Raw genomic sequence first — 65,179 nt, 5'->3', positions numbered from 1 at the left:
CATCCAGGGATGGTGACTCCACCACCTCCCTGGGCAGACTGTTCCAGTGCTTTACTACTCTTTCCATGAAAAACTTTTTCCTAATATCCAACCTATATTTGCCTTGATGCAGCCTGAGACTGTGTCCTCTCGTTCTGTCAGCTGCTGCCTGGAGAAAGAGACCAACTCCACCTGAGCACAGCCACCTTTCAGGGAGTTGTAGGGAGTGATAAAGTCAACTACTTGCACTTGTTCTTATTTTCTTCCCATGAACCATACACTGCAGGCAGCACAGGGAGCTGCAGCATCTTTTGGGTGCAAGTGCTCCCCTTCGCCACATCTGGCCGCTCCTGAACCCCTCATCTTCCTCCAAACTCCCATCATCCTCGATATTTCCCAGGTTTAAAGAAGAGTCTAAGAAAACAAGCCTAACCAAGCAAAGCTGCCAGGCAGGACAGCATCAACTGAAGAAGGAGCAGGGCTGAGCCGGGCAGATCTGACGGCAGGCCCGGCGTCACCGCCCCGCTGGCTGTTCCCATGGCTACGTGGGAGCATAATTCGAGTTCAAGGAACCTCGTGTCGCTGCATTATTTAACAAACAGTCACGCTCAAGAGGAAAACACAGGCAGGGACCCAGTTTAGCAGCTGTGTGGGCTGATCAGGGTGATGGATGCCCGAGTGCCTCACGGCCCAAATCCTCCTCGGGCTCAGCACCACGGCGCTCTAGCCCAAGTCAGGCGGGGTGTTAGCCACAAGGAGAGTCCAGCACGGCCACAGAAGAGCCTTGATGGCCCTGCACAACCACAGCTGTTTGTCCACAAACACAACCAGACTTTGCACCTGACAGAGCCCTGCATGCCTGACCCATTTATGGAACAATCCAAAGCCCGACTTTAGGAAAGGAAAGGCTGCGCCACCTGCGAGTCTGTGTTCTGGCCCAGGCCTCAAACACAGCGCTGGGCAGAGAGGAAAGGAATGTGGGCACAAAGAAAAGCACAGGAGGAAAAAAGTAGGGAGGTGTTGGAATTTGGAGGCTGAAAATTTCAGGCTTTCTCAGCTGAGGGGTGCTGACCCTCAGGCAAGCACTACATTTGACTTGAGGCTTTGGAACAGGCTTCCGAAACTGAATAGCACTGGGGTTGTGGGTGTGTAGTTTGAATGGTATTGTGTGATCTCACAGGGTGAAAAATTTAGATTTAAGATTTTGGTATATAGTAATGCATGTGAGTCAAGATGGAGGGCTTTAGGTGTTGTCTAAGTCCTTCTTCTTCACCTTCTTATTCCTTCTCCTTCATGGGTTTAGGTGGTTTTCTGTAATTGGGTGGAAAAGGTCTGCATTGCAGGCCTTGGGTAGTCATTATTGGGTCAAAAGTATAAATAATAAAGGTGTCACCTTGTTATTGGGTAATTATCACTTAAATAACCTTGGAAAGAGTTAGAAGCACTCCATTTTGCCTCATTTCTCTAACTTGCTAGATTGAGCTCATGGCCTCATGAGCCTGTAAATAGATGAGAAATAATAAACATCCAAGTCTGAACTCGACATCTACATTTCCCATGTATTAATCCTGACCTCGGCAGAGAAAAAGAAACCAGAACTGTAACAGGGAGGAGTTATAGGGGTGTTGGGAGAGGTGAACAGGCTTTGAGGGCAAAGGCGTGGATGGAGCTTGGAGGTGCTGCTGAGAGCTTGTGTTTGGAAAAAGTGGTTCCGCATGGAAACAATGAGGAGGAACAAGAGCAGTCTGGGGGGGAGCTGAGGCAGGGAAAACTGGAGCAACAGGAGGTGTTTGTCCCCATGACTGCCCTGAGCCAGAGAGGGATGAGCAGGACTGTTCTCATCACACAATGCTTTCTGCGCTGCTGTAATCCAGCACCTTTCCCCTTCCCCAAAATTCTGCAAGGAGGAGCAGAAGGTGACCTAGATCGGTCTGTGATTCACCAACCAGCTGCAGAGGACCACGATCCCGTGGTTCTGTGAGATGCCAAGGTCCACTGGCCTATTCTCAGGACCCTTCCCTGGGCAGGCAGTGGGGACACGTGCGGGACACAGCCAGGCCAGCAGTGCCACCGTGTGGGAGCAGGTCACCTCCTCCTGCCAGGACACGGCCAGCAAGGGTTCCTGGAGCGTGAAAGAGAGCAGGTGGAAACACGAACACACATACGTGTATAAATAAACTCATGTCTCACCCTCCCCCCCCATCCCGAAACTTAAAAAGAATGAGAGACTTATCCAGAGAAATTTTCTCAGCCAGAAACCTGCTCCTCGCTGGAAGCCAAAAGACTTGGTTGTCTCTCAAGTGTTTTTCAATAATGCCCAGAAAAATAACTCTTTTATTCTCACTGAAGTGAGACTGACAGGGCTGTAATTACCAGGGTCTTCTTTCTTGCCCATCTTGAAAACTAGGACTTTGGCCAGCTTCCAGACTGCTGGAACTTCTCCAGGCTCCCAAGACTTGAAAAATAATGGAGAGAGATCCTGTGATGACAGGGCCAGCATTTTCAGTACCCTGGGATGAACTCCATCATGTCCCATAGATTTATATGCATCCAGCTAGAGCAGCAAGCCTCAAACAAGTTCAGTTTTGGCTGGGAGGTTGTCCTGCCCCTAATCACAACACAGAGCTCTGGGGGTCCCAGGGCCCGTCGCTGATGTTAATGCAGAGGTGAAGAAGGCATTAAAAATCTCTGCTTTATCTATGTCCCTATTTGTGAGGTGTCTGACCTCGTCAAGTGTGGACCAATGTCTGATCCTTCTTTTGCTGGTAACACATTTCAACAAGTCCTTTTTGCTGTCCTTCACAGTGCTGACAAGCTTGAACACTAATCAAGCTCTGGCCACATGAATTTTCTCCCTGCAATGGTGAACAGCATCTCCCTATTTTTCCTGTCTAACCTGTCCTTGCTTCCAATGTCCATACACTGGGCTTTCTGTTCCCCTCAGAAATGGGAACAGTTATTGTCCCTATGACAATAACCTGTCATTTTTTTCTCCACAGGAGTGATTTGATACAGAATGCAGGTCAACTTCACCTTGTTGATACCTCCAACCTCGATGGAGCATAGTCCTCAGCAGTGGTTCTACTTGCAGAGCCTGGAATCTCTGACCCAAGGGCACCCGAGAAGGTGGGGTAATCCCAGAGGAGTGCACAGAGAAACTCAGTGTAACCCTTGTGTGCCGCACAGCTGATCCCAAGGGAAGGCACCAGCACAGTCAGGAGTTACATGGAAAGAGTGTTGGAAGAAGTTCTCTCTAGGCACCTCTGTATATTTGTGTTAGTGTCCTGAAGCACAAGGTAAAAATCCAGCATGTAGGAGTATAAAACAAGAATGTAACTATCATTTTTCTGCCAGCCACAGTTACTGCAGAGGTGTTTTCAGTGAACTGTCCAACACATCCTTAAGCCTGCATTGTCAGACAATGCTTCTAACTTTGACATTGCTCCCTTCCTTGTTGAAACGTGCCTTTATTATCTAGTTTCTAGGTTATAAAAGCTTAGTTCTTGGCCTCCAGAGCAAGCTAATTTCTTTTCTACTTAATGATAAAGGCTATCTTATCTGGCTTTATGGAATGCTGAACTTAAACAGCTAACAGCCATCGAGCCATACGAACTGGTTGCACCCTGGAATTTGTTAATCAGAGAAAATTATTTTCCTTCAGTAACATCCAGATAATTGTCCAAACTCTAGCAGTTCTTTCCCCTTAGCATTTGAGCTGAAATTTTTGGTAAGGAAGTAAAGCTTCTTGTTCTGCAACAGGTCAGGAGTTCTCAAAAACAAATTTATTTATCTATTAGCAGTTTCACCACTGGAATGTTAAGTCAATCAGCACATTTATCTCAAATCCACCCAATTCTTCAGAAATGATCCAATTCAAGTGGAAAGATGGCTCTGGAATGAAAGGATGTTATTTTAAACAGGAAAAAAGAGGCCAGGCAGTGATCAAAGAAAGCAGGCACTGAAAAAAGTTCCTAATTTAGTATCACCTGTCTAAATGAGACCTGTAATGACAGGTACATGTCCCTTGTCCCGCATCCTGGTGCCCCCTGTCCTGCACCCCTGGCCCAGTGACACTTCACCCCGCAGCCCCGGCCCGGTGACGCCGGTCCTGCACCCTCGGCCCCAGCCCCGGCCCGGTACCCGCTCATTCCAGAGCCCCAGCCCGGTGTCCCCTCCCCATCCCGCAGTCCCAGCTCAGTGTCCCCTGCCCCACACTCAACCTCAGTGTCCCCTGTCCCGAACCCCGGCCCGCTGTTCCCTGTCCCGCTCCCGCAGCCGCGTCCCCCGTCCCCACAGCAACGCGAACACGCCCCGCCTCTCACGCCCGAACAGCCAATCGGAGCCGCGGCACCGCGAGTGGCGGCCGCACTGACCAATGGGTGTCGAGGGCGGGAAGGCGCGGGGGCGGGCTCGGGCGGGGCGCGGTGACGACATCGCGCCGCGCGCCGTCGCGGAGCCGCCGCCGCGCCCGCCGGAGCTCGGCCCGCGCCGCCGCCGCCGCCGCGCCATGAGCCAGTTCAGCTTCGGGGCGGCCGCGCCCGGCGGCGCCTTCGGCCTGGGCGCGCCCCGAGCCGCCGCCACCACCGCGGCCACCGCCGCCTTCTCCTTCTCCGCGCCCGCCGCCACCTCCAGCGGCTTCAGCTTCGGCAGCGCGGCGCCGGCGGCGGGCGGCGCGCAGCCCGCCGGGCTCTTCTCCTTCAGCAGGCCGGCCGCGGCCGCGCAGCCCTCGGGCTTCAGCTTCGGCGCGGCCGGCGCGGCCCCCGCGGCCCCGGCAGCCGCCGCCTTCCCGCTGGGGTGAGAGCCGGGGCCGGGCAGGGCGGCGGGGGAGGGATGGAGGGAGCGGGTCGTGTCGGTGCCGGGCGAGGGCTCCGCGGGGATTTCTGCACCCAGCGAGCCTCGCCTCGTGTGCCCGGGACTCCCCAGCGCCCTGCAGCGCTCGCCTCACTGGGCGAGTGCTCAGCGAGCGCTGGCACCTGTCCCGGCTGATGTTTTCATGGGGGAGCTCCTCCACGTGTTGGGACGGGCATGTTCCGCGTCTCCGTCTGTAACTGGCCTGGAGAGGCGTGCACAGAGAGATGCTAAAGCTCTGCTACCGAATAGAAAACGTCTTCTTCTTTCTGACCCGAATCTGGAGTGCCCTGAACGTTTTCTCGGCACTTCGGGAGTGATTTGTCGTTAAGGAAAGGCTGTGAGTTCTGGGGAGGTTGGGCACAACTGCTGCTGTCAAAGCTTGCCAGATGGCAGCTGTGGGAAGGGAGCTCAGATGGGCACGAGCAGGAAAAAGCCAGCCTTGTGCCGAGGGAGTGAAAATGGTGAGCTGAGAGAAGGAGCAGCGTCACGTATGCTGCCATAAAATGCCCTGTGTTGCCTGGGTGGGTGCAGGTAATGAAGGGAGAGTCAGTAGCAAGATCCCTACCGGGGGGTGGCAGGTGACAGCAGCTGGATGGAGTCGGCTGTCAGACTTGGGACACGAGGCTGGCCAGGTGTGCATGTCTTTGAAAGGAGGTTCCTGCTGTCAACAAATGGTCAGGGAGCAAGGCAGCTGTGTCCTTGAGCGGATGTGTGTTTCAAGCAGATTGGCTTCTCTTCTTGCCTAGGGCCAACACACCCAAAGTGAACTTTGGAGCCAGCACTGCCACTGCAGCCCCTGCAATCACGGGGGGCTTTTCCTTTGGTGCCCCTGCCGCCACCAGCACGCCCTCGAGCCAGGCAGCAGCCCCGTCTGGCTTTGCCTTTGGCTCTGCCGGCACCAGCAGCAGCAACACGGCCCCGTCTGGGAGCACAGGAGGCTTCACCTTCTCCAGTGGCAGCACGACTCAGGCGGGAGCAGCCGGGTTCAGCATCGGCACCGCGGCCCCGCAGGCCACGTCCGCAGGGCTGAGCTTTGGCACGGCCCCCGCGGCTGCTGCCACCACCAGCACGGCCACCCTGGGAGCTGCCGCCCCGTCAGCAGCGCCCTTCAGCCTTGGGGGGCAGCCCACAGGTGGGGGAGCAGGCTGGGGGCAGCCGGAGGCTGGGAGCCTCTGGCGTGGGGATGGCTGAGGGTGGAGTGGAGCTCTGCAGCCTCTGGCTCCTGCTGGGGCAGAATGCAGCCAGGGGCTGGAGCCAGAGGTGTTTGTGACAGCCTGGCCAGGCTCTGCAGTGCTGGGCAGCAGTTGCTCTTTGGGCTGTGGGAGGAAAAGTCCATCTTTGCCGTTTGCTCCTGGTTCCAGGTCTGACCTTTGGGGCACAGCCTTCAACAGCAGCCGCCAGTACGACCACGGCAACGCTGACCACAAGTGCCAGCCAGGCACCCACTCTGTCCTTTGGAGCCAAGCTTGGAGGTGGGCAGCTGCTCTGGAAAACAACTCCTCAAGGCTCTGTGAAATCTGCTGTCCTCCTGGCTATATTTGTCTATTGGAATAATAGACAAATATAATTAAAAGATTCTCTACTGGGGTGTGGGAGGGGGCCAGAAGTGTTTGTTCCTGTGAGTTTGCCCTGGCAGTGGTGGTCTGTGACAGCTCCTAGAGCCACTGGACAGTGTGTCCTGTGCTTCTCGTTGTGTCCCACATGGCAGCTTCTGTTCTGTGCTTGTGTGGGGAGCACAGTGGAAGGGAGGCACAACCTTAAAGGGCACAGTGTGAAAGACAGGGAGAATAAGAGGAAAAGGAGGTCACGGTGCTGCCACCCCCAAGAGCCAGGTGTGGCTGTGCAGTGTGTGTCACCCTCCCAGCAGGGTTGTTGTGCAGTGGGTGGGAGCTGAGTGTGCTCTGCCTGTACCCACGGAGCTGTTTGTCTCTGCAGTGACATCCACAGCTGCCACCACGGCCGCCAGCACCAGCAGCACCTCAGTGCTGGGCTCCACGGGGCCCTCCTTGTTTGCATCTGTGGCAACTTCTTCAGCCCCAGCCTCCTCCAGCACCAGCACAGGCCTCTCACGTGAGTCTCTGCAGGCGGCTTTGTCCCTGGGGCTGCTGCTGCAGTGGGAGGGGGCAGCAGGCTGGGCACAGCTTTTCCTGGGGCCCTGCATTTCATGGCTTATGCAGCCTGTCAATGCTGTCTTCTCTTTGCAGTTGGTGCCACTTCCACTGCTTCCACTGGGACAGCCAGTCTGGGGACACTTGGCTTTGGATTAAAAGTTCCTGGGACAACAGCTGCCACAACAAGCACTGCCACAGGTAGGAACAAGAGGCTGAAAGTCCCTGAAGAGAAGGGAGACTGAATTTACACTTGACCTGATCAGTGCTCTGTAGAGGTGTAAAGGGCCATGTCAGAGTAGCAGCTCAGCAGTTCTGATTTGTAAAGCCCTCAAGGAACTGAAAACTGCACAGTCTGTCTTTCTCTGATCCTTTTCCATCTCTTTGTGAAAACACAGAAGATCTCTCATGCTCTGCAAAGGTGCAGGGGAGGAACTGTGTGTGCTGGTAGTTCCTGGTTCCAGCAGTAAGCCATGAGGACACTGACAGGGCTGTGGGCTGGGGATGGTTTCACTCCCTCCTTGGCAGAGGTGGGATTTGCTGCTGGTCCCTCCAGAGGGATCTAGTGCAGCTCCTGCAGCCATGGGCAGTGCAGCCTGGACCTGGTCTCTGTTTGTGAGGTACCAGGTGTGTCCTCTTGTGTTGCTGCCCTTGAATCTCTTCCTGCAGGGACAACTTCTGCTTCTGGCTTTCCTTTGAATCTGAAGCCACTGACTACGACGGGTGCCCTTGGAGCTGTGACCTCCACAGCTGCCATCACCACAACCACCACAGCCAGGTGGGTGTTCTGTTAGCACTGAGCATTTCCTGCCTGGGGCAGGAGCAGCTGCAGTGGTCATGCTGGGGTCTGGAGGGGGCAGGGGAAATGAGGGAGTGCTGTGGAGTTTCTCCTGCCTGACCTTGTGTCCTGTGCCGCCCGTCCCTCCCTCAGTGCCCCCCCAGTGATGACTTATGCCCAGCTGGAGAGTTTGATCAACAAGTGGAGCCTGGAACTGGAAGACCAAGAGAAGCATTTCCTCCATCAGGCCACACAAGTCAATGCCTGGGACCGGATGCTGATCGAGAATGGGGAGAAGGTGAGGTGACCTCCAGTGGGACCTCATTCTGCTGCTTAGGTCCTTGAAGGCCTCCGTGTTACAAATGCAGCAAGCTATTGCTTTTCAAAATCTTTCTGTGTTCTGGCCTCTAGGCCTTGGGGTTGGAAATCTGTTCTGTGACTTTTGCTCTGTGCTACCAAGTTCTCTTAGGGGGGATCATTCCAAGCTGAACCTCCCTTATTCCCTCTTTGGTCTGTAAATCTTTCTGTGACCATCTCTTGTTTCCAGGAGAACTTGCATGGTGCTGCTTTCTCCCTCCCTCCCTCCCTCCCTCCTCTCTTCTTTGGAGAGCTGACTTGTTGGTTTGCAAGGTGTAATGAAATGTCTTCTGTTTCCAGATTACTTCGTTACACAGAGAAGTAGAGAAGGTGAAGGTTGATCAGAAGAGGTAGGAGACTGTGAGCACCTGAAATGATTTTATTTCTTCTCTGCATTGTGCTGCCTGCTGGTGTGACAGCTCTGCAATGTCTGCAACACGTCAGGGAAGTAGCTGGCATTTTCTCTTTGCAGACTGGATCAGGAACTGGACTTCATTCTGTCCCAGCAGAAGGAGCTGGAGGACTTGCTGACCCCTCTGGAGGAGTCTGTGAAGGAGCAGAGTGGGACCATCTACCTGCAGCACGCGGATGAGGAACGGGAGAGGACGTGAGGCACAAACCTGCTGGGATGGGCATGAGCTCTGTGCTGTGGTCACTGCAGCCAGCAGGAGATGGGGCTGGGATGTGTGACAAGATTAACAACGAGTGGCTGCTGTCAGACATTCAGTCCTGTTTGATGCGTGGCAACTTAGATTTTACTCATTAGAAACTAGAACAGTGAGTGGAAGCTCTTGAATTGGCATGAAAAGCTCTTTAGATGTTGGTGCAATCAGCTCTCTGGGAAGAGGTTACTAATTTTGGCATAATCTTGAAAAATTAATGGTTCTTTACTGACAGAAGTGGTGAGAGCAGAGTGAACTATGTGTGGCACGAGCACCCTCATAAGCCTTCAGTGCTGCATCATAGGGTAATTAAAGGCAGTGTTTGTCTGGTTCAAGAGATGAGGAATCCTGAATCCAGGCTTGCTGCTTCTTTCAGTTCCCACAAAGCCTTCCAGGAAGTCCTCCACTCAGTTGCTTGTCTGTGGATCAAGGGTGCCAGGGGTTGGGATTCATTTCTTGGGGGTGATGGAGCCTCTCTGGTGCTGTTCCCAGGTCTCTGTCAGCCTTGGCTGCAGATGTGGAAGCTCATTCTGATTGCCCATTGGTGTGACTGAGAGCAGATCTTCAAAGTTGCTTTTAACCATTCTGATCTCGTTTCCTGTGTGCTCTGCAGCTACAAACTTGCTGAAAACATCGATGCTCAGCTGAAGCGCATGGCACAAGATCTGAAGGACATCACTGAGCACTTAAACACATCAAGAGGCCCAGCTGACACCAGTGACCCGGTAAATGCAAGCTTCTATTTTTATTTTTTATGATTTATATTAAATTGATCTTGATGTTCCTTATGGCTGTACTCAGCAGCTTTTTTTTCAGTAAAAATTTCCTTTCAGTATTGCAGACTGAGTTTTTCCACATTCATTTTTAATTTTGCCACTTCAAGCCTAAGGTGATGAATGTTCTGCTGCTTCCTAAGTCTAAATTAAAACAAGCCAAAGCCACAGTCCTACCATCTAAGCTGTGCAGTTTTCTTGCTGCTAAGAAGCAAAGTAGCAGCATTGCTGCACACACTTCCTGCCCAAAGTGGCTGCTGCTTCAGTGATGCTCTCAAGGAGAAGCTTGCCTTTGACTCCTTGATGTTTTTGCAGTCTCACAACTGACTTGCACCTTCTCTCTCTGCTCAGCTTCAGCAGATCTGTAAAATTTTGAATGCACACATGGATTCCCTGCAGTGGATTGACCAGAACTCAGGTGAGATTTGTCCTGCAGCCTTTTGGGAATGTGAATGCAAAGCAGGAGCATGTCTGTGAGTGTTTGTTCCCCCCTGAATTCCTGAAGGTGCCTGAGGAGCCTTCCTCTTCATCTTCAGTGGCTTTGTCCCTTCTGGGCTTGAATTCTTCTGGTGTGCCTGATTAGAGGCCTCTGATGAGAAGTTACTCCTGGCAGCTGCTGTTGTTTTACCTAAAAAAGCCCTGCTTGAATATTTTTATTTCTTCTGCAAGCAAAACTGTGCAAGGTTGTGGTCTGGGGTAGCTGTGACATTAATCCCTTGGTTCTGCCACAGCTGTGCTGCAGAGAAAGGTGGAAGAGGTGACAAAAGTTTGTGAGAGTCGTCGCAAGGAGCAGGAGCGCAGCTTTCGGATCACCTTCGATTGAAACACTCCCAACTTCAAAGGATGAACATCAAGCCTCCACAGAAAACAGAGGTGTTTGGGAGCTGAGGACTGAAATCATGGCCTAGCTTTGTTTCTTTTCTTGTAATAAAATGTGTTGTTTGTTCTAAAGACAGTCCTTGTGGTTTTGGACAGGAGAAGCTGAGAAACTGCTGAATTTGTGGGGGAAATGTGCTCTCTGTGCTTTAGCTGTGCCTGCAGACAAGTGAGATAACACAAATGCTGCTTTGGAGGGCTGAGGGCAGTCTCTATCTCCAGGGGAGCCGGCGGAGCTGGGAGGCTCCCAGGACTGAAGTGTGGACACAGTCCTGCAGCAGCAGAGTACAGCACACTTAGCTCTAGAAGACTTGTGGACTGTTAACATCAATAAGCACACACTAAGACAATACCACAGTAAGTGTATTTATTTACCTGGCCTCTTTCTCTCCTTGCCACAGCAGTGTACAGGCACTGCCCATCTCTCAAGAAGAGCCCAATCTCCAGCTCTTCCTTCCCCACTCTGAGATTACTGGACCTGCACCTTGGCTCCCAACAGTCCTTCACTGTCCCAGGTCCAAGCACACATTTCCCACAGCTCACTGAACTCCACAAGGCTGTTCTCTGTCCTCAGGTGGCAGGAGGGTTCTCTGCAGCAGAGGAGCTGGGGGTGGCAGAGTCAGCCTCTGGCAGATGTTTCCTGCTTTTCCCAAAGGCGATCACCAGAGGCTTCCCCTGCAGGCTGTAGCCGTTCAGCAGCTGCAGGGCGCTCTGGGCCGACTCCGTGTCTGCAAGGAGAGGGCACAGTGGGCACAGGGCCCCCAGCAGCCCTGGGGGACACGGGGGGTTCCCAGGGGACCCTGCAGCCGCCACCCTGATGTGCTGAATGAACACTGCACAGGCCACAGCACATCACTTCCACCCTGGTAAATCCTCTTCCAACCCAGGGACAGGGCTATGGCACGACAGGAACAGAAGGGAGTGAATTCCCCTGCTTTTTCTGGAAAGCAGGCTTGGCAGCAGAGCAGTGCCCTGCAGGAGGATGTTACATCTTTGGGAGTCAGGGAAGAACTGAGGCATGAGGCAGCAACTCACCAGGGAAGGTGATGAAGGCCTGGTCCCTCATGCGGCCGCTCAGGAGGCGGAACTGGATCAGGGGGCCATCCTCCCTCTGGAACCGAGCAAACAAGGACACCAGGTCCTTCACTGTCACTCGGGGGGCCAGGTTCTTCAAATACAGCACCTGTAACAGAGACACAGAGCGTCAGCCAGCCCTTGCCATGCACAGACACCATTCAGCCTGGGCCCAAGTCTGTCCAGCTCCACGGTGTGAATGAGCTCAGCCCTCACACCCACATGCTGATGATGGCATTTGGAGGACAGGTGGGTGTGCAGAGAAAGGCAGCTCTGAACTCAAGGCATCACCCTGCTTGCCTGCACCAAACACTGACAGTTTGAGTTTGTTATGAAAACAGTTCAGTTTATTCAGTTTATTTATAAACACAATAATCTCCAGCTAGGCACAGTTTGAGCGACAGCAGGCCTCAGCCAGGCCCAAACAGACAGAGCACATGTTGACAGGTGACCTGCTGGAGCCAGGGAGGGCTGGGCTCACAAGGACACCCCTTTGCCAGGCTGAGCCCAAGGTCCCTTCTCCCCCCAGAGTGGAGGCTGCTCTCCCCCTTGGCCTGGAGGATCAGCCAAGTAACTTCAAGGCCTTTGCCTACTGACTCGGCCCCAGGGCATCCTGCTGAACAAAGATAAAGCCTGGCCCATCTCAGCTTACCTTGCTGGGCTCCCCTGGATGGTAGGAGGAGAACCTGGGCATTTTCCGAAGCTCCTCCTCTGAGAGGCGGTTCCTGAGGATCTCCTCTTCCGGGACAAACTCCACTGGCTCTTTGATGACCACAGGCCTTGGAGGGGACTGCTGGGGCTTTGCTGCAGAAACACTGGGACTTGCTGCCTGTTCCGCTTGCTGCTCCTGGTCTGGAAGTGGTGATTCCTCAGTCACAGCCCCCTGTGGGGTCAGGGAAGGGGACAAGCTGGGGTCACTTGTAGAGGACTGGACTTTTTCAGGGCACTTCTTGCTCAGTAGTTCTTGGTAAACACTCTCCAGCTGAACCATGGGGTCCTTTTCATCTGTTCCCCTCTTCTGAGAGTCATCTAGTTCATAACAGAGATACGTGGTAACTATCACCAATAACCTGGAAAACACACAGACTGCAGGAAGAGACACAGAAAGGAGAATCCCCGTTTCACCCCAGCCTCTGTACCCAGGCCCTGCAGGTTGTTTAAAACAAGAGCAGCCCCAGCAAGCGCTGGTTCACCAGCTCAGGATGAACCTGCAGAGAGGAGCAGCTCCACCCGTGCTACATCAGAGCTCCAGGCTTCAGAGATGCCCTCACTTATTTATCTGCAGCAACATTTTAGCACTTTCTGGTGTCACTTTCAACAGACCTTCCTCTTCGTGCATGAAAGCCAGGATGGGCCATGCTGCCCTCCTGTACCACGATGTGGAATAGAAATATTTTGCTTTCAAGGATATCAGGTTAGGCTCCTGGGGTTAAAGAAGGTCCATGACATGGACTGATCAATGATCTCTTTTAATTCTCTTTAATGGAAATGAGGACAAATGTGAGAGCAGCATCTCCCAGCCTTCAACTGGATCCAGCTCCACTTCAGGGATGAGGCTTTAACAAGTCACTCCTCCTCTTACCTGCTCTGTGCCTTTGCTTCCTTCACCCCCTGCAGTTACCTCAGAGAAGGAACAACCTCCAGTCCCACACGGGAACCTTGTGTAACCCAGACCTCGAGGCTCTACCAAAGCTCCTCTCCCACACCCCGAGCTGCTCTGCACTACATGCAACACACCGAGGAGATCCACGCTCTCCAGAAATGGACTTCAAAACCCTCTATATTAAACCCTTCACAGAACCAACTCTCTGTCTGCTCCTGTAAGAGAGGAAAATATCTCCTCCCACACAGCACCAAAGCAGAACCACACCGTCAGGGACAGCGGGCCAGACAGAAATGTGTTGTGCTCCCACACAGCCCGTCGGTGTGTGCAGGAAGAGCCCTGAGCCCACAGACCTTGGTGGTAGAGGGCCCGGAGGAAGGAGTGTCTGTCTGTGCCTTGGAACAGGGCGTTCTCGATCTCCATCTCCCGCCGGCTCAGCTGCTTGCTGCCCGCAAACCTCTGCGGCAGCGCCAGGATGCGCCGGCGCTCCTCCAGCTTCTCCTGGATGGCGTCCAGCCTCTCCTGCGTGGCCTCCGGGGCTGCCCCCAGCCCAGAGCCCTGCAAAACAACCACGCCCCAGCTCAGGCAAGGTCATTAAGAATAAAAAGTCTCTTGCGAGAAACTGACAGAGTGTTTGAATCGACCGACTTGGGGGTTTCGTAAGAGAACTGGCCATGAAAAGCCCGGAGCCCTGGAATTTGAGCATTATCCCTTCTCTGTACACCAAAAGTATTCAAGAAGGCCAGTGTCAGCTGAGGAACAGGAGACACATGAAACAAAAATCCAAGGAAAACAATGGTTTTATAACAATAACTGGTTTTCTATTTTTAATATTGTCTGACTTGTCAGGACAGACATTTTCATTAGCAGTACTCCAGTACTCCAGACAGGTTCAGAAAACAAACCCAGGTTTTCCTGGATGATGTCTCTCCCTTCAGTAACTAGAGCAGGCTGCTCCTGCAGCCAAATGATTTCAAAAGCAGCAGCATCTGTGTGATCAAAAAGTGACAAGAGGCACTGGGCCTCAGAAGGAGGCAAACCTCACAGTCTGCAGTGGGTGCAATTAGGAACCATCCCCAGGGCACCAGGAGGTCCTGCTGCTGCAAGGGTAGGACAAATACAACCACACAGTTCTTGTGGGAAGTGGAGAAACAGCTCCTTTTTCTCCTGGCCTGTCTCCCTGCATCCCTGCTGCCTCTGACAGCTACAGCCATTTTCCACAGCTGCCTTCAGTGACTGCACTACCATCCTCTGGCAATTCTTTCCCCACACCTACAGCAACCCCGAGCTCCAGTTCCCACCAAGCTCTTTGTCTGTGAGCCTCAGAACCTTAGTTGTTGGAAAGTGGACCCCCAGCTGCTGTTGGGCACACTAGGGGAGGTTTATGCTGAGGAGTAAACCCTGACAAACATCACTGAGCCAGAAACCACACAGGGACTGCAGCACAGCCCTCACAGCTCACCTGTGAGAGGAGCATCCCTAGGTAAACCTCACTGCACGGCCACTTCATGCTGCCAAAGCACACAGGCACAACCCCAGCTGCTGAAAGGGCATTTCTGCTCCCCCATCCACCCCGACCAGAACACAGAGAACACGCTTTCATGGGGCTGTGGGTGGATTTCCTGTTCTCAAATTCAGTTTGAGAATTACTGTGGCAGATCCTTCTGCCTCGGGCAAGAAACCAGGCTTTCTCCCTGCACTGAGCACAACCTAACAGAGCTTCCCATGGTACCTGTGCCCCACATCTGCACAGCTTCTTCCATTCACCATTTCACAGCTTCCCTGAGGCACAAAAGGCTGTTTTATATGGAAAATCAATTCGCGGAAATCATTTGTTGTACTTTGTTTTCAAAAAAGCTGCCACTTAGCAGCTGAAAATAACAGAAATCTGCACTCAGTAGTTTGCCAAGAGCTCCCCAGGCAAGCTGAAGTTCTCTCTGTCTCAGTTGACATTATTCATCAGTCGTGGTGGAATCTTTCACTCAGGGCCTCCACCTCCAAAGCTGCACATCACTCCCTGACTTAGGCTCTCTCCCTAATTATTCTTCTCTCAGAACCTACAGAAGGCATACCCTGATGTCACCATTTTTTTTCTGTCAGAGTACTGTTTTCCACCTAAATTTTTTTCTGGGAACATCCCAGAATTCATTTCATACTAAATATAACAGCTGGTACTGATGACATTGATATTCATTCTTAAATTAACACCACCCCTCTCTACACCAAGCTTTAATCAGGCCCCACCAGGTCTGGATTTGCATTTGAATACCAAAACAAGTAATGACTTCAGCTGAAAAGAGGTAAACCACAGACAACTCTCTCCTGTACACAGAGCTATCTCCAAGGAAGAGGAGACAGATGGAAGCCAAGGATGAGCCCAAGTCCTGTTGTGCATTTTCTAGTTTGGCAAATTAAGAGCAGGACGCTCCAGTGCACCTGACACAGGACAACCACAAAAGCCTCTTGTCTCTGGAATGTGGAGAAAAAAAAAAAAAAAAGAAAAAAAAAAAAGGGTGAAGGTGGGGAAAGGGGAAAAACCTGCTGGAAGAGCACATAGGGAGGAGCCAAGGCACTGCCACCACACACTGGTGGTCTGACAGCTCTGCACTGTTTTCACCTGGCTGTTCCAGGGCCCCTGGAGCACCTGCAAGCCCCTAAGGAGAACACTCCCTACAAACAGCCATCCCAAATCAGCAATGGGATCCAGGGATGTACCAGGATACCCAAAGGAGGATACTGAGGTGCTTTAAACATTTTCTCCTTCCTCTCTTCTGACATTTAAATCCTTCATACACAGCTATAAAGAGGTGAAATGATTTGTTTCAAGGCAGAGGCAGGAATACACTCATGTCCTGCTGTGTTCCAGGGGACCCACTCCTGTCTCCACCGTATCTTTTAACACCGACCATTCCACCAAAGAAAAGAGGCCAGAAGAAATGTAGGACAGGGCTAAAGGTGAGGGATACAAAGGACTGGAATTTTCCACCAGAGTGCCACAGGATCAGAGGAACCTGACCACACTCACAGGAGAGCAGAGCATGCCTGTGGGAACTCACAGTGGTCAGAACATGGATTCTCAGGCTCCAAGCAGAAGCTTGGGGCCTGTGGGAAAGCCAAGGACAAACTCTCCCAGTCTGGCCTGGGAAATCATATGGAGGAACCCACAACAACCTTGGATACCGTCCTCCTGACACCTGGTGTTTTGTTTACAGAGATGTTTGTTTGCAGAGATGTTTACAAAAAGGTGGTGCCCTAAAGGACCAACCCTATTCATTGTACTCAAACACTGTATAAAAACGGTCTGTCTCTCAGTTTGCTACAAGCCCTCTGAAGAAATCGGAGATCTGTGTGTCTTTACATGAGCTGTCCTGAACTGTAACAACACATGCCCACCTTCCTCGCTGAAGCCCGGTTCTTCCAGAGCAGAATCTCCGAGTCGGAGAGCCCCAGCTCCCGGAGAGAGGAGGTTTCTTTGTCACTCTCCTGCAGGGCCTGGAACTGTGACAGGGTCAAAGCCCCCGCGGCCTCTTCCCCAAAAGGTTTGTAAAAAGCTGCGGGGGCAAAGCATCTCCGCTTCGACTTGCACCTGTGAGCCAAAGCAACACAGACAGCTCAGCACTGAGGGACTGTGGGACAGGAAGGGGCTGGCCTCTCTCAAACCACACCTGGGGTTGTGAAAAACGAGCTTCACGTTTTGGTAAAATTTAAAAAGTTTAATAAAAAGACAATTAGGAGACAGAAATAAAACAAAGGGTTATGGCAGGGTGCTTGGCATTCAGCCCTACCATCTCAAAACTCTTTAAATCCCTTTCTATCGCATTAGCTTGCTGCATATTCATAGACCATTATGCATTTTTCAAACATTCCTTTGAGTTTAGATGGTCTTTTGTTTGGTTTTAACCTTTGACTTGTCTTAGATTAAAATCAATGTATTTTATTTCTCCTCGTGGTTCCATCTTGTTCTACACTCCCTGATAACAGAGAGGCAATAAATTCTTCCTTTGGGGTTCTGGTTTCTGTCACTGTTATAGGATAATCCACAAATGGGAAAAAATTACCTAATTGCTTTCACTATTCTCTGAGTTAGTTACATGAATAAAAGCATTTTTAACATCACATAATCTCCATTTCAATATTATGCTATGGCCTAAGATTTATTTATCACATTACTATTTCTAAGTTTTGTTAACAGCAGAAATGAAAACTATATTTATGCAGCAGTTATCTCAACATTATACAAACAGCATTCATTTTAATATTTGCAAAAAGCCAATAATATAATATAATATGGATTTATAACAGGCAGGTCAGGACTTACTGCTCAATGGAGACAGTGGTATCAAGCTGGTGGTGAAGGAGGCTCTTCAGCTGCCTCTCTCCCTCTGTCTCCAAGTCTTCCAGGAGAAGCTCATCGCTGGACAGGCTGCTGTTCACCCTGGGGCACACAACCACAGCACAGGCACGGTCAGTAAGGCAACAGGGGAAACACAGCTCAAAACGCATCCCTGCTACAGCTCCTCCACCTCTTGGGCTGCTTTTCCGGGATTTAAAAGACAAAGAAGCAAAATTATGGCACCAAAGCTGCCTTTAACATTACTAGAAAAGTCAACAGATTTGGGACTACTTTGAAAACATTAAAGTACCCCAAGGAGTCTTCGCGTGTTTTTGTATGTGGGGCGGTTGTTTGTTTACTTTAAAATCATATGCCATCATTTTTATTGACCAAATCATCTCGCATCAGCACCCAGACAGACAGTCTAGGTCTGCCAGTTTCAAACGAGCCGGGGGAGAAAGAAGTGAAACCGTGAGGATGAAGAGAAACAGTGAATTACAACAGCGCTCTTCCCTTTCCGGGGTCACCTGCACCCCGAATCCACCCAGCCCAGCCGCAGCCCCAGCGCGGGGCCGGGCCGCGCTCCCGCACCGCCCGCAGAGGGGGCCGGGGGTGGCACCGGGCCCGGGCCGTCACCGGCGAAGGGGCCGGGCCCCTGAGGGCACCCCGGGCACCCACGGATCCCCCGCTCACCGCCGCATGGCTCCGGCGCTCCGCACTCCAAACCCCGGCAGCGCCCGCGCTGCGCCGGGAACCGCCCCGGAAAGGGCGGCCGGGGCCGGGGCTGGGGCGGGGCCGGGGTGGGGCCGGGGTCGGGCGGGGCCGGGGCGGGGCCGGGGCGGGGCCGGGGCCGGGGCGGGGCCGGGCGGGGCCGGGGTCGGGGCGGGGCCGGGCGGGGCCGGGGCGGGGCTGGGCGGGGCCGGGGCCGGGGCGGGGCCGGGCGGGGCCGGGGTCGGGGCGGGGCCGGGCGGGGCCGGGGCGGGGCTGGGCGGGGCCGGGGTGGGGCGGGGCCACCGGCGCAGCCCCGGAGCGCAGCCTCGGCGTGGACCGTGCCTGGAGGGCTGCCAGGCATCATCCCCTCAAAGCCACTCGCTCCCATCTGCAGCTAAACCGAAGAGAGAAAATTTAATGCACGGTTCATGGGTTAAAATAAGGACCGGAAGAGATCGCTCATCAAATGCCGTCACAGGCAACACACGCTCATCTTAATTCATGTCTCTGAGTTTAATACTAAGTAAAGCAAAGCAGGATAATGGGAGGTAAAATGAACCCTTAGAAACACCTTCCCCCCCCCCCCCCCCCCCCATCCCTCCTAGCCAGCTCTACCTTCACGGGAATGGGGGCTATGGTCACTCTGATGTTGCACAGCTCCCCTCAAACTGCTGCAGTGTGTGTCACTGCAGAGGAATTTCAGCCCCAGCACCTGGAACATCTCTTCCCCCTCCCTCCTTCTCCACTGACCTTGTTCCTTGCACATGTTCTCACCTCGCACGTCTCTGGCCGCAATTACAACTGTGCCACTCTTTTTTGTTTTTCTTTCTTCTTAAATCTGTTTCAGAGAGGCATTACCAGCGTTTCAAACTGGCCCAGCCCTGGCCAGTGACTTGTCTGTCTTTTGGAGCCACAAGGGACTGGCTCTGCTGGCCATCGTGGAGGCTTCTGGCAGCTTCTCACAGAAGCCACCCCTGCAGCCACCCCCACTACCAAAACCAGGCTGTGCAAAACCATGCAGAGCCCTCCAAGGCAGCATTTGTGTTATCTCACCAGTCTGCAGCCACAGCTAAACCACAGAGAGCACACAATCCCTGCACAAAATTCAGCCAGTTTCTGATGGGAGCAGGCAAAATCCAGTCCAACACCACAAACACTGGCTCTGAACAAACAACACATTTTATTGTAAGAAAAGAAACAAAAAAACAGGTCATGATTTCAGTCCTCAGCTCCCAAACACCTCTGTTTTCTGTGGAGGCTTGATGTTCATCCTTTGAAGTTGGGAGTGTTTCAATCGAAGGTGATCCGAAAGCTGCGCTCCTGCTCCTTGCGGCGACTCTCACAAACTTTTGTCACCTCTTCCACCTTTCTCTGCAGCACAGCTGTGGCAGAACCAAGGGATTAATGTCACAGCTACCCCAGAACACAACCCTGCACAGTTTTGTCTGCAGAAATGAAAATATTTTCTTGTTGACAGTCACTCAGATTTGACAGAGGACAAAGCAGGAGGAAAACTTAACCGCAAAGTATTGCCAGTAAGACAACTTCTTCATTATTGAATGGCAGAGGAAAAAATGGGGCTCCTTTCTAGGAAAATTTAAAATAAACAGATAGCTATTTTCACACACGTTCTGTAAACAATTCAGGTGGCACAGGAGCTGTACCAGATTTCCTGGAAAAGGCATGTTTGGAATGTGGAGCTTAGCATAAGTGTTCTGAAAGAAAACACTTGATTAGACCCTGGCCTAATCCAATAATTCTATGTGAACACGAAGAACAGCAGGCCTGCCCCGACACAAGAGGTTAGACCAGGTGTGAGCATTTCACTGTAGCCAAGCAGCGCACTCTGGGGCTGCTCAGAGGAGAGCTGCCTTATTCTGCCATGCCCCCGTGTGGCTGCTTCCAGTTAAAATCCAAACGGCACAGAATTCCAGAATCTCTCACCAGGAGGCACTCCCAGGGAGAAAAGTTCCTTTTTTCTGGCTTGTTTTAGTGTGACTACACTGTCAAGTGTTCACTCCTGAGGGCATCTCCAGCTCTGCACTGGATCTCAAGCTACTGAGGCTGTGGTATTCCCGCATTATTCCTCCAGTTACCCTACCTGCAGATCAGTGCAGGCTGCTCCATCTTACTTGGAATGATAACACTCAACACACACACACTTCCCCTCACCAATTCTCCTGCACCACAGGCACACCCCACAATATTTTAGAAGATAAGCTATTTAAAATTAGTTTGACAGAATGAATAATAAGGTTTTCAAGTTCTCTGCTTTGCACTGATGCATTTCAAGGAGGGCTTTTTGGCTAAAACATACCACACCGTACTTCAGGAATTCAGGAATGAACAAACACTCACAGACATACTCCTGCTTTGCATTCCCATTCCCAAAAGGCTGCAGGACAAATCTCACCTGAGTTCTGGTCAATCCACTGCAGGGAATCCATGTGTGCATTCAAAATTTTACAGATCTGCTGAAGCTGAGCAGAGAGAGAAGGTGCAAGTCAGTTGTGAGACTGCATAAAGACCAAGAGGAGTCAAAGGCAAGTTTCTCCTTGCACAGCTTCCCTGAGGCAGCAGCCACTTTGGCAGGAAGTGTGTGCAGCAATGCTGCTACTTTGCTTCTTAGCAGCAAGAAAACTGCACAGCTTAGATGGTAGGACTGTGGCTTTGGCTTGCTTTAATTTAGACTTAGGAAGCAGCAGAACATTCATCACCTTAGGCTTGAAGTGGCAAAATTAAAAATGAATGTGGAAAAACTCAGTCTGCAATACCAAAAGGAAATTTTTTACTGAAAAAAAGCTTCTCAGTAAAGCCATAAGGAGCATAAAAATCAATTTAATAGATATCAGAAAGAGCTGGTTATTCAGATCATGTTTTATGAGGATATAAAAACAGCATAAAGAAAATGTATGAGTGGAGCATCCACATAGGGACAAACAAAGTGTTAGAAGTATTTCAATATCCCTTGCCTCCACAGCAATATAAAATACAAGCTTGCATTTACCGGGTCACTGGTGTCAGCTGGGCCTCCTGATGTGTTCAAGTGATCAATGATGTCCTTCAGATCTTGTGCCATGCGCTTCAGCTGAGCATCGATGTTTTCAGCCAGTTTGTAGCTGCAGAGCACATGGGAACCAAGATCAGAATGTCTGAGGAGAACTTTGAAGACCCACTCACAACTATGGGCAATCGGAATGAGCTTCGACATCTGCAGCCAAGGCTGGCAGTCCTGGGAACAGCACCCAGAGAGGCTCCATCACCCCCAAGAAGAGACACCCAACCCCTGTCCCCTTGAAGTACACACAGAGACAGACAAGCAAGAGTGTGCAGGGCTATGAGAAAAATCTCATGCAAAAAACAGGACTGAATGTCTGACAGCAGCCACTCGTTGTTAATCTTGTCACACATCCCAGCCCCATCTCCTGCTGGCTGCAGTGACCACAGCACAGAGCTCATGCCCATCCCAGCAGGTTTGTGCCTCACGTCCTCTCCCGTTCCTCATCCGCGTGCTGCAGGTAGATGGTCCCACTCTGCTCCTTCACAGACTCCTCCAGAGGGGTCAGCAAGTCCTCCAGCTCCTTCTGCTGGGACAGAATGAAGTCCAGTTCCTGATCCAGTCTGCAAAGAGAAAATGCCAGCTGCTTCCCTGACGTGTTGCAGACATTGCAGAGCTGTCACACCAGCAGGCAGCACAATGCAGAGAAGAAATAAAATCATTTCAGGTGCTCACAGTCTCCTACCTCTTCTGATCAACCTTCACCTTCTCTACTTCTCTGTGTAACGAAGTAATCTGGAAACAGAAGACGTTTCATTACACCTTGCAAACCAACAAGTCAGCTCTCCAAAGAAGAGAGGAGGGAGGGAGGGAGGGAGGGAGAAAGCAGCACCATGCAAGTTCTCCTGGAAACAAGAGATGGTCACAGAAAGATTTACAGACCAAAGAGGGAATAAGGGAGGTTCAGCTTGGAATGATCCCCCCTAAGAGAACTTGGTAGCACAGAGCAAAAGTCACAGAACAGATTTCCAACCCCAAGGCCTAGAGGCCAGAACACAGAAAGATTTTGAAAAGCAATAGCTTGCTGCATTTGTAACACGGAGGCCTTCAAGGACCTAAGCAGCAGAATGAGGTCCCACTGGAGGTCACCTCACCTTCTCCCCATTCTCGATCAGCATCCGGTCCCAGGCATTGACTTGTGTGGCCTGATGGAGGAAATGCTTCTCTTGGTCTTCCAGTTCCAGGCTCCACTTGTTGATCAAACTCTCCAGCTGGGCATAAGTCATCACTGGGGGGGCACTGAGGGAGGGACGGGCGGCACAGGACACAAGGTCAGGCAGGAGAAACTCCACAGCACTCCCTCATTTCCCCTGCCCCCTCCAGACCCCAGCATGACCACTGCAGCTGCTCCTGCCCCAGGCAGGAAATGCTCAGTGCTAACAGAACACCCACCTGGCTGTGGTGGTTGTGGTGATGGCAGCTGTGGAGGTCACAGCTCCAAGGGCACCCGTCGTAGTCAGTGGCTTCAGATTCAAAGGAAAGCCAGAAGCAGAAGTTGTCCCTGCAGGAAGAGATTCAAGGGCAGCAACACAAGAGGACACACCTGGTACCTCACAAACAGAGACCAGGTCCAGGCTGCACTGCCCATGGCTGCAGGAGCTGCACTAGATCCCTCTGGAGGGACCAGCAGCAAATCCCACCTCTGCCAAGGAGGGAGTGAAATCATCCCCAGCCCACAGCCCTGTCAGTGTCCTCATGGCTTACTGCTGGAACCAGGAACTACCAGCACACACAGTTCCTCCCCTGCACCTTTGCAGAGCATGAGAGAACTTCTGTGTTTTCACAAAGAGATGGAAAAGGATCAGAGAAAGACAGACTGTGCCGTTTTCAGTTCCTTGAGGGCTTTACAAATCAGAACTGCTGAGCTGCTACTCTGACATGGCCCTTTACACCTCTACAGAGCACTGATCAGGTGAAGTGTAAATTCAGTCTCCCTTCTCTTCAGGGACTTTCAGCCTCTTGTTCCTACCTGTGGCAGTGCTTGTTGTGGCAGCTGTTGTCCCAGGAACTTTTAATCCAAAGCCAAGTGTCCCCAGACTGGCTGTCCCAGTGGAAGCAGTGGAAGTGGCACCAACTGCAAAGAGAAGACACCATTGACAGGCTGCATAAGCCATGAAATGCAGGGCCCCAGGAAAAGCTGTGCCCAGCCTGCTGCCCCCTCCCACTGCAGCAGCAGCCCCAGGGACAAAGCTGCCTGCAGAGACTCACGTGAGAGGCCTGTGCTGGTGCTGGAGGAGGCTGGGGCTGAAGAAGTTGCCACAGATGCAAACAAGGAGGGCCCCGTGGAGCCCAGCACTGAGGTGCTGCTGGTGCTGGCGGCCGTGGTGGCAGCGGTGGATGTCACTGCAGAGACAAACAGCTCCGTGGGTACAGGCAGAGCACACTCAGCTCCCACCCACTGCACAACAACCCTGCTGGGAGGGTGACACACACTGCACAGCCACACCTGGCTCTTGGGGGTGGCAGCACTGTGACCTCCTTTTCCTCTTATTCTCCCTGTCTTTCACACTGTGCCCTTTAAGGTTGTGCCTCCCTTCCACTGTGCTCCCCACACAAGCACAGAACAGAAGCTGCCATGTGGGACACAACGAGAAGCACAGGACACACTGTCCAGTGGCTCTAGGAGCTGTCACAGACCACCACTGCCAGGGCAAACTCACAGGAACAAACACTTCTGGCCCCCTCCCACACCCCAGTAGAGGATCTTTTAATTATATCTGTCTATTATTCCAATAGACAAATATAGCCAGGAGGACAGCAGATTTCACAGAGCCTTGAGGAGTTGTTTTCCAGAGCAGCTGCCCACCTCCAAGCTTGGCTCCAAAGGACAGGGTGGGTGCCTGGCTGGCACTTGTGGTCAGCGTTGCCGTGGTCGTACTGGCGGCTGCTGTTGAAGGCTGTGCCCCAAAGGTCAGACCTGGAACCAGGAGCAAACGGCAAAGATGGACTTTTCCTCCCACAGCCCAAAGAGCAACTGCTGCCCAGCACTGCAGAGCCTGGCCAGGCTGTCACAAACACCTCTGGCTCCAGCCCCTGGCTGCATTCTGCCCCAGCAGGAGCCAGAGGCTGCAGAGCTCCACTCCACCCTCAGCCATCCCCACGCCAGAGGCTCCCAGCCTCCGGCTGCCCCCAGCCTGCTCCCCCACCTGTGGGCTGCCCCCCAAGGCTGAAGGGCGCTGCTGACGGGGCGGCAGCTCCCAGGGTGGCCGTGCTGGTGGTGGCAGCAGCCGCGGGGGCCGTGCCAAAGCTCAGCCCTGCGGACGTGGCCTGCGGGGCCGCGGTGCCGATGCTGAACCCGGCTGCTCCCGCCTGAGTCGTGCTGCCACTGGAGAAGGTGAAGCCTCCTGTGCTCCCAGACGGGGCCGTGCTGCTGCTGCTGGTGCCGGCAGAGCCAAAGGCAAAGCCAGACGGGGCTGCTGCCTGGCTCGAGGGCGTGCTGGTGGCGGCAGGGGCACCAAAGGAAAAGCCCCCCGTGATTGCAGGGGCTGCAGTGGCAGTGCTGGCTCCAAAGTTCACTTTGGGTGTGTTGGCCCTAGGCAAGAAGAGAAGCCAATCTGCTTGAAACACACATCCGCTCAAGGACACAGCTGCCTTGCTCCCTGACCATTTGTTGACAGCAGGAACCTCCTTTCAAAGACATGCACACCTGGCCAGCCTCGTGTCCCAAGTTTGACAGCCGACTCCATCCAGCTGCTGTCACCTGCCACCCCCCGGTAGGGATCTTGCTACTGACTCTCCCTTCATTACCTGCACCCACCCAGGCAACACAGGGCATTTTATGGCAGCATACGTGACGCTGCTCCTTCTCTCAGCTCACCATTTTCACTCCCTCGGCACAAGGCTGGCTTTTTCCTGCTCGTGCCCATCTGAGCTCCCTTCCCACAGCTGCCATCTGGCAAGCTTTGACAGCAGCAGTTGTGCCCAACCTCCCCAGAACTCACAGCCTTTCCTTAACGACAAATCACTCCCGAAGTGCCGAGAAAACGTACAGGGCACTCCAGATTCGGGTCAGAAAGAAGAAGACGTTTTCTATTCGGTAGCAGAGCTTTAGCATCTCTCTGTGCACGCCTCTCCAGGCCAGTTACAGACGGAGACGCGGAACATGCCCGTCCCAACACGTGGAGGAGCTCCCCCATGAAAACATCAGCCGGGACAGGTGCCAGCGCTCGCTGAGCACTCGCCCAGTGAGGCGAGCGCTGCAGGGCGCTGGGGAGTCCCGGGCACACGAGGCGAGGCTCGCTGGGTGCAGAAATCGCCGCGGAGCCCTCGCCCGGCACCGACACGACCCGCTCCCTCCATCCCTCCCCCGCCGCCCTGCCCGGCCCCGGCTCTCACCCCAGCGGGAAGGCGGCGGCTGCCGGGGCCGCGGGGGCCGCGCCGGCCGCGCCGAAGCTGAAGCCCGAGGGCTGCGCGGCCGCGGCCGGCCTGCTGAAGGAGAAGAGCCCGGCGGGCTGCGCGCCGCCCGCCGCCGGCGCCGCGCTGCCGAAGCTGAAGCCGCTGGAGGTGGCGGCGGGCGCGGAGAAGGAGAAGGCGGCGGTGGCCGCGGTGGTGGCGGCGGCTCGGGGCGCGCCCAGGCCGAAGGCGCCGCCGGGCGCGGCCGCCCCGAAGCTGAACTGGCTCATGGCGCGGCGGCGACGGCGGCGCGGGCCGAGCTCCGGCGGGCGCGGCGGCGGCTCCGCGACGGCGCGCGGCGCGATGTCGTCACCGCGCCCCGCCCGAGCCCGCCCCCGCGCCTTCCCGCCCTCGACACCCATTGGTCAGTGTGGCCGCCACTCGAGGTGCCGCGGCTCCGATTGGCTGTTCGGGCGTGAGAGGCGGGGCGTGTTCGCGTTGCTGTGGGGACGGGGGACGCGGCTGCGGGAGCGGGACAGGGAACAGCGGGCCGGGGTTCGGGACAGGGGACACTGAGGTTGAGTGTGGGGCAGGGGACACCGGGCCGGGGTGTGGGACAGGGAACACGGGGCTGGGCTGTGGGGCAGGGGACACCGGGCTGAGGCTGCGGGACAGGGGACACCGGGCTGGGGCTGCGGGACAGGGAGGGGACACCGCCCGGTGGCGTGCGACAGGAGACACCAGGGTGGCCATGAGGGACGGGGGACACCGGGCTGGGGTGCGGCATTGGAGCCGCCCGGCATTGGGGACGCGGTGACGAGGATTTGTCGCTGCGGTTCCCTTCTCCTCCGCCTCCGCCTGCAGCTGGGCCGGTCCGAAGGCTGGCGGGTGGGCAGAGAACCTACGGTTACCTGTGACACGGCGTTGCCGGGGTCACTTGTAGAGTTTGAGCTGTGCTTGAAACAAAAGGCAGCCGAGCAAAAGGTCCGTGGTCTGGGCACGGAGAGAAAAGGTTGGGTGTTATTCCCTTGGCATGGCAGGACCCGAGGGAGCAGCTCGGACTCTCTCACGGGACGTTTAGGTTGGATATCTGGAATGGTTCTTCCCCCAGAGGGTGGCCGGGCACTGGAAGAAGATGCCCAGGAGGTGGTCACAGCCCCAAGGCTGGCAGAGTGTGAGGAGCATTTGCACAACGCTCCCAGTGCTGGGACTCGGGCTGTCCTGCACAGGGCCAGGAGCTGGACTCGCCGATCCTGATCCAACTCAGCATATTCTTCGATTTTATGTTCCATTTTACATGTGTTATCATCACACATGCAGGAACTTGGCTAACTTTTTCCTTCCCAAGCACACAGCAGGAAATCTGTGCTTTACAGGCCGTTCCAAGCACTTTTGGTTCCTACTTCATCTGTCACTTGTTTTTTCTGCATAGGTGAGCAGTGGGTATGGATATGGACAGCATGTTCTCAGGCTCTTCTCTGCAGAGCCTTGCCAGGCTGCTCCGTGATGCTCCAGAAGAGGAGGATGATGATGATGATGATGATGATGTGGTGAGCCTTTCAAAAGAGTCGCTGCTTCTTTTACATATTGTACTACAGCCTTATCTTGTTAGTCAAGGAGAAGCAAATCTCTTTTTCTCCATAGTGAGTAAAAACAGAATGAAAACCTTAGAAGGTTTTGGACTGACTGAAAGAGCTCCAGGATACTTTCAGAGTAACAAGCTCTTGAGGGAGAGGATGAGCGAGATGCCCCAGGAAAACAAGGAGACATTGTGAGCACAGCATATGAGGGAGGTTTAGTTTTTCAGCCCGAAGGAGATGAGAACATGGAGTTGAAAGAGCTCTAGATACTTCAGACTTCCCCCTACTTTTCCCTGAACTCTGCTGGAGTTGAAGGCAATTACAGCCAGATATGAGGGGAAAACCTTGCTGCTAAACTTCTGAGTAAGGACCAAAATATCCAGAGGCAACTGAGTGTATTAATTGTATATGTCATGCATTGAAGAACTGTAGAGATAATTGATCACTGAAGTACAGTAAGTATTTTGGTGGTTGTAAAATAGGGAAAGGTGAACAATCAATCTAAGGTGCATAATCTGAATGAATAATGAAAGAAATATCCAAATGAATTCTTCTATATCAATTCCTGTCAGGCATAGATGAAAATCACAGTGTTTGGAGAAAATGCATTATTCCTGCAACATGCAACTCCTGCTTTTATCTAGGCCTGCCTGTGTGCTGGGAAGAAATATTCCCAGAAGCTTCTCAGGTGCCAACAATGTAGAAAGCCTCTGTGAAGGCTCAAAACTTTGCCAAATCTCTCAGGATTTTGAACAGATCATATTATGACATGGATAACAAAATTAAATAAAAAATAAAAAAAAAATACACCAGATAACAAAAATGGCAAATGCCTGAGTGTTCCTCCAAATCCCTCCTCAACAAAGAGCTGACCAGCCCCAGTAGTGGCAATGCAAGTAATATCTGGGATAAAAGGGATGCATATCCCTTGAAGTTTTCTTTCAGTGGGTTACACATGTGGTCCTTCACACTCCTAACTATCCTCCAGCTGTTTAATGCCTGCCTTTTAAACCCAGCATTATTGCTGTACATCTCTGCAGTAAACATCCTGTTTTTAAAAAGAATTTGTTTACATCTTATTAATAAAATGAATGACACTTCAGAGACAGAAATGGAAAATTGCCACGAGGCATGTCAATTAAGTCTGAGTCAGTCTGGGTAAATTGAAATCTTTATTTTGATTTAATTTAATGCTCTGTGCATATGAGGCACTTTTATTGAACTAAGGCATCTTCATATATAGAGAAATGCCTCACATTGGCCTATTAGCACTAAATTGATTCATAATTAGAGGAAAATGTTGTTGCCTCATGATCTCTACTGTAGAAAGGAGTCCAAATGCTGTGATGGGGCTTTCATGTGGCACCCTTGGTTTCCTGTAATATTTTCATGGCAGGCAAAGCATGGAAACTTTGCCAAAATGCGGTGGAAACTCAAACTCACAAAGCACATCTCTCTGTGTTACTGGGCTTCTGTGAGTCCTGCTTAAACCCAGTCAAGGTCACTTTCTGCTGAGTGAGAGTGAAGAAAAGAGAATATTCAGTGGTTCAGTCATGAAACTGTGGGATAATGTTTTTTCAATTTCAATTCTATCAGGGATTTGTTTGACTTTAGATAATGTGTTTTATTTACTGACAGTGTGGTTGTAACTGAGCTTGGCTCTATAAAAATTGATTTGACATCCTCTTGCCTTTCTTAGCAGCCACGCTGTTCTGTTGGTGCCATGACTCCTGCCAGTGTTGGACCAGTAAAGAAAGAGACCACCAGTAAGGAGGAGTATTTGTGTGGTTTGGCATTCAGTCTCATGCCAGCAGACTGTAACAGCTGTTGTGAGATACCAGAGTAGTAAAGGAGTGGTCACTGACCTTTGAGATGGGCATAGCATGACATTTCTTACAGTCACACTGTAAAATTATTCCTTTCCTGAAAGCTTAACTCTAAAACATGCAAAGAGAAGCGGAAAGGGTGATGCAAGGGCAGCCTCCAGTGGAGATGGTGACAGTTCAGAGCACAGCCTGGTCAGGGGCTGCAGGGATCATAACTGAGCATGCAAAGCTCCATGCAAGCACTCAGGAAAGACAGGAACACAGTTTGGGTAAAGACTTGGCAAAGTTAAGGTTTTTTGGGGATGATGCTGTCACATTATTGGGCAAGTTTAGTTAAGAGCCCTAAGAAAGGCCAACAAAGGCCAGGGTGAGTTTTGCAGGAAAGGAACTGTGGCAAACACAAAAGGTTATTTTTGCTTGGGATTCCAACAATAATCAGAGATTCTACTCTAAAAAACTTCAAGTTTCACATTTACCAGCTTACTAAAAGAATATTTTTCCGTGCAGGACTGATGTAAACCATAATACTGTGCCCACAAACTTTCATGTGTCTTAAGCACCTTGTCTGGACTGTGCCCAGTAATTAATGGGAAGAACTGAATTTCTGTGTGAGGAGGTGGTTCCTTTGTGAATGACTCTGTTCACTGAAAATCTCATGTCTTCTGGAAGATTAGTATTTCATCCCTCTACACTTTACTGATTTTGAAAGCTAGATATTATATGCCAGAAAGGAGGATTTCCAGGAAATAAAGGTTGGGTAAAGGAGATTTAAGTGAAAGGAAAACATCCTCCCTCTGCAAATCCTCATTCATAAGATAGTGCAGTGAAGAAGACTGTAATCATTACCTAGAATGCTTTTAATGCAAAGACTTTTCTAAAGCCTAGAAATACTTTTCTAAGCTTTAGAAATGGCTTTTTTTTTTTTTTATTCCTGAAAAATATTCTAAGCTTTCAGCAAGCCTTGAGGAAGAAAGACATTTCAAAATGTGTCAGTGATTTTTCTCTTCACTTATAGGTACTTTTCAAGTGAAATCTGAAAACAAGAAAACCATTTGGAATACAGAGGAGGTCCCAGAAGGATCTGAATTTGATGATACCTGGGACCCTAGAGAAAAGCCAGAGTAAGAGAGCTGAGACTGCCTGTGTGGGCTTTACATAGCATTAATGAAAATGGGAGTTAAACAGCATCTACAACCCAGCTGAAAAGCTTGTGTCATGCAAAAAAAAGGGAAAGATATGAGTGTTGCATCTAAAGCAACATCTGAGGAATGGTTTTAACCCCTCTCTTGAAATCTTCTGATCTCAGAACAGAAACGTCATGTTGGTTTTTCCCATCATAAATTTATGTGCAGTGTCAGTTACTTGTAAAAAGTGGGATTAGGAGGGGAAGTAGGTCAGAAAAACGATTTATTAACTTTAAAATATGCCATTTGTGTGAAATACCTGCTTTTTCCTGCTGCAATTGAGATGCATCCATTTTTCCATACTCATAAATTCATAAAGTACTCCAACGTATATTTGCATTTCAAAGATTTAAGCTCTTTAGAGACAAATAGTACTGCAGGAAGAAAATCTGTGTGCAGGCAATTTTGAGCTCTTAAATCTTGTCATTCAATCTTAGTCTGTCAAAGCACAACTTAAAACCAGAGCCTTTTCCCTTGCTCATTGAAAAAACAGTAGCAAAAATATTCTTGAAATCAGGCATGTAAGTTGGAGTTTGTAGAGGTCAGTCCATAAAGCAGCTTTTGCATTTCCAGTCATTGTTTCAGTGCCATGTCCTGAAGTGTTAAATGCTGGAGGATATGGACTGTAGCCCATGAAGCTGCACATTGTACACCAGAATCTTCGCTTTTTCCTGCATGTAAGTCAGGACATGAGGAGTCCAATTTCCCACTTAAACACAGGACCTGAGACCCAGCTGAACAGGGACTCAGCCTTTCTGAAAATGAGGTTTTCAATTTCCCCGTTAAACACAGGAATGAGACCCACCTGAACAGGGACTTAGCCTTTCTGAAAATGATTTGGAATTCACCCTCACGCAGTTGTCCTTGAAATGGTCACCTGTCAGGTACAGAACACGTTCTCTTTGTATTGTGGGCACAAAGAAGATTTTCTCATGCCATTTTTTGACCCTTCCCCTCTGCAGTGCTCCTCCAGCCTCATGCAGTTGTGCCCCATGTTGCACAGATGAAGAGAGAGTATAAGTCTTTGTAACAGTTCATCAAATGAGGCAAAGAAAATGTCCTAAAAGGAAAACAGATGGCTACAGAGGTGCATCCAGAGCTATTAGACACATTTGTCATTGACTTAGGAATTATTACATATGCAGATGCACACTGGAGATGTGAAAGACTTTCTAAGAGCTTAGACAAGTGATCCACCCCAGTAATTTTGCTGAACTAAGTAGGAGTAGCATATGTTATAAATACAAATTCAGTTTTCATTTCCTCATTCATTAATTATCAAGACCAAGGGAATACGTGATTCTACGTTTTGTAGATGCGAAGGAAAAGAAAATAAATGTTGGCTGAATGCAAAATAGCTACAATCTGGCTTTAGAGTGTTATGCTTAGGCTGCAAGAATATGCTAAAGTACAGAACAGAACACATGTAACTGTGAAATCCCCCTTTTCAAATCCCTTCCCCAAGAGATTGTGGTGTTTGACTGGTTGATAAGCATTGTATCCACTTAGGAAGCATTTCCTGATCCTGCAAAGGCTGGTTGGGGAAGCAGAGGCAGCATGGTGAGTGCTTTGGGAGGTGGAGTGAATGATCTTCACCTGTCTTCCTGCTATCTCAGTCATGCCTCTGAACAGAAACCCAGTGCAGATGGATTGGAGCCTTGAAGGGACTGCAAAGGAGGGGAGACAGTGTGAGGAGGATTTTCAGTGCTCTGAGAATCACGGTCTCCTTTAGTCTCCTGCCCCTGCTCCAGGCAATGACTTCTCTTTGGCAGGTATGAGATTTCATTCAAGCAGCATGTGGGAACAGAGGATGTCTTCTTTGGGATGACTGGGAAAGACCCCTCCACTGCCTGCTGTGAGGATATAGTGGTGAGCTGAGCCTGGAGCTCTGTTCTCTTCTTTGTGCTCTTTCTCTGCCCTTTTCCATCTTCCCATCTTTTTGAGGGACAGAATGTAAACACCAAGCTCTACTGCTGCCTCTGACCTCCTGTAGCATTTTCTCCAAGCATTTGTAGATGACATTTACTCTTGCTAACCTGAGGAACTTGTGTATCTCCTCAAGGACCAAGTCTGCTCAAGGGAACCTGTGCAAATGCATAAGCCCCATATAAACTTAAAGGGAATAAAACTAGCTCTAAGATGAAGTTTCATCTTGGACACAGTTTTGGAGAGGAGAGGGGCTGTGAAGGAGGTTTTTTTTTCATCTTCCTGCATTTTTTTGCAAGGTGTGTGGGCTAGCAGAATGCTACAATGCTGACAGCCTTTAAACTTCCAGCTATCAGATCCTGCCTCATCATTATATAATCAAAGACCTCCCTGGTTTCTGAGCTCCAGGACAGGTAGAACTGCTGTGTTATCTTTCTAGCAGAAGCACTGTCCCTGCAATACACAAAAGCCTGAGGCTTTTGCTGGATGTAGAACACCTGTCAAGCACATTAGCAGCTCAGGATCTGGAAGAGAATAGGATATCAATACACATCACTAAGCTATTGAAAGCAGTCATTATCACTGTCGTATTTTCTCTGATACAAATTACCTACTCAAAACGTTGCTCTTTGATACTAGCATTGAAATATTCATGAAAATGGGATCTTTTATGGCTTTTTGGGCAACATATGTAATCCCAGCTTTACCTCTGCCCATCGTTTCAGATTAAAATCAAGCTGCCGGAGACAAAGTACTCAGACATCACATTAGACATCCAGGACAAGGTTCTTGACCTTCGAACTCCCAAAAAGTAAGTCTAGCACAACTGATAGAAGAACAATTAATATCCTGTTTGAAATGGGGTTTAGCCAAGCTTTTAACTGCAGTCTCTGTGGAAAGCAAAGCTAAAGACTGTACTATTAATTGCTTGTGAGAAATAAATATAAAAGAAACCACCCATAGTCCATCCATAGGTGTACAACTGCTGGCTTTGAATCTGTGATACTGTCCAGTAAAAAGCTTTAGATCAGATTTTGGCTGCTTAAACAACAAGGCTTCAAGGGCTCAAAATCTTTGGCAAAAAGCTGCCCAAGGTCTTGTAAGACTTAGTCTAGTATTTCTAAGCACTAATTTGTGCTAATTTGAAACACATATGACTGAAGATGGTAGAAAAAGTGCTGATAATTTTCAGTAGCTGAAAGCCAAATGATGGACATATCCAAGCACAGATGCAGAGATGGAAATGTTACAAGGTCTCCTAAGGAGATTTCCTTTGTTTTTTTTTTTTTATAGGGCTATTTCAGGCCTACAAAGATAATCAACTGACTGATACACTCTTGGATTTCTCAGTCTTCCTCCATCTCTCCCTCAGTGTGTTATTCCCCTGCCTGAGATTTCCAGATAACTCCCATGTCTGTTTTGCTCAAAGTCCTTCTTCACAAAAACTGCTTTCATAAGAAACCTTAATCCTCTCTGGGCTGACTTGCTGCACTGAATGGGATGTGGGAAGATCTATATGTGAATAGCTTTCTGCAGATAAATTTGAGGTGCAGGCCATGGATTAAGGCCTAAATAAGTCCCCAGTAGACTAACTATAGAAAAGCCACTTTACTCTGGCCAAAACGAGGCAGTGTCAGTTAACCTGTGCTTGGTTTTAACCCAAGAAAGCAACAGGAGTGGAAGAAGGTTTGGGAATGTTAGTTTTGAAACTGGAAAATTTTGAGAAATAATTGTTCAGCTAATGACTTGCTGAACTTCTACGTAGTAAAAGAAGTAGCTTAGTGCAATGTTGCAGATGTAGGAAAACCTCAGCATCCTTTTTCCTTTGCAATTCTATCTTTTTGGTGACTCAGATCTGCCATTATCATCTCAGTACCCAGCTGTCTCTAGTCACAAGCCTGGCAAATAAAAAGTTCACCATAAATCTGATGGTTGCCTGGGTACAGCCTGAACCAGTGCTGCTTTCACAAATATAAGTGTGAGGCTTCTCAATATGAAAGAAACAATCAAGTTGTCAAGTTCTACTTACTGAAAAACTTTGTTCTCCCACAGATGGGTAGGAAGACTCAAAGCAACTGCTTCCAACTCTGTAGTCCTGGGGCTGCTTTAAACCAGGCTGCTTTTAAGTGATAGAAATATTTCAGGGCCAGTCTGTGCATGAGGTGTTGCAGGAATCCCACAACCTGTCACAATAAGGAGATCTATTGGAATAACATTCCCTGGCATACTGACTGAGGAATTGCAGAAGTTAATTGCAGTGACATCTCAACTGCTCACCTGATCTGAGACACTGACATTCACTGTGTCCTCTTTTACAGGAAGCTGCTGCTGCACCTCCCCTACCCTGTGAACAGCAAGGAGGGTAGAGCTCATTTTCTCTCTGAAGAGGAGGTCTTGGAAGTCACCTTGAGGGTATCAAGGAAGCTGGATTTCATAAATTTTTCTGATGGGTAGAGAGATAGGGAAAGTTTGCAAAAACTAATGTTCTAGTTTGAAGTGTTTTGGAAATCCAACTTGTTCTGAAATAGTAGATTGTGTCCCTTGTACAGTCCAGGGGAATGTCTCTGGGGAAATGAGTCAGGAGGAGCACAGCACCCACAGGTTCTAACAGCTGATGCTGTCTGGCTCTTACACTGCTCTGGTTAACTTTCTGCTTCCTTCAGCCTGATGCAGACCCTGTGAATCAGAAAGAGGGAGATTTCAGTTCTCTGAGCCAGAGAAAGCTTTTTGTGTGGTTGTGGCTGAGAAGTAGCACAGTGAGGCTCTAGACAATGAGTCTGGTGCTTTGGTACCATTTCAAGACCTACAAGTGCTCATGTCCTCACTTGGTCTCCAGTGCTGGGCCTGGGACCAGTTCAGAATCTTCTCTTGCCTATTTCTTTGTGAGATCATCAAAGTTCTTCAGGGATCCATATGCACATCTGAGGCTCCTTTGCACAGGCAAAACGAGTTAACCAGCTATAGTTGGATTGCTGAACATCTCATCTCTTTTGAACAGGTTTTTGACAATTTATGGTTCAGTGTTGCCTATTCATCTGCTGTCTCTCCACCTATTTTTCTGATCTTTCCTGATTAATAAAATAATAGGTTCTAAGGAACAGTACCAGTTATCTTTGAGTCTGTCTTCCCTATATTATGCTCTGAGAGACCTCGTGAAGGTTGAGATAAAAGGAAATTTTGCATAACAAAGCTTCTCTCAAAGGGCTGAAATGCTGCTGTTCTTTGGCCTTCAGGTCCAATCTGAGAGATGGGTAACCAAGGTGTTTCTCTCAGTAGCTGCTGGGCAAATATATTCATTTAACATTATTAGTCCTGCAGGAAACAAAGTGGAGAGGACAAGCAAGCCCTGGCATATTAATGGTACACTTAACCAAAAGCCTGTGAGTACTTTCAGAGCAAAATGGTTTGAGCCCTGCATTCTTCTGGGGTGGAAGTAGAGGAAAATAATTGACCAGCTATGCTGCAGACAGCACCCATGCAGCTAAATTTGTGGTAGGCTGTAATGAGAACATGGATACTCCGTGATGGATTGCAGGCACTGACAGTGAGTTTAAAGGTGTAGTCACAGTATGTTTGTAATACACTGTGTTATAACTCCAGGACAAATTAGGCTGATGTTTGGACATTTCAACCACTTCCCTGAGAAGTGAACCATAGCTTGGGTCAGAATAATCCTAATCAACTTCTGCTTTAGCCTTAATGCACTGGAAAGCAGATACTTCAGTTATGATTCATCACAAGCTATGAAATGTGCTGAAAACACTCAGGGCCTACTCCAATTGGTATCTGCTTAAGTTGCCATAAATTAGATCTGAATGTCTCTTATTCCTAAGCTGTGGTTGAGCAGGACAATGTAGATGTATGAGAAAAGGCTGACATCATTCCTCCTGACTCAGTTTTTCCCTCCTGTGCTTGCCAAACAAGCTGTTTCTTGGAAAAAGGTTGTCTTTGTGGTCCCTAGACAATATGCTGCCTAATTTCTTATACTCATTACAAGAAAAGTGGAACATTGACCAGTATTTATACACTTGTGAAGATAACATTTGTCCAAATTAATTCAGCACCTTCATGGCAGGGTACAACTCTTCTGAGCCCTACTCCAGTGCCCTATCCACAAGGTTATGTTGCCTTTATAGTTGGCAGTAGTAATTTATTAAGCTTTAAATCATCAAGTTCTGCTTAATTTAATGTCAGTGTTTGATACTGAAAACAGTGATGGGTCTGGCTCATTGTGCCTCTCTCCAGTGTTTTAGTTTCTTATGGAAATGAGCATACGCCACACTGGTATCTGTATTGTAATTTATCTCCAAATATTTTTTAACCTGAGGGCATTTTATCAGCATTCAGGAGACAAAAATCTGAGGTATGTTTTGTAAGAAAACCAGCTGCTGAATAGGAAAGGGAGGTGCAAATTTGTCCTGCTTAAGGGGGAGGTTGTAATGTGATTTCTTGTACCTGCTGGCCACTCACTCTTTGCATCCACCTCCAGGCTCCTGTAGGTCATCCCTGGGGGGGAGCTGGCAGGTTGGTGACACTAGGTGGGAAAAGGGTGATATCCTGGCAGGGGGAGACTGAAATCACAGAGTGGGGATAGGGGAACACAGGGAATAAACTCATAAACAACCAGGTTTTGTGTGTTCCACTCAGGGTAAGCTCTACTGCCCTTTTCACTGAAGTATAGGCTCTGCTCTGGGGCTGGGCAGTTTTCTGGGCTGGTTGAATCCACTGCCTGAAGACATCATCATCACCTGTCACAGTCTCACTTTCTTCCTATCAAGGACACAGAGGCTGCCCTGGGCAAAAGTTTGAGCTTTGGGGTTTGGATTTTTTCTGTATATCCTCACAAGAGGAAACTGGTCAAAACAACTCCCAGGTTGTCAAAATTCCCAGAAATCTGGAGGCTACTGCCAGCTACAAGAGTTGATTTTTTGCACAGGCTTGAGGGCAGCTTTACTTTGCTGAAATAGCATTGGCAGGAATCCTCCAGGAGGGGAACCCCCTTTGCCTCTGAACATCAACGCTGTTGCCGAAGTGCCACTCCAACACCTGCAAGCATCTTAATTAATCAAAATTATGAGCCCAGTTAAACAACCCAGCCATTAAGCCCCAGCCATTAAGCATCATCAAGCTTTATTTGGTTCCCATAAGAAGCAGCTTGATTAAATGCATTGCAGTTAAGTAGAGGGTACTGTAGATGTGGAACTGAGATGGAGGCTTGTTTGCAGTAGTATCCCGATAAACTGCAGGTTCTCATCTCCCCTTGTTCACACATTCTGTCCTCCAGTTGTGGCTGCAGAGCCACCATCCCCATTTTGACTTGTTCCTGCCTTCTCTCAGAACTATGGTGGTGTGCTAAAATACATGGCCCAGCTCACTCTCTGAATTTCACCTCTCTTCATGTTCCCCTTTGTCCACTTACTGCCCTGGGGCCAAGATACTTGCCTCATTCTATAGCTTTAGGAAGAGAAAACCCAGATGAGTTGCTGCATATAAATACCTCAAACAGTGCAAGAACTTTAATTTAGATTTTTCCCTTAAACCTGCAGACTCTCATTCTCATCTTCCTCCAGGTCTGCCGTTGATATCATCATATACCCTTTCTATTTGTCTTAAAAGACTGCTTCATTTTTTCTGCTGTTCAGTTTAAAGTTTGGATCCAAACTTTGTGTATTTCTTGCACTGTGTGAAACACTGCTTTATCAGTATATCCTTCCCTCCAGACAAAGTTTATCTGAAATGACTAAGCTGTACCTACGTGTACAGACAGATCTGTCTCCCTCATGCTGGAGCAGCTCCTTTTCAACCTGCTGGTGTTGGTTTTACCCTCTGCTTTGCAGCACCTTGGATTTCTCCTTGTTCTCTGGGATCCCCTTCAGGAACTGCTGCCACAGACAGACAGTTGTTGTCTGCCTGTGGTCCTGGCTCCAGGGAAGCTGCCTGGAATATGCTGGGGGCTGGTTTATTTTTTAGCTATGATCTTCACAAACAGGAGATGATTTGTCTCTTGGTGTCTCTCTTTGTGTCTCTCTTCATTCTGTTTTCTCCTTCAGGCAGAATTCACTTTCAGATTGTGATGAATTCATCAGAGGATGGTGAACAGCATCCCTGTTTTACCCTTTCCCTCACGGTTGTTCTGTGCCCTTTTCAGGGTACTCTGATCTCTCCTAAGTGCTTTATCTGCCCTGATTATTCTCACATTAGGACATTTCTCACCAGAGCCTCCTGGCAGGTTGCAGTTTCCATATCTGACCCTTGTTGGATGCGCCTGGCGTGGGTGAAGTGTGTGATTCATTTCCCCTCGCTCCCATCAGTGATGGGTGAAGAGCTTTGTCCTTCCTTGGTGTGTGTCCTGTCTGTGTGGGTGGGAAGGGGACACGAGCATGAGCACCAGGGGCAGAACCTGGAGTGTATTAAGGCACTTAGAGTGAAGGGCCATGGCACAAGAGCAGCAAATGCTGCAGGCTTTGCGAGCGGTGTTGACAGAATTGAGAGGCCTCTTGAGGCCTTGCTTCAAATGTAGCCAGCACCACACGTCCCCAGTGGACTCTGGTGATGAAGAAAGGAAGCGATTCAGAAAAAAGTCAGAATCATTCAGAATTTCAGCCTTCCCCAAGGCCTGGAGAGTTTCTCTCTGCTTCCTGATGTGCGTCCCCGCATCCCAGATGAACACTTAAAGAAGTTTTTGAAATCCACTCCAGGGCAACAGTGACACAGGGAACACAGAAATGCCTTTGGTTTTGGAGTACTTCTCTCAATCCATAGGAATTTTTGATCATTTGGGGCTTTCTCATCTCAAGGCCTCCCTTTTATCTTTTTTCTCTGCCTCCACACACTCATTTCTGAAGAGAAGATCATAGGAAGTTGCCAGAACGATAGCAGATACTGTCCACCTACAGTCCTTAGAGACCATCTCTCTTTAATTGGGTGACTCCTTTGTGGATCCAGCAGCCTGAAAACTCACTTCTGATGCTGATCAATATTTTTTTTTTAACCATGCCATTTTAACTTGATGGTATCACAACCCAGCAAACACTGCCAAGAGTGCTATGTTGTATTTACTGAAACAATTCTCTGATTCTATTTGGCAGCCTGTCTCCTGCAGCTGCTGAGCAGAGAGAAAAAGAGCCACACACCTCTTCTGGAAAACTCTTGTCATGTTGGAAAGCTGTGTAAAAAGGAACAGGATAGGAATGGAGATGAACACAGCTGGTTTTGTTAAGTCATCAGGTGATGTGGGCAAGGCAGACATTTGCCAAACAGTGGCAGATTAGGAACTGTCCAAATGTAAGCACCAGTTCTTGAGTTTAATGATACTGTGAGCTCTGGGTGGGTTCCACCCCTCACAGGGGCCCAAGTAATGAGACTTCACCACCCCTGAGGGTTTCTGTGACTGGGAACCTGGTGATGGGATCCACTGACCCAGATTCCTGTAGTTATATCCCCAAAGCTGCTCCTGGGGTCACTGTGACAAGCTGGCAAGTACAGAGAGGGGAATGAGGGAGTGACTTCACCTGGGATGGTCAGCTGTACCTTTTCTCACCTGAACTGAGCCCAAGGGAGCCAGAGGACTCCATCCAGGATGAGTTAAGTGGTGAGGAGCAGCACTGTGAGAAACCAGGAGAGAAGGGGCTCTATTTAAGGCAAACTAAATGGTGGGTATGGAGTGAGATGCTGAAAGTGAGGGAGTGATGTGAACTGGGCAAAAGCACCAGTGGGAGAAGAAAGACATTATCAAAGCTTCTTTGAAACCGCTGTGTTGAAAGGGAAGTTCAAAGAGCAGACAGCCACCCTGAGCTCAGGGCTGATGAGATACCTTTGTTAGAATGTCACCAGCACTGAAAATCCTGTGCCAAAAGCTGTGGGAAGGGGACTGTGCCTGGAATAGCTATGAGGTTTCCAAGAGGGCCTGAGTGCTTGGGTCATGGAGATTTATTGGGCTGGGAACCTTGGCTCACCCTGGGGTCACACTAAGGTGGCCCATTGCAATTACTTTTATCAACAGCAGATGAAAGGGGAATTGGTGTTGGGAGTTCATGAACCCTTTCAAATGCTCCCAACAGCCTGAATCTCTGTGTTGTCCTTGCAGAACCTATTCCTGGGTAAGCAGAGTTAGTGTGTGCAGTGCCTGGGTGACAGATTGCTGTGCCCTGACCTGGAACAGGGGATGTCACATCCAGTTTTAGGCCTACATGCATATGCATGCTTGCCTCCATCCTTTTCCCTATTTAGAGCAGCCCATGTTTATTTTAAAAGAAAAAACTTTTTAAAAAACCAACCAAACAAACAAAAAACACACACGCAAAAAAAAAAACCCTAAAAAAAAGCCACCCACCAAAATAAACAAAAATAAATACCACAAGCTTTTGCACTAAGATCAGTAGGTAAATAGATAAATGAGGGCATTAGAATTGTTCTTATTCTGGAGCCAGGTGCTACCTTCAGATCAGGGCTAGGGCATCCCTTGGATGAAGAGAAAAGTTTCATAAAGATTCTGCAAGGTTGCCTTGAACCAGTGCTTGGATAAAAGAGCTGAAGGTGATTAACTGCTTGCTGCGATACAGATGCTGAATGAAGGGAACGGCTGAAGTAACAGAAGCCCACATTTCTGTTCTCTTGCATCATTGAGTTCCCAAGTTTATGCTCAGTGAGTTTATTTAAATTGAACCACTGCTCCTATTTGGAACTAATATTTTTGTTTTCTTGAATAAAATGTGTTTTCCAATGTTGTTGCCCCTCCCCAAACCACAGCCAAGCAGCATCTCAGCCTACTTTCTTAAATTAAGAGAATTGTTTATGTCCTTGGGAGCCGGCATAATAACATCTGAAGGAAGCCATGAGACACAAGAGGAATTCATTCGTAAGTTAATGAAAGCTGTGCAGTGCAGCATAAGGATGATCAGGGCAGGTCTTGGGCAGCATTTGTCAAGCTAAATTCCTTTCTGTTGAAATTGTTCTCCTTGGAAGAATCATTGACCAGCTTAAATATCACTCCTATGCAAGTTTGTTATATGGTATTTCTTGGTACAAAGACTTGTAATAGAACAGGGTACAGGACAGAAATGGGAGAAAGTTGATATGGATCAAAAAGGAAAGAGAAAATTGCCTAAATGCCCTATCGGAGGGGGGAGGAAAAGTATCACCTGGGTAGTGTGGCATATTTTCCATGGAATTTGTCACCTGGAAGCAGAATGTTTTGGAACTCACTGGAGGGGACTGAACTGGAGATGCCAAACACCTGATAAAATCAAAGCACACAGAGCCTGAACCCATCGGAAGAAAACACTGAAAATCTGGGAATGAGTTTGTGTGCAAGATCTTAACGAGAGGACGAGCTGCTGTAGTGAGCAAGGTCAACTCTTCCATTCATTTGAGATCGCTATTGTGGTGGGAAAATGAAGTCCTACAGTAAATATGGACTTTAATGCTAATGCCTCAGTGCTCAGAGCAGGTGGACAGAGCAGACCAGGGGTGGAATATCACAGCACCTCCTGGGCTATGAGTCAGAGCAGACTCGTCACCATCATGTGGCTTTCCCGTCACAAGGACGTGCTTGTCACCTCTCAGACTTGCACTGCCATGTGCCTTCAAGGAAAAGGAGCCACAGCTCAGTTCTGTGCCTTCCTCTGCCACAGGTCTGCAGCAGGACACTGAACAGACCTGCTTCTGTTTCCTCGTGCTGCAAATGCAAGTGGCAGTGTGGGAATGGAGCTGCCCATGGCCAAGTGCCCTCCTGAGGCACTGGGAGAGAAGCTGGGGCTGTTGTGAGCCTCTCCCACGTGGAGAGTGGCCCGTGCTTTTCCTGCCTGGGAAGAGTTAAACAGAGTCAACTGTGCAGATGTGAGCAACCTCTCAAATGAGAGCAAGGAGCTGAGTTACCAAAGCCTGTTTTCTCTGGATGTGCCCTGCAGTGCACACAGGAGGATCTAACGTGGCCCTCGGTGATCAGAGCTCTGTTGCAGAGCAGGATGTGCCTGTCATCCACATGGACTGAGATGCCTGAATCAGCACACCCGTTTCGCCAACACTTGGGAGCATCAGTAGGTTTATTTTCCATCGAGATGCTTGTTGACACGCATGGTGTAAACCCATCATTCCAGCTAACACTGACAGAGGCAGAGAGGTCTCATAGTAATTAACCACCAAGCTCAGATGTTGCTGAGAGTGGGAGGGGAGAGGAGCTGCAAACAGCATACCAGCATCAGCTGCCTCTTTCTTTAAAAAATAAAATCTGCCAAACAAGTTCAAATTGCCTAGAAAGCTCAGGGAGCTGGAAATAAATTAAAAAAAAAAATAAAAAAAACCCCTGCAATTGCTCTGGGGAAGGAGGAGAGAGGCAGATTTGTGGTACTCTAACAGAGCTGCCAAGAGCCCAGTTCAGAGTAGCTAGGGCAGACAGACATCATGCTTGCAGTGACTTCTCAGACTGGAAGGGGTTAACCAAGCTGGTAACTTTTTCATTCCCAGCACCTCAGGCTACAGGATAAAGCTGAGTTCCCAGGGAAGACCTCATCTCCAAATATTGGTAAGCTGTGAGCTACAGCTGGTGTTGGGCTGGAGGCTGATCCTTGTAAGCCCAAGTGCCTGTGCTCCTCAAAGGCTGAGCATCAGCCTGAGCCTCAAAGGAAAGATCCACATGCAGCACCTGAAGCCCCTGTTCTCACAGGTAAATGGAGGCAGAGGCTTTTTCATTTGCTGCAATAATGCTTCTGCTTTTGAGGGAAAGAAGAGTTGGTGGATAGTGGAGCAGCCACTTTGGACACTCCTCAGAACTGGGCTGCAGTGCAAGTGGGGGTGTCATGAGTGGATTTAATTCACCTGCCCTCTTCACTGACCCAGAGCCCCCTTCCCTGCTCTCTGTCCTGTGGAATCTCAGGATCAGCTACACAAGTGAGACGGCCCAAAACCGCTGGGTTGTTTTCCTGTCTCTGCTTTATCTCCCTGAGATCTCGTCTGCTGACTCCTGGCCTGACGCTCTGAAGGCTGGCTCAGGTTGCCAAGGGAAGCAGACATCCCTCCCCAGGTCCCAGCCCACCACTTGCTGCTGCTGTCTGAACTCGATTAAGATAAGGGGCTCTGTGGGCAGGGACACGGCTGCCCTCCTGCTGAGGCAATGCCAAGTGGGCTGGGAGCTTTCAATAAAAAGTAATTAATGGCAAAGCAGACTCCTGCAATCCTGCAGTCTCTTCTATTTCTGTTCCTTAGGCTTTTAAAGGCAATGGGATCACAGTGGTTTGACTTCCTTTTCCAGCCAAAAAAAGGAAGCATACTTAATCTGGTGACCTCACATCCATCTCCTGCCCTTTATTAGCACCATCTGTCTCCTCCTGCCTGCTGAAAGGCGCCTGTGCCCATCCTTATGGCTGGGACAATACAAATATTGCTCAATTACAGCCATGCTCCAAATGCAATTACTCAATTGCAGTGTTAATTGAATTATTTGAGTTTAATTATTCCATTAGGACTTTTGTCGGCACAGTCTAAGCTGCTTGCTTTCTCTCTAGCATCACAATGCAGCATCTGGCCACACAGGGAAGGATTGGTTTTACTCACTCAGACCTAGTTAGGTTGAGGAAAGTCTGTGATGCTTCTCAAGCTCAAGGAGAGGTGTCAAGGCTGCAGGGACCTTCTTTTCTCCAGTCAAAGCACAATACTTGTAAGCAGAGAGCAGGGACCGTTTATGCAGAAATAATTTTGTGGGAAGAGTTAGTGACAAAAACACTTGTGAGAGTTTTGTAAGTGAAGGAATCAGTCCTAAAAGATGCCTGTCAGAAATCAAAAGGAGCAGTTGCACAACAAGAGCCTGTAATAGGGGCAATATATAGTCAGTGACACAGTGGCTAAGAGCTGTTTACAGTCACACAGAGGGGATGAGATGGGGCTGCAGTGGGAAGATCTCCAGTTCTTGTGGTAAATTCACAAACAGACAAACAGAAAAACTACTTGGAATTTATTTCTAATTCCTATCCCAATATCCTGCCTCTATCACCAAATCACAGAATTGTTAAGGTAGGAAGGAAACTCTGGAGATCATCTAATCCAACCCGTCACTGGGTTTTCCTCACTCTTAACATCATCCAGAGCCCTTGACTCCTCGTGTACACTATTATTAAAAAGGGTACTCAAGCCTTCCCCTCCCTTCAGCCATATGAGCTGCCCTGGCTGATGTAAGTCCTGCAGCATCAGTTTAGAACTGTGACAGGTGCACTGGAAATAGCCCTCCCTGTCTCAGAAGGAGCTTTTCACCCGCAGGCTCTTCTCCTGTGAGCAGGGTTCAGGCTGTGATGCCTCTGTCCTGCAGCAGCCCTGGGCTTTGTGCTTGATGTGTGTGCTGTGCTTTGGAAATTCTTCACTTGCCTTAAAGCTGCTGCCCTTAAAGCTCTGGGAGCAGAAGTTCCTGAGATTTGCAGGTGCAGGTATCACCTTTCCAAGAGACAGCAGGGTGCAAGGCAGGGATCTCTGGGGTGGGGACATCTCTGACGTCCTGGGGTGTCTTGGGGCTGTGTATCAGAGGGACCTTTACTTGATGGGAACCCTTACGGAACCCTGTGGGGTTCAAGTTGCTGGGAGGGTTCTCCCTCAATCCTTGATGATCCCAGGGAATCCATCCTTTTGTCTCTTTGCCCCACCACCCCCCTCCCTCACACTCCTCTGTGCTGCCTGCTTTTATTGCATTGGTTTTATTGAGGCACAGGAGAGGAAGTCGAGGTCAATCAGGGTGTGAAATGGCAATTTTGTGGCAGCTTGAGGTAAAATGCTCTGCCCCAGCCACCAGCAGTATCAAGGGATCACGGTTAATCACAGATGTAAGGGGATTAGGTGGTACACACAGCTGGGCTTTAAATACTTCTTGCAAACATGGGCTTTAACTGCCACGTGCCTCTTTAACAGTATAGAGACATCGGCACTTTGATCCTGGCTGATATGGTGAAGTTTGAAGGTGGCAGGACCTGCTGTGGCTGTCATTTCTCAGTCCCACTTTGCAAACATCCCTCCCCTTCCGAAGGAGAGGTGGTTTTCTTTACACGGTGCCAGGTCTCACCCAGTTCTGGTGAGCACTGCCTCCATCAGACCCTCCTGGTGAGCTGTTTGAGGCTGGAATACTTGGCATGGGTGTGCCAGGAGTCCTGCCCTCCTGATGGGTGTGTGATTCGTGACTCTGAATTCACCCTCAAACAACTGGAGAGGTTATGCCAAGAGAACAGGATGAGCCTCTCTGAGGCACAGTGGTGGCTAAACATCCCGCAGAATAACTGCAGAGACTTGTGAAAATAGCTCCTGAGAAGCCTCAGAGGCTGAGTGATCCTCAGGGCTGCTCCCAATGCCCTGGGTGCCACCTCTCCCTGGTGCAGAGCTCTGTTTGCTGCTCAGGATGCACTCAGCCCATTGTGTGGCACTGGTGGTTTGAACTCCGCAGGTTCTTTGCTGTGTTTGTTCCTACATTCCCCAGTAACACACCCGGGGCTCTGTCAATCCTTTCCTCTCCATGCCCATGTGTGCCTTTCTGCGTCTCCAGCCTGCAGCATCATCCCGCTTGGAGAGACAACACCCCATCAGCATTATCAAAGCCCCGAATTTCCCAACTAAGCAAGGAATTGGATTTCCATGCCTGCAGTATCTCAGCATCTCTCCCCTCTGTGCCTGCCCTGTTTCCCTGTCTGCTCTCTGGGATGTCTCTATTTCCCTCCTGGCAGATCTCAGGTCTTTGGAGCTCAGTTTTGCAAAGTTGCTTCAGTGCCAGAAGAGGTACCAAGGCACTGACGGGGGCTTTTCACAGGCACCCTCCTGCTGAGGGTGGCAGCCTCCTGCTGAGGCTCCCTGGCTGTTCCCTTGGCAAAATGGAGTGGATTAATGGGAAAAGCAGTATCCTGGCTCTGAAAAGCCTTCCTCCATTACCCTGCTCTGCCCCAGGCTCTGTGGGGAGCTCTGAATCCTGACAGGCTCCTGTTTAAAGCAGGAGGGAGCTGGGGGGGCTCTGAGCATCAGCAGGGCCCTGGCATTAGGCAGGGACAGTGCAGCTGCAGCCCTGCCTGGGGCTGAGGGGTGTGGATGTGCCGGAGCCACCCCCTGTCCACTGCCAGCTCTGGTTGCCCTGCTGGGGTGGCTTTGCTGTAAATCCATCCCTGTTCACGTCACAGGCAGCCAGAGCCAAGCCCAGGGGGCATTAGAAAGCAGCCTCTGGATTTGTAATTTTGTTCTTTTGACTCTAACGCCTCATTTAATATTTCACAGCCCCAGCAATGCATTCCTGTGCCAGAGACAAAGGCTGGCTGGAAGTTCAGCCACTGACATCTACATTATTAGGTTGGGCTCCAGAGCTTGTGCCCAGCAAGGTGAGCAGGGTTCTTCCTGTGCTCCTAACTGGAAATACAGGGTTGGCAAAAACTCTTGGCACATGACTTTTAGTGCTGATCCAGCTGATGGTTATGGATGGTGGAGAAGAATCAGGATAACATAGCTTTTGGAAATTTTGCCCCAAGTTTTCTTTAAATGCAAAGTCTGGACTAGAGTGAAGCCATCAAGAAGAGCGTTGGCCCACACAATCCCAAGTCAGAAGTTGTTTCCAGCTCCTGTTCTAAACAGCTTCCAGACCCTCTAAATATACAGGTTTAAATAATTGCCCTTCAGTCTGGAAATATTGGCTCTTCTCTTGTATCAAATAACACCTAATGTCATTGTTGCTGAAGGCAACTAGGATGAAATTGCCTGCCTTATTTTTCCCAGTGTGTTGGCTTTATGCATTTGGCAGCATTTGGAGTCAAATCAATCTTGCTTTCCTCTCCTGGACAGGTACTTAGTTTTGCTGATGTCAGGGTACAGCTTTAGTGTGGAGAAGGGAGAGGAGGCAAGCCATGGCTGAGAACACAGTGAATTGGGTTCCAAAGCCCCACAGGCTCAAGGAAGCTTGAGGTTAGTGCATTAAATTATAGAATGGTTTGGGCTGGAAGGGATCTTAAAGACCACCTCATTCCACCCCCTGCCATGGGCAGGGAGACTTTTCACTATCCCAGGTTCCTCCAAGCTCCATCCAACCTGGCCTTGAACATTTCCAGGGATGGAGCAACCACAACTTCCCTGGGCAGCCTGTGCCAGGGCCTCACCCTCACTGTAAACCATTTTTTCCTTATGTCTAATCTAAACCTGCCCTCTGTCAGTTTAAAGCCATTTCCCCTTTCCTATCACTCAATGCACTTGTTAAAAGTTCCTCTCTGGCTCTCTTGGAGCTCCTTTAGATACTGGAAGGGTATTCTCCAGATTGAAGAGGTTCTCCAGGCTGAACAATCCCAATTTTCTCAGCCTGCCTCCACAGGAGAGGTGCTACAACCTGAGTTTCCCTGGCCCAATGCTGCTACCTTCTGCAGAAGAGGATGGCAGAGGTCTGGAGAGCTCAGTTTTGTGCATGCTGACGGGGATTTGTACCTGCTGCAACCAGAGGTTTTCCTTGGCCTGCACCAGAATACATCCCTATGGCAAAGCTGCCTTTCAAATAAAAGGCATTGGATGCTCTGAAGAGGAGTTTCAAGGGACAGCCCTCCTCACTGAAGTACCTCAGGACCTGTGTGGACTCCTGACCACACAGGACAGGGTGGAAATGAGCCTTGAAAGGAGCTCAGGTGGATATGCCCTGCTTGTGTCAGGCCTTGGGACCATGGCACATTGAACACGTGTACGGCATCCCCTGAGCTGTGAGTTCCTAACTGAAACACAGAGCCAGACCTTCTCCTTTCCTTTCCTTTCCTTTCCTTTCCTTTCCTTTCCTTTCCTTTCCTTTCCTTTCCTTTCCTTTCCTTTCCTTTCCTTTCCTTTCCTTTCCTTTCCTTTCCTTTCCTTTCCTTTCCTTTCCTTTCCTTTCCTTTCCTTTCCTTTCCTTTCCTTTCCTTTCCTTTCCTTTCCTGCCCTGCCCTGCCCTGCCCTGCCCTGCCCTGCCCTGCCCTGCCCTGCCCTGCCTCTTTTTCTCCTCTTCCCCCTTTCCCTTCCCAGTGCTGTCTCCTCACCACTGCAGTAGATTCCTTTCATCCTCTTCAAGAGGCCTCCTGCTGCCTCTTAGATCCCTTTGTTCACCTCGTTTAAATACTGCAGCCCACTCCAGGGCCTGATAAGGCTGAGCAGGGTTAAGATTGTGGCTCTCCCTCTCTATGGAGGGTCTGGGATCACCCTCCCGATGGGGGTGCCAGTAGCCAGGCTGGTGGCAGCTGGGCAGTGCCCTGCCGTGGCAGGGGATGGCCAGGGGATGACCTCTGTGGGCACACAGATCTTTAGGAGGCCGCTGTGTTGTTCAGCTGGTGCTGGTGTGAGCCTTTTGCTTTATTAAACTGCCTTCCTCTTGACCCATGAGTGTTGTTTTAATCTTATTTTCTTCTCCCACCCCATCCCATTCCTTCTCCTGCTGAGGAGGGGAGGGATAGAGCAGCTTGGTGGGCACCTGGCATCCAACCAAGGTCAGCTCACCGCAGGAGTGCAATCTTCATTCCTTGCCTTATTTGTGCTGTAACTGCTTTGGGCTGCAGTTACCTTTAATTACTGGCTCTGCTGAGGCTGGTTGAGTCTTTTCCAGTGAATGGTTTGGAGGTCCTTGCTCCCAAACAATGAAACCACTTACCATCACTTATCTTTTAAATCAGAGTTTATATTTAGCTGGTGCCTTCCATTCAGGCTGCTTCTCCACACCTGCACAGAGAAAAGCCCTGCAATCCTGCTGCTCACAGGAGGATTGGGATGCTCTCTCCAGCCCTGCTGCTGCAGCTGAGTTGGGGTGTGATATCCAGAGGGACATCAGGCCCCACACTGCTTGCCTTGATGTTGAGCTCAGTTTTGGCAATTCCTGCACTTTGATCATCGTTATAGAGTGAAAAAGTCCTCTAAGCATGTACAAAGTCATTAAAGCTCACACGGCCACTGCACGGAGGAGAGAGCAGCTGAGGGTCCCCTGACTCTGTGAGATGAGCTCTGCTTCTCCTTCATAGGGGGTGGAAGCAGAGCTCAGTGAGGGCTCAAAGCATCTGCTCTGGATCCCAAAGGGCTCAAGACTCCTGAACATGAGTGTCACAAACCAAGAGATGGGATTGTTTGTCCTGAAATAACTTGGGTTTAATGCAAGCTGAAGGGAAATGGGAGCAGCCTCAGCACTCCCCAGGCTGTTGTTTCCCTTTACATGCAGCCCCAGGAACAGAAACTGCTGCAAGAAGTTCCTTCAGTGAGCACTGGCACCACCAGCACTGCAGAAACTGGGGCAGTGGGCAGGGAAATTGTCCTTCCCACTCATCCCACCCCTCTGATCATGGTTTTGGGACAACTGTCTGGGGAGACTGGAGGACGCTGTGCTTTAAACAAGACGCGACACCAGCAGATCCTTTTGTTCCACATCCAGCAGCCAGGATGTGGCTCTGTGGCTCTTTCCCCTCTGCCAAGCCCAGCTGTGTGGTGTCTCCTTGGAGCTGGGGAGGGGCTGGGGAGTGTCCCCCCGTTCCCCAGGAGGGAGGAATGTCGGGGGCTGTGCTCAGAGGGTGCTCTGCCCAGCACCACGTGCCCTGCTGGCTGCCTGACCCTGCAGGACGAGATGTCAACGAGAGGGCAAAGAGCCCTCATCTAATTATTGTGCTATATTTGTACTTGAGAGAAGGGAAGTGAGCAAGAGATGCTGCTGCTGGGAACTTGATGGCTTTAGGTGAACTGAGAGACAGGGCACTCCAATTAAGGCTTGTGTTTGTTTTTTTTTTTTCCTTTTTGCACACTATTCCCCCGTTTTCCTCTGCCTGCTGGACTACCTGCAGTGGCAAGAGGTGACTGTGGGGGAGTTGGGCTGTGCATCCCTGGGAGAAGCAAGAATGGGGTGCAGGGACGGTCAGGCAGCATCAGGGGACAGCCTGCCCCACCAAGGGGTTTATGATAACGCCCTCCTGGCACCGGCCGTGCACGGAGCGAAATGAAATGCACCAATCTCTTGACGGTGTTTCAAAATGCCATTAAGGGATCAGAGCATGCTCCAGCCCGGGTGCTGGCAGCAGGCAGGGGAGTGAAATAATTGATTGGCTTGTCCCCCGTGATCCAAAAGGGTTTGGATGTCAGGCCATTCACTGTGGTGGCTGGAATGCTAACACAGCCCCGCGAATGGGCGGTGTGCTAATGGCTAATCCCGGGTGATGGATGGGCTGGGGGAGACGCTGCTGCTGAGTAAGGAGGAGGCAGCAACAGGCTGGGACTCAGCAGGCACTTTCCCAGCCAGTGTGGGAGCTGCCAGGGGGAGGCAGTGGGCAGGCAGCTCGGGCAGGTATCCGAGTCCTGGCCCCCCTGCTCAGGGTGGTCACACAAGAGGTAACATCTGAATTTAGCCACTTGATTTTTGCCAGGTCCGGACGACAGAGTAACAAAGTGATGGCAAGCCCTCTCTCTGTCCTCCCAGCAGCCCTTCTTAAAACTCGGGTATATTTCTTTATTTTGAATTCAAAGTGCACTGGGGTTGCCAGCATCTTCAGGTAAATGAAAGACAAAGCTGAATGCAAAAGAGAGGGCAGTAAGAAACAAAAAGATTAGCGATCCCAGGGAGGGCAGTTGTGCTAAATAGCAGCAGGCAGGGGCTGCTGTGTTCCCCAGCACACCAGCCCAAACTTCCTGTGGATCTCCTGACTGGTCCTGCCTCCCCAGGTAGGAGCATAGCTCTGCGTTTTGGGAAGGGGAAAACACAGAGGGGAAGGTTTGACTGCATCCCACCCCCAAACCACGGATGGTGCTGAGGATTCAGTTTGTGGCCAAGCTGGTGAATCACAGGAGGAGAACTGGGGCTTGTCAGAGCCCTGGGTCAATCTGCACAGAGGGGACCACGCTGGGCTCTCCCAGCAGCACCTCTCCTCCCTAAAAAACAGCTTCCACACCTGCATGCAAGGGAACAGATTGACTCGAAATGGTTGCAGCTCAAGGAGCCTCTCTTGGCTATTGATCACCTACTGATTACTCCAGCACTTGGTATTCAGCTTGTAAATAAGATTACAGGGTAAATCTAAAATGGAAGCAGAGGGATGATAAAATTCTGCTCATTTACAATAAACTCAAAGAACTTTCCCCCTTCTACCCCCCCTCCAGCTTTATTATGAAGTCCAATATAATACCCTGGGGACAAGAAGGAAGAGAGAGCAGCAATTCAAAGGCAACATCAAAAGGCATCTCTATTTATTTTAGCGTGTCAACAGGCACAGAGAGATGCTCCCAGCCAAATGTGGCAGGTGCTCCAAGTGCAGCAGCCCAGCCCCTTCCCTGCCATCCCCAGCCAGCTCTGCTCAGCCCAGGGCTTCACCTGCTCCATGCTGGACAGACAGGCCCAATCTCATCCATTTCCTTCAGAGCTCAGAGAAGTTTCTATTTTAATGGCAAGCACTTCAGGTGTTAGATGGGGAGTTCAATGCCATGGACTGTTCTCACTGCTTTCAGCCCATCTCTGCAAAAGAGAAAAAAACAAACAAAAAACAAACAAACAAAAACAAACAAACAAACAAACAAAACCCCCAAACCCCAAATGCTCTGTGGCTAAAAATAGGTATTCCTCTTATTTCTCCATGCTGCTGCAGGGCTGTCCTTTGTGCTCCTAGCAGTGCCAGTGATCCACCACAACAAGCTGAAGGAGACTGGGATTGAATGGCAGGATATTGAAGAGCTATGCCCACCTGTGCCAGCTTTGGAAACATCAGTCTTGTGATATCCATCCAGTGGCTGAAGTAAGTCCCAGCTGCTGGAGTCATGGGAATCCATGAGGATTTTAAAATCTGGAAGAGGCCCAGTCAGTCTTTTCCACTGGACAGCCATGGGAGGTTTCTCCCTGCTCCGTCCACTGAGGGCAGGGAAAGCATCTCCCTGCTCTGACAAGCAGTCAGGACATCCTCACAGGGACCTTTGCAGGCACTGCCCAAAAACCAAGGCTTCTCTGCACCTCCTTTATGCATGAAAAACATCTTTTACAGCTTCAAGCAAGGGGAAAAAAAATCTCCTGGAGTTAATTTAGGACCTGCCACCATCCAGCTTCAGGTGCTCCAGCAGCAAGGCTCAGGAGGATGAGCTGTTCTGCCTTTCCCCTGTGGGATCTTTGGGAGACTTGGGAACATTTTGTCCAAATTGTGCTTTTCCCCAGGAACTTTTGAAGTGATTTGCCCTCGGCAGGAATTGTGCCAAGTTATTATCCTTCACTGCCATGGCAGGGGAAGCTGTAGCCCCCCATCCCCTGGGAAGATTTGGACTCCCTGGTGCTTGGAGCAGGTTGTGTCCTTGCTGCTGGGAGTGGGACACCAGCACTGGTCCCCCCCAAGGGTGTCACACCGAGTGCCAGCACCAACACTGAGGACAGAGTACTTCGTGGCAGTGTTCCCTCAAGAGTGAGGCTTTTAAATATAGCAGGATTGACTCGAAATCCCAGATTAATTCACTTTTAAATACCAGCTCTTGGATTCTCATCCTCTGCTTCTAGGTGCCTATCCCCAAGCCTCAGTGGGTGTTTATGAGATCTTGAAATTTAATCCTCGAAGAATACATTAAAACTCCAATTCCTTGTGCAGTCCAGTGATTTTGGAGGCTGAGGCCTGGCAGAACAAACATCCTGGGACAATCAGAAGCAACAGCTTTTTGTGCTGGTGGGACTGGGCCATCAGAAGCCTGATCCCCTTGGGGCAGGGAGAGCCTGCACAGCCTGAGGCATTTCTAAGGTAGATTGAATGGGGGTTTTCACAGCCTTTGAGCAGCCACTGAGTTCCCCCTTTCCCTGTGTTAAGAGAAGGCAAAATCCTCCTCTTCCTTCAGGGCAAAGGCTTCTGCTTGTGATCCACTGAGCCCCAGTGTCCGTGGATTATTTCTTGGGGTAAGGAAAGAGATAAAGTGTTTGAAGCCCCTAAGTGTAAGGGTAAATTTCCAGAGGGGGTTGTGCCTCCTGGAGGAATTTCAGTGGCATCTACAAAGCCTTTCACAGGAAGTTTCTGCCTGCCAAGGGATGGGGCAGCCCCTAAGCTGTGGAATCATTGGCATGAAGCTTCCAGGTATTTGCAAGCCCAGCTGAAGGTCCTCCCACCCTCTGTATGTTTTTAAGCCCACAGCCTCACCCAGCTGCTGGGGAATCTTCAGGTTTTCAGCAGAAAAAGCCTCCCCCAGCACCCAAGGAACACCTATCCCACCCCACAACCTCTCTGCTGCTGGGCTGGAATGGCTGGGGAGTAAAGCCTGCAGCCTCATCTCCCCAGCAAGAAGAGACCTCTCCAGCCTTCAAAGTGCCCACAAGAATTCACAGCCACATTGAGAAAAAGAAAAAAAAAATGCTACTTCCTATCCATAAAGGTGAAAAGACAGGACAAAGTTAAAAGCAGCTCCAGAAATGACTGCTGAGAATAGAAATATCTGTGTGTAACCATGGCTTCCTCACCACATGCACACCTGAAATGCAGGTGCTGGAGCCACAGCCTGGGAAATGGCCCAGGAAAATGCTCCACTCCTGGGGCTGGGGGTGATGCTGGGGACAGTGACATCCTCAGCCCAGGGTGGGGGTCCCTGTGCTGAAAGTGCCTGAGCAAGGGGCAGAGAAGTGAAAACCCCAAAACACTAATGACCCCCTGTCCCAGAGCTAGGGTCTCTCCTGCCAGAGCCAGCCTCAGTGGAGGGGCTTTCCTGGCCGGGGTTACACCCAGCCTCCCCTTGGGAGCACAGCTAAAACCCTCCTGGGACAGGCAAAGGCCACTCTGACCCCAGCACAACCTTTCCTACAGCCTGTTGGGTGCCCTTGGATCCACACTGGCAGAGAGCACCCAAGACTTGAGGCTCCCTGCACACCCCAGACCCACACTGCTGCTGCCACCAGCTCTTCCACCCCCAGGCCCTCCACCATGGAGGGATTTATCCCTGCAGGCAGGGAACTGGGGCATAAACACGTGCCAAGACTGAGAATGCCAATATTTGAATGCCTTCAGTTCCTCCCTCCAAATAAATCACTGCATGACTCTAATTATCACTCTTGCCCTGGGTACACACCAGGCTCATATGGAAAATGAGTGTGAGGCAGTTATTGCTGCTCATCCTTGATCTTTCATTTCTGATATTAAAGCATGTTTAATTCATTGCAATGGAGATTAAAGTAAGGGAGGCCATGGGCAGGCTCTGGTTTGCTTGGGGAGGGTTTGGCTGCTCCCAGGATGGTGCTGGCTCCTGCTCCCCTCCGTGCTGACTCTGTGTCAAGCCCTGGCTGAGTCGTGTCTGCTTTCACCACCAGACTTTCTCTGTATGTGGATTTCTGGTTGTTTAGACACCAAGACTAGGGAGACTGCTGTAAATGTGAAATTTTCACTGAAGGGACAGATTACAGCACAGATTATAACCCGGTGAGACGCAGCACAAGTGGTTTCTGAGGTTTTAAGCTTTCCTAAATAGATGGCTATCTCTGTCGGTATGAATCAGCTCTTGCTTTCAGAAAAGCTTTTTTTTTTATTTTGTTACAAGAGCCCTTGGCCTTCAATGACTAGTTTGCATTGAATCTTCAACCACTGTGAAAGCATTTCTCACATAGCCTGGGAGCATGCTGCAGAGCCCAAACCGTTTTTGCCCTGTTTTGCATTAGGGCTTCTGCAGGGTGATGGCGCCTTGGCCACTTACAAAGGGCCTTGGTTAAGGGGTCTCACAGAGATTTTCAGGGCAGGGGAGGGAGCAGAGAGGATCCATGGAGCAGACACAGGTCCACTGAGCTTATGGTTCAGCCCAAGCAGGGCAGCACAGGCCAGATGTGAAAAAGGCTGAGTGTGGGGAAAGGCAAAATCAAGGCAACCCTGAGCAGGAGGGCTCCCTGGTGGCGCTGGTGACATCCAGGCAGCCCAGCTTCTTGCACACACAGTTCCCACACGGTGACACCAGGCTGGGCAGCAGGTGAGAGCAGGCCTGCCCTGGCAGCATGCTCTGCTCTGTCCTCACAGGAGCGATCCGCATGGGCTCCACTCATCCATCAAAGTGCTTTTCCCATTTCCCCTGCTGACATCCCTGACGGCAGCTCAGGCACGTGTGGAGCGCGACTCATGCGGAGCAAGGGAGGAGTGACCGCTGCTGAATAATTCATCCCCGCCGGGAGTAGTGTCCCCTCCCGGGGGAAGAGGGTGCACCGTGCTCTGCAGCCCAGGGAGAGGAGGAGGAGGATGGCATCCCGGACTGGGTGTTGTCCGTGTTGTCCCCAGCCCGGAGGGGGAAGGAGGATCTGCACTCCCAGCTCTGCCAGGGCATCTCCAGCCCTGTGGCATCAGGACAATCCTCCCGGGGCACCTGCACATCTCAGACACCCTCTGGAACACCCATGAAATGCAGAGGCTGGGCTCCATTCCTCTGGTCACAGCTGGCCAGAACGTGTCTGCATTTTGGAGCACATGATGAGGGGGAATCCTGGAGGAAAACATCCCTGTTAGCTGGCTGGAGGGAGAAATCAGTCTCGGGTGCATCAGAGCATTTTATCTTCCCGGGGCCCCTCCACAGCTCTGCAAACCCCACTCTCCTCCTGCCAGCACTGATGGGACAGGAGCTGGTCCAGCCACAGGCCTGGGAAGGGCAAGAAAGGACAAGAGAAAAGCACAAGAAAGGAAACGAAGGGAAATGGAGGGAAACCACATGGCTCACCCAAGCATCTCCTTCCCTCTCCACCCCAGCTCCAGCAAGGCCAGCCAGCACTGAGCCCTGGATGGTGGGACAGAGGATGGGGGATGCAGTCCAGAAGTGTCCCGGGAGGCACAACGAGTCCCAAACCTGCCCCGAGGGAGATCTGCTGCCGGGGCACCGGCTTGTCCCAGCACAGGGACACAGAAGGGAGGTGGCAGCGCTTCACATCACCATGGCAACCCGCGGAGACGGCTCCGCTGCTCGAATCCCGAATCTCCAGGATGAGCCTGGGCAAATCAATAATCCCAGCAGGGACAGACAGGGTTGGGCTGGGGGTCCCCTCCTGGGCGGCTGATGACAGAGTGGCTCTGCCCTCTGAACACCGATCTGCTAATCCTCTCTGGAGCAGTTTTGTCCCGTGCCAAAACAGCCGAGCCAGAGGTGCTGCTTCTGACAGGGGCATCAGTGTTTCTCTGCACGGATATTTCTGCCCTGGCTCCTGCTGGGAAGTTTCTCTGCTGGTGAAACTCTCGGTGGAGCCTTGGTTAGTGCGTGGCGAGAGACTGCGTCAAACAGAACTGATGGGGAGCTGGCGTCCCCTGTGCTGATGGAGCTGCTGATTAGGGAAATGTTCTTGCATTTCTAACGCTCTGGAGATTTGGTCCAAGAAGATCCTCAGAGGAAATCGGCAGCCTCAGGATGCTCTTGAAAGACACAGTGTTTCTGCCCCAGCAGACAGCACCAGGGGGATGTGTCCCCATCCTGCTGTGGTGACACACAGGTGCCTCTTGGCACCTCCACTCTTCCATCTCATCAGCGTGGCCCCACATGGGACCAGAGCATGGATGGGAGAGTGGGACTTCCCAGCTTTGCCCCTGTTGCAGTCCCATCCACGTCTCCTGGAATAAGAGGCTTTAATGAGTCCCGTATTTGGAGAGGGTCCTGGGGGCTGCCTGTCGTGTTTCCCACCCTCCTGGCATCTGCCTGGGGGTGAGGTCCTGCCCAGTCAGCATTCCCAGACACAGAGAGCCACTCTGTCCCAGCACGACCTTGAGACACAGCCCTCATCCCAAGGCTTCCCAAGAGCCTGGACACAGTGCTGTGCCCAAGCCTTCCCCAAAGCAATGGCCAGTGATGAGCTCATGTGTGATGACTCTGTGCATGCCCAGCAGGGACAGTGTCCCCATCTCCCCATCCCTGCTGCTGTCTGCCAGCTGCCCTTCTGAGCCATTTAACATATGTGCCATCACATCCCAGCACTTCAGCCCTGTGGCCACCCTGCCCAGCTCCCTGTCCCCTGCTCAGGGGCCAGACCCTCACCCGTGCTACTTCAAAAAACCAGGCTGATTTGTGTACCAGCCAGACCCCTCACCACTCCTGCCTCCCCTTTCCCCAGCTCTGCTCCTGACCCCACTTCCAGCCTCCCCCCAGAGCCCACATTTATTTGGGGTTGATTTGTGCTGTGGCAGAAGAGCCATTAAGGTTCTCATTAGTTCAGAGGGAAGGACGCCTGCTGTGTGCCCGTGGCCACGTTAGGAAGCCAGATGAGGGCAGTAAATAAGGTTTCACTCTATTACAATGATTGGAAAGTCTTGAAGGAGAGCAGCAGGCTGGCAGAGCTGCAGAGGAGGTGTCCTCCAAGGGGCAATTGTCACACAGCAATCTGCCAGCTGTCCCCATTTTATCTTTCTGTCCTGCCAGAGATGATATCAAGCTCCTGGTGCTGCTCGGGGTGCTGAGCTGGCCACAGGTGTCCCTGGGGTTGTCCTGTGGGACAGGACAAAGTGAAGGACTCAGCAGCAGGAGGTTTTTGCTGGGTTATGGGCAGCAAACCCGCTTCCAGGGGATTGTGGAGGAACATAAAACATGGGAAGGGTCTGACTGCCACAGGTGGCATGGAGCCAGAGCTGCAGCTGTCCCTGGCTGGGATGCAGAGGGTACTGGAGGTCCTCACTCCTGCTCTCTCCCTTCCTCACTTCAGTATCTCTGCGTGCTGCTTTCATCCCCAGCAAAGCAGCAGCTCTCCTCTCCTCTTGGGTGTTGGGATACTTAAATCATTAGCATTAACGAGGTGTGCCTGGTACTGCTGCAGCAGCACCATGGTGCAGCTCAGCTGGAGGTGTCTCAGCCCCAAAGAGAAGCTCGACAGCCTGAATGTGCTGTCAGCACCGGGTGGTTATAGCCCTTGGTCTCCCCTGCTGCTGAGTCACAGCCAGGCTCAGCTGCAAACCAGGCTGTAAAGTCCTTGTTTAGGGTTTATGGGGTCCATTACAGCATGTCTGAGCAGCTCCAGTGCCCCTGCCATGGGCTGGGCTGGCAGCTGATCTCAGCAGGACACACAGGCAGCCCTAGACACACAGGCAGCATCAGGAGAGGGGCAATGCTCGCTGAAGGACTTGCAGTCCTTAACTCATCGCTCTGAAGGGCAACACCAGGTGCCTAAAATTAGACTCCCACCTCCTAATTTAGGTACTTCAAAAAATAGGCTGATTTGTGTATTCCTTTCTCCCGCCCCCCCCTCCCCACTGGCATGGCTCACATCCAGAGACTCCCAGGGAGGTGCTCTGTACTGTTGGAGGACTCCAGCAGCACCCAGAGAAACCCAAATCCTGCTGTATCCCTGGTTTACCCCAGCAGGAAAAGAGGATCTGCAGCTCCTGGTGCTGCAGGAGCCTGATGGCTGCTGATGTTAATCAGCATTATCAAAGAGCAACCTGGTTCTGGGCCTCAGCTTACCTGGGCTGGGGTTGCACCTCAACCTGGCTGTGCTCCAAGGGGTTTCTGACACCCCAAAGCAGTGTCCCTGTAGCACCTCCCTGCTAAACGTGGCCTCCCCAGCCTCCAGGAAGGACCAGAGTGGTTCCATCCCTCTCGATCCCATGACAGTGGGAAAATGTTGGACATGGCCAGGAGTGTGGAGACACAGCTGGGGCTCTAACCCTCTGTAAAGGCAGCCACGGGGGCAAAGCAATGCCATCCTGGTCCTTGCCAGGGCTGCTGGCTGAGGTGGGTCCCACTGTTCCCTCCCCATGCCTGGGAAGGTGGGTGACAGCCCGGCAGCTCCTCAGGCCAGCCTGCAGCTGGAGGGATCTGCCCGTGCACGTTCCATAGTACACGTGTCCCATTAAGAAAAAGATCAGAGTTCCCAGGAGCTAAAAATAACACCAGGCAGTGGAGTTTGTCCAGGAGACAGTAAGGGATGCGGGGGTGTGGAGCAGAAGGTGTGATTTCACTGCCAGTGACAGGGTGCAGGAGAAGGGGAATGAATCAATCCTGCCGTGGTGCAGGAAATCGCTGCTGGAGGAGCAGGTGGGGCTGTGGTAACTCAGCTCCAGCCTCGCTCCTGCTGGACCTGAGGCAGTGCAGGGTGCAGGGGGAGCACAGCCGAGTCCCAGGGGTGCCCTGAGGATGTGCCAGGCTGCAGCAGGCAAGGACAGAGCTGCCACGGTGCTCCCAACAGGCAGCCCTGTGGAGATGCTGGGGCAGCAGCATCCTGGGAGATGGGTGTGAGCTGCAGGGCCCCGTGATGTTGGAGCGACAGGGCTGCTCTCCATATGGCAACCTCTGGTGCTGAATGAAAGAGTGAGTGCAAACACAGATCCTAATTACAACAGCTCCTCCAGAGCCAGCTCTGCCTGGTCTGCCCAAGCTGTCAGATGCTCTCTAGCAAATGCCTCCATCTCCTTCCCATGGCTGAATTGAAGCTATTTATTCTCTCCTCAAGATCTAGCAGCTTCTGTTTTACCACTAGTTGAACAGCTGGGAGAGAGAGCAGGAGGAGTGAGGGGGGGAGAAACCCCTGTAGCTGCTTTTAGAGGCACCAGAAAATCCAAGCCTCAGTGTCTGAGGTCAGTGCCTGTCCTGGGCCAAGGAAGCACCTGGCCTGAAACAAGCTTTGCTGGAGAAATGACCTCCATGCCCTGAATGTTGTCAGTGGCATGGGAAATGGGATGGGCAAAAGAATTTGCTCTTCAAGATTGTTTAACTCACTGCCCTCCAGGTCTTGCATCCCAGCATGGCTTAGAGCACCTGGCAGGGCCCAGATAATCCTGTGAGGACAGACTGACAGAGATGGGGTATCCAGCCTGGAGAAGGGAAGGCTCCAAGGAGACCCTAGAGCCCCTTCCAGTGCCTAAAGGAACTCCAAGAGAGCTAGAGAAGGACTTTGGGCAAGGGCCTGAAGTGACTGGACAAGGAGTAAAGGCTTTAAGCTGAAAGAAGGCAGGGTTAGGTTGGACATTAGGAAGAAACTCTCTACTGTGAGGGTGGTGGAGCCCTGGCACAGGTTGAAAAAAGATGATTTTAAAGTACCTTCCAACCCAAACCATTTTGTGATTCTAACCCCAGGCTCCCACCACAGTCTGGAAGGGAAACCACAAAAAAAAAACCCCAAAAAACCCAAACAAACAAACATGGTAACAGGTCCAATTAGCAAAGGCATTTGGCTGCCCAGCGCCGCTCCCCATTGCTGCTGGCTTTTGGAAGGGGCTGGGTGAGATGACTGGCAGCTCCAGCAGCTCTGTGCAGATGGACACATCTACTCCCTCTCTGGAGAGCTTTTGTCTCCCCAGCCAGCCCTGGCACTTCTCTACTGCTGCAGCCAGAACAGACAAGCAGTATCCAACACCTCTCCTGCTCCCAGCCTCATCCTGCTGCGACCTCTGGGTGGGTCAGCACCCACAGCAGTTCCCAGGTAGCTGTTCCCCCCTGCAGGGGCTGGGCTTGGAGTCCCGGGTGAGCAGCTATTCTGCCCCAGGGCTTTGGAGGTTCCTGCATTTGGGGGCTCAAACTTTCAGCCTAACTTCCCTTGGTGCCTGTGCATGCTTGCCCCACCTAGCCTGCCCTCAGCTTTGGGGTGAAACCCAAAGTCTGTTTAAATCTGAGATTCCCAAACATGATATCCAACAGGTTTCTTGAAAATCAGCAACTGAGTGGAAAATAGAAACACTTTTTCTTGCCCTCCATAGTGGAGAAAAAGAATCTGAAGTATGAGGCAAATCACAGGGGAATGACCTTCCTTGGCACCTGTGGAAGGTGGGATTCCATGATCCTCACGGGTCCCTTCCAGCTCAGGATATTCTATGATGTCCACTGAAATAATTGCAGCTGCCAGCCTGTCCTGCCCGCTGGTGATGAACCCTTTGGAAAAGGCAATGGTTTCCCATTGCTCCCAGCTCTGCCCCCTCATGCTGCTGCTCCCCTCCCAGCTGGTGAGCCTGTTGATTATATCAACTGCTCACTCTCAAGCATTGATAGAGCTGTTTGCCTCCTGCCCCACTGGGCTTTGTAAGCTCCTTTTTTTTATTTTATTTTCCTCGACTTAATGGGATGTTTACTCCACAACAGCCCTCCCTCAACACCCAGCAGGAGGAACTCTGAACCACCACGCCAACAACACGCTGACTTTCACACAGAGCTGGGAGTAGATGTGAGTTTCCTCCCTGCTGCGGCTCTTGACACTGTTGGGGTTGAATGGGTTGAATGTTGGTCCCCAAATCCAGCTCAGAGGTCTGGCAGCTCACTTCTGCCCTGGGGAAGAAGCTTCTCATATGATTTGGAGTCTGAGGACTCCTCAGCCTCGGGGCAGGTTGGGCTGGGTCTGAGGTGTGTGCAAGAGTCCTGCCCTGCGACGGTGCAGCTCTAAGCAGGCGACAGGGATCTGGCTTGGCAGCTGCCAGCTTTGCTTCATGACAACTGCCAAGCAGGCAGCAGGTAGTCGTAATTTCTCCTACTCCTCTGTCTTGGAGTGAGGGACAGACTGGGAGGGGTCTGCTGAGCTTTTCTTGTGGAAGAAAGCAAGCCCAGGTATGCACAGATCCCTTTCTCATCTGTCCCCCTTACACCAGTGTGACACCCATGTGCTTCCCACTTTCTCCACTCATCTGCTCGCCCTGGGTGCTGCTGCTGGGGCAGTGAGGGTTGTTGTATGAGGGCAGGTGTTCTTACAGCATCACTGGTTTGATCAGTGGCTGTGTATATTGATTGGCTCCATGATACTTCTGCCACATGTTGGTGTCATCTTCCTTTACCTGAGCCTCCAGCACTGGGGTAGCCATGACTGCTCATTTCTTCGGAGAACAAGAGCCCCATGGAAGTTTGTTTCTTGCTTTTCATGAGCTCTGTGGTGTGCTTTTGTTGTCTCGGTCTCGCCTCCATTCTGCTGCTCTTTGACTACCAATAGCAGACTCTCATCTGAGGTTCTCCCAGTACTGCAGTGAAACTCTCACCTTGTCCTCACAGGACAGCAGGAGCCCCTGGTGGGGATGCAATAAAGCAGCTGATTCCCAAGGGGCTAATCCAGCATGGAGCAGCAGCAAGAAAGAGTGGCAAGTGCTGCAGTGCAAAGCCAGCAGTCTTTGTCCCATCCTGCAGCAAAGGGCAGGGCAAGCCCACGGCACCCACGGGAGGGTGATGGCATTGTGACATTAGGAGATGCCAGAGGATGGTCTCTGAATTAACTGTAGCAGGTGGGGAGTCTTAAAACATTTGAAGAGGGCAACATATAACCACAAAGGAACGATTCAGGTGCCCAGGGAAGAGAAGTAAATGTGTGTTTCCCTCGTGGGAAGCGCACAGGATAGGGAGCAAGTTGTTCATGTTGCAGTTTCCCACTGCTTCCCAACTCTCACCCAACACCAACTGCAGAACAGTCGTCTGGCAAATAAGCTATGAAAAAAATAAGGAAACTTTGCCAAAAACGCAGCTGAAAGAGTAGAACTCTCGCAGATGATGCTGCTGCTCAGAGACACTTGCCTCCTGCCTTTAAGCAGGCTTTATACCAGCATCCAAAGATAAAGAAAGAAAATCTGACAGGTGTATGTAAGCAGTTGGGCACAAACAAACAAATCTTCAAACTCTGCAAGGAGCAGGTTATGTTTTGTGGGGGCTGTCTTCATGTACTGGCATGAACGGAGAGGGGCGTTTTATTTTGTGGAATAAATCCTGATATTGAAATCTGGAAAAGCATTTGAGTTTGCTGCAATCTTCTCCATCTTCATTCTGGAAACATTCTTTGGAAGTTCATAGCCGTATCTGTAAAGGGCCAAAAAAATGCAAACAGGTTTAAAACAGATAGGTAAATGAGGCAAATAGTTGTCAACAGACAACCTTAAAAGGTACATGCTGTATTCAACAGAGAAAACAGGAGAGGATATAAATTTGGGGTGAGACAAGTTTTAAGGTGTGACATGCTAAAAGCATGAAGCATATAATGAAGACTATGCCAGGTCATTAGAAGAAAGACAGCCAGTGCTGTACTGGATTCTTGTGTTTCTGTGGCTGCAAAAAGCTCTGACAGTAGGGCATCACATGAAACCAAAATTAATCCCTTTACATCAGGATCTGCCATGGACAATGTTGGAAAATTCACGTACTCTGCCCTTTCCTATAGCAGATAAATCTAAAGAACTCTCCTAAACTGAAATGTCAGAAAACGCTTTTGGGAAATACTGATGAGATGGAGAGCAGGGGATTACCAGGACTGCTGGGTGCTCTGCTCCTGGAATGAGCACTGAGATCATGGAGACAGGAGGCAGCAATTGTGACTGCAGCTTCTGTCAAAGCTTACAGCCAGGAAACTACATCCAAGTCCAACTTCTGCACAGAGCAAATGAGTTGCTTGAAGCTCTGATAAAGAATAGAATGGGAAGATGTGGAAAGTCATATGATGGAAGTCAGGCGTATTTTCGAAGGAGGAATTCGTGGCTTGCAAATCTATTATTCTTTCTTGAGTATGTTAGCCAGCTAATAGTGCACTTGAATTCCCCAATTCCATGGTAACCTACCTCCCAGCCCTTGCTTCTCAGTCTATTTGTAAGAAACGCACACAAGCCTCCTTTCATGCATTGATAATGTAGTTTCCTTGAGAGGTTTTGTTGATTTTTTTTCCCCGCCAAGACTGGGAGGGTGGTTACCATGGAGTTACCTATGGACGGCCAGGCAGACAACCCCGTGCCTTTGGAAAAAGGGGATGGAGAGTAAGGTGACAATGTTCGCACATCATATATAATATCCAGAGGTAATCAACAAGAAAGCTGATGAAGAGCTGCAGAAGGGTTTCATGATGTTTAGCCATCCGATGACAACATGGCAAGCGGCATCCAAAGAGAAGTGCCACAGGCAGTGGGGCTTGCAGGGCAGGCCGGTGGCGGTCCGAAACAGGCGGCTGCTCGGGGAAAGGAGCCCCTGCGCCGGGCAGGGGGGGGGAAGGCACCCGGGGCACTGGAGGTGCGGGGGTTTGCCGTGTCCGCCCGCCAGGCCGGCTCCAGCGACGCGGGGCTGGAGCGGGGACACCGGGCGGGAGACGCCGGAGAGATGCTGCGGCCGGGGCGTGAGGAGGTGGGCGAGGGGCTCCTGCGACCACCGCTGCCGGACTCCCGGCCCTCCGGTACCCACCGAGGGCAGAGACACGGGGGGCGATGCCCGCCGGTCCCGGGCGGGGGCGGGAGGGCTCCGCAGCCCCCGGCCAGGGGGAAGGAGGGGGGGGGTCCGCCCGCCTCCTCCCGCCCCGCGTCCCGCCCCGCCCCGCCGAGCCGCCGCCCGCCCCGGCCCCGCAGAGCCGCGCTCGCCGCGGGCACGGGAGCAGCGGGCCGGGCCGGCATGGCGGGGGCGGGCGCTGCGGGGCGGCGGCAGCAGCAGCAGCAGCAGCGGCGGCGGCGGCGGGCCCCGTCCGAGCGCTGAGCGCGGCGGGCCATGGGGGCGGCGGCGGCGGGGGGCTGCGGGAGCCCTGCCCTGCCCGCCCGCCGCGCCGCCCGCCTCGCCCGCGGGGCTTCCTGAGGGAGCGGCGGCGGCGGAGCCCAGGTGAGCCCTTGCCGGGGACCGGCGGTGCTCGGGGCCGGGACACACGTCGGTCCCGCGCGGGGACTTCGCCGGCTTGCCCCGGCATGATGCTCCGGCGGGACCGAGGGGACTGCCAGAGCCGGGCAGCGGCCGCCTCCTCCCCGGCACCTCCTGGCGCCCCAGGGCTCCGCTTCTCCCGCGACGTGGCACAAGGGATGCCCGGCTCCCCCGGGAGCTGGATGCCCGGGAGCCATCGCTGGCGCGGAGGAGCTGAAGCAGAGCTCTGTCTCGTCCTCAGCTCGCAGGGTCCGCTGGAGATGTGCCTGTGGCCTTGTGCTGGTGCCGGGGTGGTGATGGGGTACCCCCTTCCTGCCCCGTGTCCCTGTCGCGGCCCCGGTAGCCCTGGCACGGTGCAGCCGGGGAAGGGACGCGCCGGGATGCGCGGCAGGAGGGATCTGCCTGGAGGGGCTGGCGGGATGTGGATCGGATCGGTGCGGCTGAGCACCGCACCTGCCTGGGATGGCTTTGCCCATCGCGGGGGCCTGGGCAGGGAAGGCTGAGCACAGAAAGTGGGGCTCGGGGCAGGGAGCTCCACCACTTCCCCCTCAGGTCACCTTGGCGTGCTCCTGGGTGACAGTGTTCTTGCTGTTAGTCTGGTATCATGGCAGTTGCCATCATCAAGTGTGGCTGATTGAGCTGAAAGAACAGAGACAAATGCACTTGGCTCCTGGCTTGAGGCTTGTTTGGGTTTGGGATTTTTTCCCTCATTTTCCTATTTTAGAGCAATTTGGATGGGATGAG

General features: G+C 51.1%; 4 protein-coding genes across 7 annotated transcripts; 2 read left to right on the top strand and 2 right to left on the bottom strand.

The window, feature by feature from the left end:
• The first annotated feature begins 4,462 nt into the window (after positions 1 to 4,462).
• On the top strand, positions 4,463 to 10,459 carry LOC136300348 (nuclear pore glycoprotein p62-like). Its single transcript, XM_066202687.1, has 12 exons — positions 4,463 to 4,773; positions 5,577 to 5,962; positions 6,192 to 6,302; positions 6,766 to 6,900; positions 7,035 to 7,139; positions 7,608 to 7,716; positions 7,870 to 8,014; positions 8,374 to 8,423; positions 8,546 to 8,680; positions 9,349 to 9,460; positions 9,860 to 9,926; positions 10,240 to 10,459. Exons 1-12 carry the CDS (start codon positions 4,487 to 4,489, stop codon positions 10,329 to 10,331), a joined length of 1,734 nt encoding a protein of 577 aa, XP_066058784.1. The 5' UTR covers positions 4,463 to 4,486; the 3' UTR covers positions 10,332 to 10,459.
• Positions 10,460 to 10,736: 277 nt separating this feature from the next.
• Positions 10,737 to 18,143, bottom strand: RBM41 (RNA binding motif protein 41). 3 transcript variants are annotated; one of them, XM_066202695.1, is made up of 7 exons: positions 18,088 to 18,143; positions 17,380 to 17,496; positions 16,455 to 16,647; positions 13,415 to 13,619; positions 12,111 to 12,487; positions 11,420 to 11,567; positions 10,737 to 11,112 (listed from the first exon to the last, which is right to left on the bottom strand). In XM_066202695.1, the coding sequence occupies exons 1-7, from the start codon at positions 18,093 to 18,095 to the stop codon at positions 10,955 to 10,957; spliced, it is 1,206 nt and encodes a 401-aa protein (XP_066058792.1). In that variant the 5' UTR covers positions 18,096 to 18,143; the 3' UTR covers positions 10,737 to 10,954. The 3 variants fall into 3 exon arrangements, with proteins under 3 accessions (XP_066058792.1, XP_066058790.1, XP_066058791.1); XM_066202693.1 differs by lacking the exon at positions 18,088 to 18,143 and adding an exon at positions 17,754 to 17,874 and having other exon boundaries at positions 17,380 to 17,592; XM_066202694.1 differs by lacking the exon at positions 18,088 to 18,143 and having other exon boundaries at positions 17,380 to 17,683.
• A 1,123-nt stretch (positions 18,144 to 19,266) lies between these two features.
• Positions 19,267 to 25,789, bottom strand: LOC136300294 (nuclear pore glycoprotein p62-like). The gene is made up of 12 exons (XM_066202596.1): positions 25,499 to 25,789; positions 24,310 to 24,695; positions 23,970 to 24,080; positions 23,372 to 23,506; positions 23,133 to 23,237; positions 22,556 to 22,664; positions 22,258 to 22,402; positions 21,849 to 21,898; positions 21,592 to 21,726; positions 21,113 to 21,224; positions 20,519 to 20,585; positions 19,267 to 19,487 (listed from the first exon to the last, which is right to left on the bottom strand). The coding sequence occupies exons 1-12, from the start codon at positions 25,783 to 25,785 to the stop codon at positions 19,396 to 19,398; spliced, it is 1,734 nt and encodes a 577-aa protein (XP_066058693.1). The 5' UTR covers positions 25,786 to 25,789; the 3' UTR covers positions 19,267 to 19,395.
• A 213-nt stretch (positions 25,790 to 26,002) lies between these two features.
• On the top strand, positions 26,003 to 35,112 carry DNAAF6 (dynein axonemal assembly factor 6). 2 transcript variants are annotated; one of them, XM_066202532.1, is made up of 7 exons: positions 26,003 to 26,072; positions 26,928 to 27,045; positions 28,775 to 28,841; positions 29,917 to 30,022; positions 31,858 to 31,954; positions 32,737 to 32,822; positions 34,330 to 35,112. In XM_066202532.1, the coding sequence occupies exons 2-7, from the start codon at positions 26,941 to 26,943 to the stop codon at positions 34,463 to 34,465; spliced, it is 597 nt and encodes a 198-aa protein (XP_066058629.1). In that variant the 5' UTR covers positions 26,003 to 26,072; positions 26,928 to 26,940; the 3' UTR covers positions 34,466 to 35,112. The 2 variants fall into 2 exon arrangements, with proteins under 2 accessions (XP_066058629.1, XP_066058630.1); XM_066202533.1 differs by lacking the exon at positions 34,330 to 35,112 and adding an exon at positions 33,305 to 34,008.
• Positions 35,113 to 65,179: the final 30,067 nt, after the last annotated feature.

Source organism: Chamaea fasciata, unplaced genomic scaffold, assembly GCF_029207755.1.
Source record: "Chamaea fasciata isolate MVZ Bird 193981 ecotype frontalis unplaced genomic scaffold, bChaFas1.0.hap1 SCAF_22, whole genome shotgun sequence".
NCBI classification, from domain to species: domain Eukaryota; kingdom Metazoa; phylum Chordata; class Aves; order Passeriformes; family Sylviidae; genus Chamaea; species Chamaea fasciata.
This window is presented reverse-complemented; position numbering and strand designations above follow the sequence as displayed.

Excerpts from the sequence above, each read along its gene's own strand:
- LOC136300348 (XM_066202687.1), top strand. The coding sequence starts at position 4,487 with ATGAGCCAGTTCAGCTTCGGGGCGGCCGCGCCCGGCGGCGCCTTCGGC. Across the intron at positions 6,303-6,765 it reads CTTTGGAGCCAAGCTTGGAG|TGACATCCACAGCTGCCACC; the intron begins GTGGGCAGCTGC and ends TTGTCTCTGCAG. Across the intron at positions 8,681-9,348 it reads GATGAGGAACGGGAGAGGAC|CTACAAACTTGCTGAAAACA; the intron begins GTGAGGCACAAA and ends TGTGCTCTGCAG.
- RBM41 (XM_066202693.1), bottom strand. Across the intron at positions 12,488-13,414 it reads CCGGGCCCTCTACCACCAAG|ATGACTCTCAGAAGAGGGGA; the intron begins GTCTGTGGGCTC and ends GTTATGAACTAG. Across the intron at positions 11,568-12,110 it reads ATCCAGGGGAGCCCAGCAAG|GTGCTGTATTTGAAGAACCT; the intron begins GTAAGCTGAGAT and ends TCTCTGTTACAG.
- LOC136300294 (XM_066202596.1), bottom strand. The coding sequence starts at position 25,785 with ATGAGCCAGTTCAGCTTCGGGGCGGCCGCGCCCGGCGGCGCCTTCGGC. Across the intron at positions 22,665-23,132 it reads CACAACAAGCACTGCCACAG|GGACAACTTCTGCTTCTGGC; the intron begins GTAGGAACAAGA and ends CTCTTCCTGCAG. Across the intron at positions 22,403-22,555 it reads ACCACAACCACCACAGCCAG|TGCCCCCCCAGTGATGACTT; the intron begins GTGGGTGTTCTG and ends TCCCTCCCTCAG.
- DNAAF6 (XM_066202532.1), top strand. The coding sequence starts at position 26,941 with ATGGATATGGACAGCATGTTCTCAGGCTCTTCTCTGCAGAGCCTTGCC. Across the intron at positions 27,046-28,774 it reads ATGATGATGATGATGATGTG|CAGCCACGCTGTTCTGTTGG; the intron begins GTGAGCCTTTCA and ends TGCCTTTCTTAG. Across the intron at positions 30,023-31,857 it reads GACCCTAGAGAAAAGCCAGA|GTATGAGATTTCATTCAAGC; the intron begins GTAAGAGAGCTG and ends TCTCTTTGGCAG.